Genomic DNA, 54250 nt, shown 5'->3' with positions numbered 1-54250 from the left:
TGCAGCAAAAAACGGTTCTTTTTTTTTACCACTTTCTTTTGATTTAGTACACAAACAAGAGCTCTCCATAACCTGCTATGTTTCTCCTCAGACCATTAGGCATAGGCCTACAGAGGGACAGACTTGTAATAAATACTGGCACTTAATCAATTTCACATGAATGCCTCTCTGATCTTTTTCAAAAATCTATGCTTGATGCTGGGGTGGATGACTACTAAAAAGGGGGCAATGCCCACTGACTTGTCAGCTGTGTGTGCTGAGAGCAGGATCACATCTCGCATACCCAGCTATCTTGATCAGCACTCTCCTCTGGGAAATCTTTGGGAACAAGGGAAATCACTCTGGATGCCCCCAGACAGTGTTCCCTGGTTAAGATTTCAGACTGGGGCATAATGGAATTCAGAGGCATATCAGCAATAGGGCCACACAGAAAACACATTCTCACTGTAGTGTGCAGCGCTGCATCTAGTTCTGAGCAGAAAGTAACACATTGCTGTTTGTTGTGACTTCACCTTGTTTTCATTTGCAGCCTGTCCCTCCCTGAAGCATTGGCTTTCGCCCAATGAGCTTAATGCTGGCCGACCCAGAAACTCAGAAAGAATCATCGAAAAATAACCAGTGAGAGAAAGAAAATAGAAATAAGAGCAGATTTTATGTTGTTACCTTGCAGAGAGTGGTGGAAGAACTCACAAAACAACAAAGTTGAGTTGGCAGCAGCAGCATTCTAAAACAGGAAACAGAAGATTTCAGTCATGCACAAAAAGAAACATTAAATGAGTCTCGAATCCTGGGGGGAGGGGGTGCTTGTTATTACAAATGTTACTAAGAACACTGCGATTATTAAGCTTCATGTGCTTCCTAATTTACATTATTTTCAGTATTAAAGTATATGAGCTGACTGTCCTGAGGACCAAAAATAATGTCTGTCATGATGGATAATCAACATGAAACCTTTTTCATTAATCCTGTCCCACATCGTTTATAATCTTAAAAGAGTACATTGGCCCTTTGTAATATGAAATGACTTGCCATTTAACTGAGGTGGGCATCATGGAATTCATATCCTAATGTATTTTGAAAGGTAAAGTGGAGGGTTTGGCATAGCTGTAAGTGAAAAAATATACTATACAGTATATGGGTATGTATCATTTAGACCTCTATATATGACAGATAAAAAAGACCAGACAAAACCTTACACCTTGAGTAATTCTATGTTTAAGAAGATATGATGTAGGGCTAAAGTATTGTAACAGTTATTACTTATTATCATAGAGCATGTACACTCACTACTTTATTTTTTAGACTTATTAAGTCTTCTGCTGCTGTAGCCTATCCACTTAAAGATTTGATGTGTGTTCAGAGATGCACTGTTATTAGCGCTACAATCACCTTCCTGTCAGCTTCGACCAGTCTGGCCATTCTCCTCATTCTCTTTCATTAACATGAAATTTAGTTGCATTTAGTTGCTGCCACATGATTGGCTGATTAAATATTTGCATTATCAAGTTGGTGTACAGGTCTACCTTATAAAGCGGTCAGTGGGTGTACGTTTCCAATTGCAAAGCTGCCAGATCAGACAGGAAACAACTGGGTATCATTCAAAACAATAGCCCTCTGTCATGTCAAATTCTTGTTTCTGTGATTGGCTCATAAAACAAGTGTTCCTGTTGATGATAATCTAAGCCCTTCTTTACAGTGTGCATCAATACAAACAGAAATTGATAAGAAATTCTGGCGCAGTGCCAGACAAACAACTCTTTATCAATAATTCTAAATGTAGAGTTACAGTGCCCCCTGCAGAAGGAACACTCCCTATGAGAATATAATCTCTAAACGTTGCTGCTCTGTCTGACATTGTGAACCTGTCTTTCATTACAACTGCATCATGCATTTCTTTACTCTGAACAACTAGTACTTCACTAGCCTTAGCTTTCAGGGCTGGGCTGCTGAACAGAAACTAAAATAATAAAGCAATAGCCTACCAATTGCCAAGGGATTGCAGTGATTTTCCTCTTGCATTAAACAGTACATAGGCTACTCTTTGGGACACTGCCAAATCTATTCTTATTTACAATGCCGTTTGTAGTTTATTAGTCTGAGTCAATATGGTTCACACTGCAAGAGGACCAAAGCAGCTGCAAGAGCCAGCTTTTTCATTGCTATAGTTTATGGCAGTATGTCATGGGCACCTGCTATATACCAGGCAATGCAAGCATGGAAATAATAAATTAAAATAATTAACACAGACAATGTTCTTAACTTAATTAATAAAGACATGGTCCTGCAAACAAGTGTTTAGAATATTTGAGAAATGGCAGAAATATGTCATTAATACTATTGTTATTGGCATACCCTGTTGAAAGAAATAGATTAGGTAACACATAACCCCCAAATTCCACGTAATCCTAATAAATACCGATGAAATGCATAAGGCTGGACTCTATCAAACGGAGTAGCTCAGAAGCACTTAAATGAGGAACATGACTCAGAAATGACTGTTTGACTGACGCAAAATCAAAGCGCAAAGTCCAATGCACTAGCTCATGCACCACCCACGGCATGCTCCCTATCGCCCCCTGCTGGTGCCTCCCAGCCGTGTTGCAGTGCTTCGTTCTCCTAAACTCAGGCGTGTTGGGAGGGGGAGAGTGAGAGGCAGTGGAACAGAAGTTATTCATAACAGAGCATTTTTATTCAAGGTTTACTAAAGTACAGTTAACAGGATAACCTTAAAGCACCTCTTTTGTTAAAAGTGTAATGGCGTATCTTAAATGGAAATTACGCAACATATAGACTTACCAACTAGCTTTCGACTTTAGGTTGTTTCTTTAAATTAGCTTACTGCTGCGCAAGGACAGCAGTTCTTGAACTTTGTATACTTCTGTATTTCGTAAAGTTTTACTGTGCTGTTAAACGATTCAAGATTTGTAAAAGACGATATTCAAAACTATGAAAGTGACTTCGGAAGACCTTACTGCCTGAGATTCATGTTCATTGTGAGAATAATTATTGCGAGGATAACACTCATCGATATTTTTCCAAAAGGAGGCTACGCAAGTTTTGGAAGTCATCGCTTTGATTTGGACATCGCCGAAGTTTTAAATGAAAACCAACTGGAAATTGTTATTACATTCAAATGCAAACAAATCACTGAAGCAAATACAAGATTTTGCCTAATTAGCAGCAATGTCTGGCGTGGTGCGCACACTTAGCCGGTGTCTGCTCCCCGCCGAGGCGAGTCGTGAGCGAAGTAACAGCAAGGACAGAAGCCGGGATCGAGATGTGAACCAGGAGCGAGAGGCAAGGCGCCGAAGTAGAGAAATCGATGCAATGCTCGCCCGTGAGAGACGCTCTATCTGCCGCTTGGTTAAAATACTACTACTTGGGGCGGGTGAAAGTGGCAAATCAACATTTTTAAAGCAAATGAGGATTATACATGGGCAAGAGTTTGACCAGAAAGCATTAGTGGATTTTCGAGATACCATCTTCGAGAACATTATAAAGGTAATGCCTTTTAGATGGTGAATAGCTCACACATTTGGATAAGTGATGTAAAGTCAACTGTAGTGACGAAAGCCTGGACCCTTAAATGCTGTAACTTGGCCTACTGTAACTTGACCATACTAACATTATTTGACTGCTTTGCTTAGAGAACGTGGCAAATGTTTTTGTTTTCTGTAGATAATGGTCATGGTTTTGTAAACAAAAACTAACAAGTAGCTACCCATTAATTTGCTGAATAGTCCTTCCACTGAAATTGACTGAAAAAGTGCTGGGGATCTGAAAGCGAGATCCTGCAATGTGACCGAGATGAAAAGTTCGGCCTTTATTGAACTGCCCATTGGGTTGCTGAAAGACACCACTACCACTGGAATTATTGTGTGGGTCAGTTATTTCTAACACAAATCAGTGAGAATGTAGACCTATGCCAGGCTTTGAATGTTCGATATCTTGAATGCAATTAGCTCTAAATATTGACATCAATTTTGTATTAATCAGCATGGCCGACTTGTTTAGAGGGAAAGACGTTCAATAATTTGCCTGTGTGTGTAGCTTGAATTCAACCTAGACTGCCCACCATGGGCTGAACTGTTCTGAACAGCACTGAAACAAACACAATAACTCCAGTGATATTGTTTGGAAGAGATGGAACAATAGTTGTGTACTGATGCCTTCAAACTGAGTACACTTATGTAATGTTTGAAATTAGGAAGAAATATGAAAATTGGACCAGGATACATGATGAGAACAAACTAGCATTTTCTTTGGTGATAGGGCTAATGCAAGTAATTATAATTGCTTTGACCTCAGTTATTCTGAGCTTAGAATTTATATTGCTTACCATTATGAGAGTGCTTAGCAAGACATGCCATCCAGTGACTGTAAAAGACCTGAAGCTTAATGCGAACAGCTTGCTTTTAGCAGTCCCATACTATTTCAGCTCCTTTGGCTATATAAATGTCTGTTTGATTAAAGAGAATTTATGGCTACAATATGTTTCAGATATGCTGGGAAGAGGTGAGCAGTGGTAGTGTTTAATGTAGCTTTCATATTTGCTCATATTACTTATGAAAGGAAGTGAAACTCTTTTTATGTGCTATATAATACCACAGAGAATGGGAGAATGGACCTCAGAGATGAGGAATGTCTGGTAGCCATAACCATTTTTGGCTGAGGTGTGATGTGCTCTGGACCCCATAGTAATATTTGAGCCAAATTGATTTGGCTCAAGTCCATTCTATTAACTAATCAAAAATTTAAAGTTTTTGAATCAACAAAATGGCCCATTCACATGCCTACTTTTGACTTCTGCCTCCTCAACAGTTTGTGGGCAGTTGTTAGTTTGGTTTGTTTTTTGTATTGTCTGCCTTTATGACCAGCTCCTAGGCAGACAGGTATGCTTTTTTTTCATTGGGGAAAATCCTTTGTGTTTCACCCTGTGACTTGCAGTACTGATTGTGTCTTATTCTCTGCCTGTGCATTTGTGTGTGCAGCCAGAGACAGATTGGTTGGTGTTGTTATGGGAAATCTTTCTGGGGCCCTGTTACTGGATTCGATGCAAAGCAGAATTGGCGAGGTGTAGTGTGTATGTGTGTGTGTGTGTGTGTGTGTGTGTGTGTGTGTGTGTTTAAACAATCCCTCCTCCTGGTCTGCAATGCTATGGATCCCTGGGATGATAGCAACATACAGTACAAGAAAATCAGGAGGGGCCCAAATATGATTTTGGCTCCTCCAGAGCTCAGGTCAGGGGCAGTGCTGTGTGTGCTGCCCAGTGTAGGTGGCAGTAGATCTTCTGTCATTATGGAAACACTGGAGCAAGAGCTAGTCCTGTTCTTGGATTCACACTCCCCTCGTGAGCACAGCCATAGTAGGGCCTCTGCTGGGGCTAGTGTAATGGCCGATTGTTTGGCGATGGCATTGTTCTGTGGAGTGAGTAATGAAGTAGTGCTAAGAACGGGGAGGGAATACAGTGCTGGGGCTCTGCTGCCTTTTCCATGGGAAGCACATCCATTAGGCCAACATGGCACGTGTGAGAATGCTGCTGTACTCCTGGGTCTGGTGTTGTTCGACAGCCCCATTGCATGGGAGGATTTCTGCTAGGGCTATTTTTCTCCATTTACCTCACTCCCCTGCCACAGGTTCCTCTGCCCTCTCGGTGTCTCCTACTGCCCGGTGACACGCCTTAAGTCATGCAGGTGAATGTCACCCCAACTGAACATCTTCACACGCTGCTCATGAATCAACTGTCTTCAGTGTTCATTAACCTGATTTTGACACCGCAAGGTGGTCTTCGAAACAGTAGTATTAAAAGTTAGCCTATTTTTAACTCTAACCAGTCAGATGGGGTTGTTGTTCCATACATTTTATATTTCATATTTATATTGAACTACTTTTTATGGTGATCGTTCTGTTCTTCAGATATATATTTCTCTGTACTATTGTCTGCATATTTGGTTTTATTTGCTAAATTTACTGAACTGTGCACTCAATTTGACAGGCTCTTGTTTGCCTGAAACTACCACACCACTAGTTTTTCCACAGAGAATGTTCTGCTTACTTTGACCTTCTGAGGCATGCCCATTTTCATGCTGTGTCTGTGTGGGGCTGAAACAGACCTCACCTGAGGCCTGAGGACAGAAGATTCACAGCACAGTAAATACAGTAAAATGTGTTCTTTAGCGGAGAGTGATGGGAAAGAGGGCTCTGTAGGGCTCTGTGGGTGAGGTGAGTTGTGGATGTGGATGAGGAAGGGGCTGGATTAAAGTAAGCCTGTATTGTGTTGACAGAGGCAGGCAGGGGTTCAGTATGACCCTTTGACCCTGTCAGGTGGTGTTTGGGATGATGAAACCAGAGGTTCCCTCCTTACTGACTTCTCATTGGCACTCAAACTAAGGGTTGTCTGTGACATACGTGGAGTAGTTATGATAACCATGTTTTTTTACATTACAGGTCAGCAGCAGGATCACTGTGCTTGAGTTAATGACTTTAAAAAGAAACATGGCCGTCTTGTGGGAATGATTTGGTTGAAAAAAGTAGGGTCTGTGAAAAATACATTTGAGGCAATTATACTCATGGATTATATTAAATTCTTGTCGGTATTTAAGGGATTTTGCATAGATGAACTCCAGTGTGACCCGTTTCAGTGTGTTGCAGTGAAAATATGTTTGAATGAAGGCTACAAAAAGGATGAATGTGTGTGTAATGGTGCACCCCTCGCCTGAGAAAGCTCTGCAATTTCGAGGTCAACATGTTTTCAGGCAGAAAAACGCAAGCAATGTATTTCTTTTAGTGGTGCTCATATTACTTCTCTATACTCAAAAACCTTTTCAAACATGGTTGCATTTCTGAATTCAATTGAACAATATCATTTCATTGAGAGGGCTCTGAAGCAATTGTTCTCATATGCCGCTATCTTTGTATTTTGTGCATAGAAAATGTCTCGATGACAGCGATTGAATTTTCAATATACTGTAAAGCATGTGCTGTGCTTTTGCCACACTCCTGAACACCTCGCTTTAAATATCTCTGCTGGGTGCTGTTTTCTTTGAAAGATGTTTATTGATGTTTTACCAGCTCTGAATTTTATGGTTGCAGTACACAAGACTGCCTGCTTCCCTGTGTTTGCACAGTTTGTGTAGTTGAGCAGTCCTGGGCCCGTAGCTGAACAGAAAGCTGTGTGGGCTCAGTCAGGAAGTTCAGGCCTGAGGATTCTCAGGCTTACTTCAGTATGAACATGACACATTGGCCTGCATCAGGCTATGAAATATGCTTTATATCATAAGCAGCATAGGGTGACCTGCCATCAGGAAATGGGAATCTGCGCAATGTTGCCATATTGATACAGAAAAGACTTAATTTAGGGAAAAGCAACTGTTCTGGAAATGCTGGATATTACTCTTTTTCATCTAAATGGTGGAGTACTTATGAGCAGGTGAGGTGGCAGTAGAGATGTGTGGACCTTAAGGGATTTATGCGTTCGTCTGTCTGCTATTGTTTCAGTTTTGGTCTTTCTGTCGGATATGAACACTAAAGTAAACCCGAGCTTCAGATGAAACGTATTACCCTGATTATATCCACTGCTGCGACACACATGGGTCTAATCAGTTCTCCCCCACTTGTGTCGTCTCAGAGTGCTGATGCTTTGGCAGTGCGGGGGATTCCATTAAGAGTCACGCTTCACAAGCCCCGCCTCCCCCTCTCCCAAAAATAAAACAGAAAACTTTTTATGGCTTCTCAAAACTCAGCTATATCCGCCAATGATGCCTTTGGGCCTGTAGAGTCAGTGGCTATTATTTGCTTTGGTGTAATGAGAAAACCAGTTGTACTGTGTGTGATAGAAAAGGAGGTGGAGTGACTAGTCTTAAGAGCAGACGTCAGTATTGGATTACACGATGTTGGGCGCTGTCTATCAGAAATGTCATTGCAAGCTGTTACACTGACATACTGCTACTGTTGCCTTCAGTCTCTTGTGAGAATTGGTTGGGGAAGCTTTACTTTTGGAAGATGAAGGTATGCAACAGATGGGAGGGCCAGTGGTGGCTTACAGCATGTTTAAATGCCCGGGGGAAGAGGGGGAAGTTTGGTGGGGGTTTGGGTTTCAGATTTCCTCTAATGGCTGCCAGTGAAGTGGAGGTAACCATGGGGGAATACAGCGATCTAGAAGAGGACAGCACTGGGTCAGGGGAGCCATTGGGCCATGTGTGATTAAAAACATAGGGTTTGAACAGACTGATGTACCAAGTCCACTTATTGCTGTCATAACCAAGTGGCTCCAGTTATTTACATGGCTGTTTGCCACCATCATGTGGTCACAGCATCCCTGCCCTAACCCAGTTTTAGTAACTCTGACACACACACATACACTGGTGTCTACTCCCTCCCTGGGGTGTCAGGCTCAGCACCATTTAGAACCACTTCATAGGGGATGTGGAGGCCTCTGGTCCTGGGGGATAGCGTGGCCCAACAGTTATTCCTGGACTGAAGAGAGCTGAAGCTGAGAGAAAAGTGACTGCTAATGAGGTGAGACTGGGAGCCAAATGCATAAATATCGGGACCTGAACATGAGTTGTGAAGGGTTTGGGTGTACACCATCTAGAGGCAGGGTGAATCTTTGTCAAGTGACAGACTGAATATATTATGTGTTGGTTTATTGTCCATCTTCATTCTGTGGTTCCTGAAAAGACTAGGAAAAAGGTTTCTGAGATGGGGGTGGAGGTCTAAGTATGGTCAGACGGGTGTGTCCTGTCCTGCAGTGTGCCAAGGATGTCCGACCAGACTGTTGACCCGGTGAATTCATCTGAATGGCGATAATTGTGCTAATATCCTGCTGCCCTATTAAGATAGAAAAGCCTGACTTCCTTTACCTTCCTGGCTGAGATTTGAGTCTGGATAACTATGGAGACCCTGAGATAATGATTCCTGCTTTCATTCCTCCACGAGTAAAACACGTAACTTCATCTGCTGTAACAGCAAATCTCCGCATGACTATTGCTATCAAGAGCAGCATTTGCTATGAGGAGCCCCTAGAGCCCTCTGCCTTATTTTGTGTTTATTAGCGGCAAAGCCTCTGTATTAAATAGCAGTGAAAAGACCATAAATGGGAGAAGAGTAATGCAGCATGTAAGCGTGAGGGACTTCATCATGGGACCCCTATTGCCCATTCCTTTCTTTCTCTCGTCAGAAGTGCACAAGTTGGGCAATCATCTATTTGACCCAGTAGGGTTTTCATGTTACACATGACTATATTGGAAGAAATGTATTTGTACTGTAAACATCTTTAATATCCCCCAATTTGGAAAGTATCACCACCTCTGTAATATTGCTGCGATGTCTGTCAATTTTGGAGGGTACAGCCTATCAAAATCAGGACGGCACAGATAGACTGACCAGGGCTTACATGACCAGGCAGAATACAGGCAGCAGTCATCCTATCAAGCAGCGAAGTTAGTTGCTATGGAGCAGTAAGATGGGGAATACCAAAAAAAACGAATTATGTTTTGTTTTGTGGGACTCAGTCAGCACTGACACAGAAAATATCAAAAACATCCTTCAGAATAGCCTATGGATAGTTCTTAATACACGTCACAAATCATGTGACCTTGACTCATCTGCTAAGCTGGAGGACTACCAGTCTTTACAACTGCATGCGTTTTTCTGCCAAGAAAATGTGCAGGTCAGCTACAGCACATAAATACAGCGATAATACAGATTCATTATGGTTAATTTCTGCGCAGTTCATGGTTGCTGATCAGGAGAGGGACCAGTAATGTACTTGTTTGCCAAAAATTATTATCTGGCATCAGGGAAACACAAAGGTTGTCAACAGAAGGGATAGCAAGGTGGATGTGCAATATAAGTAGGCAAGAACTTACACCAGAAATAAATGTCATGTATACAAGTTTGTTCGGATCACTTTGGCACTGCATTCTATCATATAACTTCTTCATATTCAAGCTAGCATGAGCCAGTGAACTGAGAAATCCCTAGTGCCAGTTTAAAGTCCAAACTAGAGGCTTAGTAACTAGCTATGAGGTACTTTACAACAAAATCAGCTAATAAATGTTCTGGCACCATGATTACTTATATCCTAACTGGTTTGGGCATAAAGCCATTAGCCTACGAAATCTGCGATTACAACGTTATCTCCCCATGGTTATTGACTCCCACTTGGCATCGTAGCTGGCTAGATCGCTACTGAAAATCCATATCCATAAATTAAGCCTATCCTTGATTACCGAGTTGCAAAATGCCATGGTGTTACCAAACAATTATGCTGTGTGCAAAAAATAAATTATGTTTTAACATTAGTGACTATGTGATTACACCTGCTGAGGGAGTTGTTAGTTACGTTGTAGCTTAGTACTGTGGTGTCACTGCTTTTATGTTAGGAATACATAAATTAGAGTATTAGTGGGAATTTAAGTTATAACTAGGCTATGTTTGAACTGAAGTAGCCTACAGCAGGTGCAACCCAGTCCTACAGAGGGCAGGCAGAGGGTTTGCTGCAGTAGTGTAGTTCCCCCCATCGATCTTTGTTTTCTTCTGTTACAGGTCAACCATCTAACCTTTATATGAAAACTGATATTGACTGTGCACCATCATAATATTTTTTAATGGATGCCATCTCATCTAGTCCTAGTTTGAGACCTGTGTTTGACCATTGAAATGAACTAGTTGCTGCTGGTTGCTACGGCTGCTTGTCCTCCAACACAGCCAAGAATCTCGTTGTCAAGGAAATTGTTGAGTGATTAAGAACAATCCATATTTTTAAGTTTGTTCACTATGGCGTTAAGCTGAGAGTTTTGCAGAATTATTCAGTGGTCGGGAATGTCTGTTAATGGGCAGGAGGTGTGTTTATAATTAACATGGAGGTGGAACATTGTGGCTGGTTAACAGGCTAAATTCCTCCGTTCATTGTCAACGGACTCTGTAACATTGTCCTTAGCTCTGAGAATGCGGTGGGGGTTGGCTATAGGACACGTTGAAAAGAGTCACACAATATTACCAGCTGTTTTGGCCCACTTCCTGCGTGACAAATCAAAGCCTAATCTGCACACTTATCTTTCTAGTCAAATACCATTTAAATGAATTGTCATGGAACTTGCCTTGTTTACAGTATCACAGATGTTACTTGTGCAAAGTCATACTGCCTTCACCCATTGCCTAGTGACAACCTTGATGTTACTCCACCGGAAAGAAACAGTCATTAGCTTCAAGGCTTTGCTGGAAAACAATTTTCAACATTGGCCCCGGTCAGACACAATCATGTACCATTCTCAACAACAATTGTCTCCAAATGTGGTTTGATTAATTTCTTCCTTACTTCTATTTGCTGAAAATTGCTATGTTATTTCATTGCTGTCACAGTAACAGCCTCTACAGTGTGAATTCATCTAATATATTTAATCATATCGGGTAAATCTGCAGTGCGCACACTCACAGTTAACACAGATAAAAAATGAGCCTTATTTAAAAGTGTTTTCAGCATTCTGGAGCTGGGGTAACCTAACTTCACCCAGGTCTGATGGGACAGGGAGTTTGGAGGGGGGTAAAGGTGTATGTAACCCCAGAGCTCTGCCGAGCTAACTTGTTTACTGTTGAGGTGCTGTTGATTAGCTGTGTTTACTTGGCGCACCTCCCCTGGTTGGGCAGGCTCACTGATGTACTGTGTTTGCTTTCATTGCCAAGTTGGCCATTTGCTTGTATTCAGTTTATATCATTTCGTTGTAATCTCTGCAGCAGTGATACCATTCAGCCGTTTTTCTAATGGGGGATTCTGAATGAAATGCAGTCCTCTCCAAGTGTTTATTTTGTTAAAGGCACTTCTTAAGATGACAACAGACGTGTGCTGTATCAACATGCCGCCCTGTTCCATTCACTGCTGGCGCGTTTAATTACCGGTAAATTGCATCCTGGCTAACGTGTTGCAAAACATTCACTTGTTCCCCTTAACCCGTTAAGGTGTAAGATAACAACTTGATTTGAATGTCCTTGATTTTAATGCCGATGTCACCATCAGAAACGGTAACTCCGTGCAATAGAGTTATAGAACACTGAATTTCGGTGGAGGAAAATAAAATGCAAAGGGTTAAAATGCAGAGGAGGGACAGGGCTGTGGGTTCCCCCCTCTCTGGCTGGCAGGGCAGCGGTGCAGATGGTGATTGGACTCCCGCTGTGCGGTGCTGGGCGGGGTGGAGGTGGCGGGTGGAGGAGCGCTCAGCGATGGACCCAGCGGAGAGCGGACCCTGCGGCTGACCTCCAGCGGTGACATCCAGTCCGGCGATAATGCCGACCCCCACCCCACCTCGCCCACACGCCATGTCGCCTCGCCAGGCTCCAACCCCCCACCCCGCCCCCACGCTGTGTCGCCTCGCCAGGCTCCAACCCCCCACCCCGCCCCCAAGCCGTGTCGCCTTGCCAGGCTGAGTAGTATGGGATCCGGCCCGCTCCGAGATGGCGGCTTGAGGAAGTGGGCGAAAGGTCAGCGGTGGGCGGCCCGCTGGAGACCAAACAAAGCTCCCGGGGAGGAGGGAGAGGGAAAGGGAGAGGGGGGTGGCCCACAGGAAGCTCTGAGAGCAGGCTCTGGGGTGATGACTCAACAGCATCAGAGGGGGAACGCTTCAGACTCCAACCACTGTTTACCTTTGCGTTAGAGCGAGGAGATTAGTGAAATTTAGTGAAATACCGGCATATAGGCTTGTGCACTTGCATGCCTTTTTCTTTTCTTCTCTGGTCATCTTGGTTTACTATACCCTGATGTAAAATCTACCTTAAGCTGGGTATGAGCTGGTCAACCAGCTAGTGCTGGTAGCTTATCTGAGGTGGTAGCTGGTTGAGCAGCTACCAGCTGTTTCAAAACCTAGCTTGCCCTGGTTTTCTCTGCATGATATGCGGACAGTGTCTCCTACGGCTCATTCCTGAGGTGTTTTTTTAAAGCCAAACCTGCTCATCTCGCCCCTACGCTTGGCCGCCATATCCCGTTCCCCAGTACCCCTCAGCAGCCTGTTCTGACTGCGGTGGCTAGTGTGTGCTGGGCTCCAGATGAGAAGAGTGGCAGCAAGGCCACCGTTAAATCTCAGTTGCTGCACTTGCCTTGGTTGCAGTCATGATGGGTATGTTATTTTGGGGCTCTGACTTAAAGGCAGAGTTGGCCGCAGGCCCCCAGGAACACACCTCGAGGGGCCCCGCAGGGACGTAGCAGCGGGAACAGAAACACGGGGCCCTGCAAGATTCATCTCCAGCCAAGAAACACTGAAAGCACCCCGCAACATGGTTGCTGCTCTTCACAGATTGTTTTGTGTTTTGTGTTTTATTTGGCGGTTGTCGGTAAACCAGATTCAGGCCACGGACAACTTTTGACGGTTTATTTTTTCTTTCTAAATCCGTGAAAGAACTCTCTGCCCGTTTTCCAGGCGTTTGAATTTTCGTGAAACCCTTCAGCTTCATGTCATGCACAGTTGAAGCCTGGGGGTCTGTGTGCGGTTTGGGAATACTGCTGCAGTGCTAGCCCTGAGGAAAGGTTTTGCTTTGGAGTGCTTCTGTGAAAAGACAGGACACCATGCTAAGGGCATTGTTTACCAGAATGCTTAGTCACTCCGGGAAATCAATATTCATTATTTCTCACTGCAATCCACAGACAGTGAGTAGTTAGCGGTGTGAACACTTCAGATTTGTCTCCTATGGGGTGACGTAGGGAACGCTCTTATCCATGTCCTTAGGTTCTTCTAATAACTTGGATGCCCTCCAGGGTGTCACTGGACTTTGAAATGCAGGACCTCAGCTGGGAAATGTGATCTCATTCAGTTCTTTTCCAGAGAGCTGTTGACTCATGTATTTATTTAGCTCCTCGTCTTGGCGTTCGGTTGTGTTTGCAAATCATCCCCTCGTTAAGACACAGATAAGCCCTCTCTGATCTCACGGTGACGCGGTTGTTTATGACAGGGAGCACAGTCCTCGCAAAAGCCCTGCCGGTCGGCTGTCTGACCCACCAACGAGAGGAACGACTTCCATCAGAAGGAGAACTTTCTGAACTGTCAGTCTTAACAAGTAGCAGACCCTTTTTACTGACCGATCAGCATAATGCAGTACAGCATTTCTGCTTAAGCTGTTCACTCCAATAGGATAGGGAGCCTGGGATGTACTGTACTGAAAAGCGGTTTATTACAAAAATGCAATAACTCAAATTCAGCAGACAATGGAAGGCCTTATTCCGTTTCTCCAATTGTGTACTTTCCCCTTCGGCATCTTTGGTGGTGCTGGAGAGAAGTCAATAAACTTTTCCATTAAACTACAAACTAAACAAGTCCATTTGATTTATTTTTGTTTTCTTTTATTTTTTTTTACACAGAATTTTCAATTAAATTGTCATCTTGTAAAGCTGTTTGGGAGACACAGGCCTAATGACGTGTTCACACATCAGTAGAAACCTCCCGTGCAGCTGAACCAGCGCCAGCTCTCCTCGGAGCCCCGGCTGCTGCTGACGCAAGTCAAACGCATGTGTCCTATTACGCCTGCTGTAATTACGCGGCCAGGCTTGATTGAGTATGACAACTCCTATAGCCTCGCAGTCATTTAAACATGGCCTGATTTAATGGGATAGCCCTTGACGGTAAAACGATTCTCTCAGATAGTGTCAGTTAAGTGTCTGTTTGAAGTAGTTCATACTTCCCCATGTTCAGTCGGAAGCTCATTTGTGCTTTGTGTGGTGTGATCTCACAGCTGGAAAGCATTGGCTGTAAGCGCTGGGCTGTTCTGATGCGTTGTTGTGCCCCCTCCCCCCTCTCATCTCAGGGCATGCGGGTGCTGGTGGACGCTCGGGACAAGCTGGGCATCACCTGGCAGAACTCGGAGAACGAGAAGCACGGCATGTTCGTGATGTCGTTCGAGAACAAGGCGGGCGTGCCCGTGGAGCCCTGCACCTTCCAGCTGTATGTGCTCGCCCTGCGGGCGCTGTGGCAGGACGCCGGCATCCAGGAGGCCTACGGCCGCAGGAGCGAGTTCCAGCTGGTGAGTGTGCCCAGAAACCATCACACACCAAAACCACATTCACACTGCCCGGAGGTCCTTTTAGACGTTTGACTCCTGTCCAATGCTACACGAGAGTCCCTTCACCAAAGGCTTGGATGTGTTCTCTATATTTTGAACACAGTCTCAATTATTTATGGATGACAAAAGTAATGCTGTTGTCGGTTTAGCCTTTACTTCAGTGCCACAAACCAATGCAATAATAAAGAAGAAAGTGTCCGTCACTTTGTTGTGTTTCATTGGTTTTCCAGATCTTCCTGTCCGATGTGATGATGAATATTTAATGAATTTTGTAATTATCCTGGTATTTCTGTTTATATTATTGTCATGAATAATTTATTATTAGCAGCATTTAATTGTTCTTTATATCCATTGATGACATTTAGAACTCAATATTATGGGCTTCTGGCCTGGGTGGCTGATCCTGCTAAGGGACTCTTGTAGTACATAGGTGGGCCCCACAGTTGACCAGTATGATGGAACCTCATCAGTGACCCCTGCTGGTTGTTCGGCGCTTGAAGTGTCTTCCTCCACCTCTTGTCAGTGTGAGCGTGACTGGGGTACTGGTGTGATGACGAGCAGCAATGGGATTGTTGTGCCTCGGAGGATGGCATGGGCTTCTGTGCGTTCTCCCTGATGGTGAAACTTGCTGTGAGGAGTGTTGATGTATATGAATGGGCAGAGAAAGGGGAGAAGACAGGCTATTATAGAAATTCTGGGCGGACATAAATAGTGTTTCTGTTAAATTTCCATCTCAAGTGAAAGATATTGAAATACTCAGACAGAAACAAGGTCAAGATGACAGAAAGTAAATACGAAAGTCAAGCACAGGTGTGTCGGGCTGAAGGTTGCTGGGGTTTCTACATGGCGTTGATGAGATACAGTGAGGAGTGTCTACGTGGAGCTGTCTACTTAATGTTTAATGGCTGTCTGCTGTGTAGAGGAACTACAGAAACATGTAAATTGCTGTACCGTTGGTTCCACATCTTTCTCTTCAATTATTAACCAGCTGTGAGACATCCCTTCTCCAGATCTGGGTTAGTAGCACAGAAGAAAATGGCAGTATAGTAAACGTGCACTTTGAGAGATTCATCCCTTATTGATTTCTTGTTACTCAGTAGTCAGCGCTTCTGGAATTGTTGAGGAATCAAAATATTTCACTTCATCTTGCACTGATTTTGCCTGTCTTGCGGCTGAGATTCTAAAGCTTTGGCCTAGCATTTGCTTAACAAGGGGAGAAATTAAGAAACCTAATAAGCACAGGGGCAGGACTCAGTTAAAACCATTGCCTGTTTTCTGACTAGACATTTGCAGCTAGACTGAGGGCACTAGCTTTGATGGAGGGCCATTAGAGGTAGCGCCTCAGAACATCGAACAGATAAATCATCCTTGTGTGGTACTGTATGTGTACACTGAGTGTGTACACAATAATTATCTTAATTTGTTCTACTTTGCATAAAATGTGTTAAGTATTACAGGAATGTTGTTTTATGAAAGAAGAAAAAGTCACAGTCAAAAAGTGGAGTTATGTGGAGAGGCAGTCAGATGGAAGTGTCTTGTGCTGCCCTTTTCTGTATCTGTTCTTAATAGGAGTGATATTACATATGATTTTCTGCTCTGTTGTCAATGAACCAAATAGCTCAGTCTGGTAATTACATAATTGCTATCAACATAACACAGTTCCCCAAGACATGCATCACAGATGATGATTGTGTTATTATAATTCATTTTGGTAGTATTAGTTGTAATAAGACATTGCAATTGATTGCCAGTTATTTTAGCATATGAAACTTATATGATAATTTAAGTATGAATTGTGTGTACTATAGCCCCCATTCCATTTGCCATAACTAAACAGAATGGTGAAAGAAACATCAGGCTTTTACCCTGAATCACGAGCCATTTGAGAATCTCATTCTATTGGCCCATTCTACCTGTGACACTCAGAAAGGAGGAGCTTGCATGGCTCCTATCGCACGGTGTCACTGGTGTGTGATGATAATGGAACATCCAGTGCAGTCATGCATGGTCAGGACAAGCCCTCAAAATGCAGGCAGTTCCTTTGATATTCATGGGCTTAAAGAGCTGCTTCAGCTGTGTTTTCCTCCAGCATAACCATCAAGGGGATTGCAGGGCAGCACATGCACATCCTGTTTGAATGTTTGAACAAGGAGCCTTCAGGCTTGGCAGCAGCCAGCCAGAGGATGTTGACTTTGTAACCGACCTACTCTGCGAAATGGGACATTAGGAAAAGAAATTACCATACAAAGAAAAAAGAAATCTCTTTGTGACTGGCATGCTTTCCCCCTTCTCCTCCTTTCTGCTATTTATTTCAGATATTCTCATGAATACATTTGCACTCTATTTCCTGAGAGTGGAGGGGAGGGTTTGTTATCATTGCTGGAAGCCTCAAATCCATGAACTAGAGGTCACACTGCAGGAAGAGTATTTTCATTGTAGTTTTTTTTCCTGAAGTGCCCTTGTAATAGGCCTATATCTTATCCTTATCAGCTCATATCTTTTTGCTCATCCTGGACTGTAGAAGTCAGCCACACAACAAGCTTCATGACTATACTCACAAGACTGCCTCAAGGTAGGTCAATGAAACAAGAGTGTGCTTGATGTAACCTACTGAATGGCTTACGTTGTCATGGTACAGCATGCAGTTATGCCAGGAATTAAACAGTGGAGCAATAATCCTACTTAATAACTGCTTTGAGGATCCGGGTTGTCCGCCGTGGGTGGTTTTTTGGGGCTGGTCGGCACTGAGCTCCAGGTTGCTCTGGCTCACACCGTGCCCAGTGACGCAGATTGCAGACACGCCCGAGTCAGATGAGCCCAACACAATGCTCCAGTTTGTTCAGCGATAAAGAAAGCGCATTTCATTTATATTTATTTCTTAATCTCTGATGTGTAAAGGTTTCAGGATGATTCACCCAAAGCTGGCCTGGCATGAGGCGTGGTTTATTAAACAAATAAAAAGTCTCTCATAATTCTGAGACCCATATAGAATACGATTGTTTCAAAACTTGCCCATGCACAACCGACTGAATTATGGCAGAGAACACATTTTCATGAGTAAATATCAGTGCTTTGCCAGGGCTTAAAATATTCTCACATGCCAGGCTCCTGCCCTTTTATTTCAGTATTGAAATGATCTTTTTGCCCTGCATTCAAGCCACTTTAATTTGATATCTGACCACAATGTAGAGCTCATGAGGTGGCATTTATTTTAAAAAGGAATAATGCAAGTCTGTTCTGTACAGACAGTGACATTCTGTACCAGTAAATGCCAGGGCTTTTACATTCCCTGGGCTGACTCGCATTGCTGTGGTTGTCTATTTCAGACTGTGTCCGTACAGCACTGGACATGTGGGAGCATTCTACAATGATAGCATTATCTGCGCCTGCTTCAATCTGTCTGTGTCTGCCGCTCTAATCCGTTTCATTAGCAGTTGCTCGGTTTTTTGTGGTCCGCGCCAGACACAATGCCCCCCCCCCCCCCCCCTCAGAGAATACAGACTCCACTACATTTGTGTAGGTGTTCATCATTTTTGCGGTGTCTGTCTTTGACAGAGTCAGCGTATAGGCCTATATTATGGAGGGTCCCCTACCTTGGAAGTTTTCAGTTGAATTGTGAAGGGCCAGAGTTTGGAAACAGCCTAGCATATGGGAGCCTCCCACCCCGCTGTAAACGAGCGTGTAGCATCGCGGTAGGCCCACATCTGCTCGCTCATTAATTCAGCGCTCCGTCAGAAACACCAGGCTCCCGCTGCTCGACACTAATCTGCAGTTATCTTCTCCCCGGAGGTGCCACTAGTCCAGACCCGTGTTGTCACCCAGTTGGATTTCAGTGTCCGGACCCGTTGACCTCACAAGCGCAAGCCGTGCACATGTACGTGCTTACGGGCACTTGGACACGTCTCCCGTGTGTGGTCTTTTCCTAAAGCACATCTCCCTGGTCTTACCACATCTGGAGATTAATAAGTGTGACTTAACATCTGTAAAAGATTGTGCCGGTTATAGTTTCATTGTTCAGCATCGCTATGTGTAATATTATTGTGTAACTTTGCTTCCTCTTGTTTGTAGCTTAGATTTGTATCGTATTGAATGCTGCTTTGTCAAATAAAAAGGCAAATGAGCTGTAAATCTTTTGTTGTAAATCAATTTGCTCTTGCCCATCTGTTCCTCTTTTAGGTAGTGATGTGTTGCAATGGTTTAGATTCTGTAGTTTTATAGAGTTTTTTAACCATGCTTTTACACGCTCATTTTGAGTGAACTGTGTACTGAGTACTGTTACTGTAGATGTTGAAGGCATATTGGTCACGTGTGCCTATCAAGGAATTTGTGTTGCATTATGTCTTATTGCTTTCATGTTTTTCTAAATAAATTGAAATTGTTAAATATTTGTTTTAATTAATTTATTTATTTTAATGCCATTTGAATGTGGTCAATCTACAGTAGACCTCCTCCTGCAGCCTGCTACTCAGTACATGGTTGGTCATTAGACTGGTTATTCAGATGTGAAAATGATTGGTTACTTTAGTCTGGCACCAGTTGCCTGTTGCCGGGCAGTTACCGGGGGGCCTTGGCTGGACAGCCATTAGCACTGAGTGATAGCGAAAGCCATTTTCTTGGGTTGATTGCTGTGAAATGGGACTCTGGAAACTAAGCGATTAGTACCATGAGGAGAATGAGCAGGGATGGCTGTAAATTGGCTGTGAGAAACACGTAATGAGTCTCCAACCTGCAGCGAAAAAGGAAAAAGGAAAGCCGGGTCTGCTTTTCCTGTTCAGAGGGAATCCTTCTCCAACTGCCCTTTGCGTCCACATATGGGCCTGAACAATGCAGCGTTTGACACAAAGTGCATTTGTTTTTTTTATCAGCGCTAGGCTCTAGCAGGGCTGGCTGGGCCTGCTCCAAACCCCACTGATATGTGCCGCCTGGCCCTGACCTGCTGCTCAAATATTTTATGGAGACGTCAGGGTGGTGTGGATGAGGCACTGGGCTTAGATTAGGCAGAGGGAGGAGGATGGTAGCCCTGGTGTTAGAGGGGTGGGGGGGAGAGTGGAGAGGGGGTGTTAAACGCCACTTCCTTCCTCGCTGTTGCTTTTCTACTGATAGCCGGCCGCGGTGACAGGTCGGCCTTCAGTGAGTTATGCCCTCCTTTGCCAGTGCTGTCCAGGCCCTACAGATGTGCAATTGAAGTGAAAGTCTCCCATTTTCCTCTGAGGTGCTGTATGATGCCGTTTCCACGTCACCGGCTTTTCCTATGTAAATACCGGCAAACGGCACAGATGGTAACTGGGAGGAGATGAGGAAAAACAGCCTTGCGCTTGAAAAACAAAACAAGCCTCTCTCTGGCCTTCCCCTTCCCTGATAGCGCTGTCCTTGGAGGATTCCCTGAGGTCTCGGAGCCCTCTGCACAGGCTAAGCGCAGCTGCAATTTATCCCAGAATTCCCTCCAGGAAGCGCTGACGGAGGGCATGAGAAAAAGCAGGAGACCCACGCAGCGCAACGCAGAAGCTACCCTGCTCTGCTCCTCCCGTGACCCTCCAAACTGTGACATGGTACCTGCATCTTCTGACAACTCCACCGACCCCTCACAAAACCAGGGAATTGCCCATATACCATCTGCCGATCAGTTCTCACCAAGAGCAGAACATTTCTAAGAAACTCTTCTACAGTGTTAAGAAGCACTTCTACAGTGTTAAGCTTGGGGGAAAAACCCAGAGGATTTAACCCCATTTATTTGCTTCTTAAAACATGGAATACTCGTTAAATTGTCTTAGACTTTATTTGGACTTCAGGGCCATGACTATGATATGCAGTATTTTAGCATTGGATATTGGTCAAAGGACAGGCTTATTTATTCACTTTCAGCAAACCAAATGATCACTAACAACACAACCAGGAAGTGAATTGTAGTCTCTGTGTGACTGGGCATAAATACTGCTCTGCTGGGAGGCTTTAGGGATTCAGCAGGCAGGAAGTCAGTAATGCAGCTGTGTTGAAGGTTAACATAACTGTTCTGAAATCCACAGCAACCCAATAGGCACAACTCAAGAGACCGGCAACCTTTTGTTTGTTTTCTGGGTATAAGTACGGAGCCTGTCATACCTGCAGCGAAGAAACAAAAGGAACCAGCATGGCTTCTCCTGTCTGTTGTTATAACAGCGGAGGAGGAAATATTACTCAAGGCAAGTCCAGTCCAGGGGTTTCTTCAGGTTTAAAATATGATAATGGTCTTGGCTGCTTTTTCCTCATTTTAGAAAATGATTTAGTAAAGAAAAAAAAAAAAAAAGACACCAAAAATGAACCTTGTCTGTCTGTATCTTGCAGTTCTTGAGGCATGCACACTGATGATTATATGATTGTAACTGCAACTACAATTGTAACTAATTTCTAAATCTTGTGTTTGTTTAACATACAAAATGCACTTGCTTTAGCTAAAGGTAAAAAATGTCAATTTAATTTTGTTTTGGTTTGCCCATTCTTTGTTTATATTGCTTATAAACCCAGGTTCATATAAGTGGAAGACCATCCTACTTTCTCACTTCACTGGGGAATTTGCGTTAAAGGGGTTTCTACCCTGTGCTGACATTCAGGTCAGGCTGGGAGTAAGGTTTATATTATAGTTTTCTCGGGTAGATATGGTTGTAATTTAGATGGCAAGGGTTAAAGTGTGGGTTTCAGGTCATTATTAAGAAAGCTAGGGCTGCCATAAGATACTAACTGTGACACATTTCACCATCCACTATAGTCGCTAGGTCTGATAAACAAGACATGTGGAATTTCATTAAGTGGCTTTGATCTGGTTATGGGCCAAATAGAAAGATTTTAGTAAGGGCAAGTTAACTTTAAAATGTGAGATCAAAACGTTTGCATCAAATCAACCCTGCCCTTCCCCCCATTTCAAAGTTAGTTAAATTCGAAACAGCTGTAACAATAAGTTCCTCCTTACGGGGAACACCAAACACCATCACTGAAACCGCCCTAAACTTTGGTGTTGAAGAGCTTTTGAAGTTGCCTCCTGTGCGACCTTGTATTGTAAGTGTGAATTCTTTGTGAATTTTGTTTTTCAAAATGGAAGTCAATGGGATTGTACTGTTTTCTTTATTAAGTGTTTAAAATGCATCAGTCCTGTTGGAGACAGTAGAGTGAGGGCTTGTGGGAGGTAGGAGGCCTTGCTCTGGGAATGGAAAGGGCTGATTTATTTCCCATCAGTATCAGATCCTGTTGCTTCCTGCGGATCACTACAAGGGACTTCTCTTTTGTCGTCCCAAGTGCTCCTTAACTTGGATGCCTCGCTGTTGTGAAAAAATCCCTCTTCCCACAGCTATGAAAAAAACAGCGGTTATTTGGCAATTCCTTTTCATTCAATTTTTAACGATAAGTGAATCCTATATTCATATATTGGATTGGAAGGGAAAGCAGATACGTTTGAAAAGTATGTGCTGTGATGTCAGGGGTGTCACATTTCATTACGATGTGGATTACTTTGCTGAACACAGGTTACGGCTGACAAGGTATTGATTCTTGTAATATTAACACAGTGCTGTGTGAAGGGTGGTTGTAACATGAATACAAATCAAATGGCTTCACTGTTTGTGTGTCCCTTTGGCTTTCTTCCTACATGAACAGTGCATTTACCACTGAATGAATGTTTCTCTGTGGGGTATTATAGCTCAACTCATGCCCGGTTTGGCCACATACTGTGGGGCACTCAGAATTCTAGGCAAGACCCAGACTTAACCCAGAATTCTAGGCAAAGGAAATATTTATCAAGGCTCTGATCTGAAGTGAACAAAACCAGGATTTAATATGCACATGATCTGAAGCATTGGTTGAAGGCTGGCGATATACAGTAACTCTAGAGATCTGAGCTCTCTGAATTCTTTATTATTGACTAGGTTTAAGCACACTTATTTTCATGCCAGAGATCCCTAATTCTTCTATGGTTCACCAAACAAAACAAATTTTGAGATTCAAACTCATGAAATTTAATTCCCTTCTGAAGCTGTTGAGTAGAATTGAATTCCCAATTTTTTGTGTATCTCCTCTGTGAGAAACAAGTCACACCGTTTGTGTGTATTTACTCAGCATAGTTTCTATGTGTGCGGGGTGCCCTTGGTGCTATGTACTGTACTGTGTGTGTATGTGTATATTCGTGGCACGTACGTGTGTACAGAACAGACACAGGTTGCGGCGTACAGTGACTGACTCTGTTTGTGGCTGTGCTCCTGTTTGTCTCAGCGCACAGTGGCTCATTAGAGCTGAACTATGATTAACTGCACCACCCCATTCCCCCTTTCCCATCCCACAGGCCTCTCAGAGACCTGGAGAAAGGAAATGGGAGAGACTCCCAGCAGAATCTAGACTAAACTGTTTTCCATGGGTGTACACATTACACATAGAAATAATCTGCGAAACGTATTCATTTCTACTATCTGCACTGCTTATTGTTCTTCTTTTTCTGACATTCATATATAGGTCAAAGAATTTAAATTTGAATAATACATTTCTAGTGCTCTGACTGCATGGGAGTCGCAGACCGAATTCCCCCCATCACAATGATTTGTTTTCCTATTAGCTTGGCAAACTATTTTTACAAATTAGTCACGATGTACAGGACATCGAACAGGACTAAACGAGGAGAAAATTAATCCTGAGTGCGGTTCTCTTTGCTTGGCAATGCGGGTCTCTAGGCAAGGGCCCAACAGTTTGTGTTGCTCCTTCCTCTCGACCCTGGACGCCCAGCCGGGGATACATCACGCTGTTTGGCTCTGGGCCCTTGCCAACGAAAGCATCCGAACGGGCCAAGCTATGCCGAATTACGACGGTGGGTGCAGAGGGAGTGTGGTTTGAAGTCTTTCAGATGCCGGGTTTCAAAAACAAGGAGAAGAATCCGGCGAGAGAATCGGGTCACCCGGCATCGCTGGCCAGTGACCGCTCCCCGCATTTTCCTGCTTATTCATGCATTGTGGCCACTTGTTAAACCTTTTCAAACATTCCTTTTGTAAAGCCCACCCCCCACCCAACCCAACAAATCTTGGTACACAAGCAGAGAGTTGGCGCCAAGGCAGAGACATTCTTTTGGTCTTATTCACCTCATCTTCCCCGCCACCCCTCCTGCTACTGCAGGAAACGCTCTTGATAGGTCCCTCTGGATTTAGTTCTTTCAACTTGACGTTTTTCACCCTCTGATCTGAGGCAGCTGAAGCTGCACCTCCACCCTGGCCGGGAGCCTCTGTGATGCTGTGAAAAGTCTTGCCGGGGTGCGGCTAGAAACTGGGCCAGCACCTGAGCCCTCAAACCCAGCATCAAATAGAAGGGAGTGACATACAGTATAGGCCAAACTGATCCATTCTCCACATTTGTGAGAGAACTTCAGTCTAATTCTCCCACCCTCTGATGAATCGCAGCAGAAAGGTCGGGAGAAAGGAACTGTAAACAGGCTGACTCCACAGGTCTGTGTGCAGTCTTGTTGAGTGGCATGGGGCTGTTCCTTTACTGTGCCTCTCAAGGCAACAAACATGTCAGGGCATCTGAGTGCTGTGATCTCATTTGAATCCACAGGGATTTCCTGAGAGCAGTTTTCTTATCTGAAGGTGCATTGTCAGAACAGAGCTCTCGTGGCTCTGGGCTCTGACTTCGGATCGTTTAGAGGCTTGGCTATTCCGCAGACAGTGGGATTTCGATGCGGGCTTAAACTTGTTGCCCGTTCTTCCCTTGAAAACAAAAACAGAATAAATCACCAGTATTTTCAGGATTAAATTGGATTCATTACGTGAATTGATTGGGAAATGAGCAGTTGAAAGAAGTGGGAGCTTTTTTTCTCAGTGGGTCTGCAGCTTATTTGCACTGCTTGTCTTATGATCGTGTTCCAGGAACAGGCAGGCTCACCAAACACTTGGTTTAACGAAAGGACGATTTTGTATACACAGTAAGGAAAAACATTGCTGAAAGTAAACTCAATATTTCTCTGAAATATTTAAGTCAACAGGGGCTGGCTATCTGACTGCTTTTAAGCTGTAATCTTGTGGTCCGTGAGGTATTTGGAAGCCCCTCTGATATCGGTTGTATCTTCCTTTCATACAGCCTTGGGGCCTGTTGAATCTGTTTCATAATCCTAGATGGGCCGTCCAAAGTAAATAATCTGGGCCCTTATGGAGGAAGGGTGTATTTGTGTAAGGACTTTGTTGCATTATAGCCCTGTAAAACACAAGCAGGCAAGTGAGGAACATTCTGATGATGGCTGAAGATGCATACAGCTATGATGTATTTATCTGGAAATGTATAAGCATGTAAATGCTTGTATTTATGCATATACTGAATGTGTGTATGTATGTATGCATGCTTGCAAGCATCTATCTACATTCAGTGAGCACTTTATTAGGTATTTTTTGGTCTTCTGCTGCTGTAGCCTATCCACTTAGAGGTTTCATGTGTTGAGTGTTGAGAGATGCTCTTCTGCATGCCATGGTTGTAATGTGTGGTTATTTGTGTTACTGTCACCTTCCTGTCAGCTTTGACCAGTCTGGCCCTTCTCCACGGACCTTTCTCAATAATGCGTATTTGCCTGCAGAATTGCTGCTTGCTAGATTTGCTGGATGTTTTTGGTTTTTCACTCCTTTCTTTGCAAACGCTAGAGACTGTTGTGCGTGAAAATCCCTGAAGATTAGCAGTTTCTGAGATAGTCAAACCCCACCCTGTCTAGCACCAACAATCATTCCATGGTCAAAGTCACTTAGATAACATTTCTTCCCCATTCTGACATTTGGTCTGAAAAACAACTGAACCTCTTCATTATGTCTGCATGCTTTTATGCATATAGTTGCTGCCAAATGATTTGTTGATTAAATATTTGCATTTGCAAGCTGTGTACAGGCATACCTAATAAAGTGCTCAGTGAGTGTAAGTGCTTATACATGCATCTATTTAAAAGAGCTTATTCATTTTTGAAAATGTACTCATAAGATTAATATCATTTTGGATAGCTTTTGTCCCTTGTTTAACTCTAAGCACAAAGCAGAGCCAACTGTATTGCAATGGCCACTGTATTTACTGTACTACAATTTATCGTCAAATGCAGAACCCCCTTCCATGCTTGTATCCTGTAAGAACTGTTAAGAATCCTCCTGCTGTTCACGGCCCTGTCTTTCTGCAGCACATGAAATGCACAATGTTCCATTGTACAGGAAGTCTACACTGTGACACAATGTAGTTCCACAGTCAGCATGGGCCCAGAGAGGGGTGATTATGCGCTGTTCCGGAAAGAGGCCAGACCTATTGACAGAGTAGGGCTGCAGTCACAAGACTTGGCTGTTTCATAGTTACAGAGCCATCTCATCAAACACTGTTTCCCCCTGAGCATTCCTGTGCAGTGCAACCACAGAAAGTTTACTGTTCATTCTGCCCATTATCTTTGAGTTTGTATATTTTCCTTATCAATATTCAATTTGGTGTATGACATTTCAGGTCTACATGTGGTGCTTACTATTTTGCATTTTAATGATTGACAATATCTTTGTTGTTTGTGAACTGCTTGGGGAATAGTCAGGGTTTGCTTTCCTTTAGCAGGACTTTAGCAGGTCTGTTTTTTATGACCATGATATTAAAGTGTATGAAATGGAGAGGTCAGGACAGAGCTTGCGGTGTCTCTATGTAGTCAGAGCATGCAGTTAGTAGTTGATATTCTAGCCAGCAAAGACCCAGCTTTCCTGAGGGGAATTTGTATTTGTATTCAGTTTGTACATTTGGTTGCTCCATTAACTGCACTTTATATGGTGCTGACATGTGGGTAATTTTATTACATTTTAGAATATCTTGTTCCTGGAACATAAATGCAAACAAACCCCTTTGTCCATGCTGTAATACGAATTTCCCATATGCTGGACCAGTGAAAGCAGAAATACTATATATTCTAAGGTCTGTGGCCAACTGAATGCTTTCACTAGTGGCTGTGGGATGTCTTGGGTTGAGATTGGAGTATACACAGTGATTCATATTAGTGATCTGAGGCCTCCTACAGAGTAGTTGTACACTGTCTGCCTGAGGCAGACTCCCAGTAGATGGATTTTGTGATGTTTATTCATTTTAATAAATGAAAGAACTTGATACCTTGATACTTGAGATGATTCTGAGCACACCTGGTTTTCCAATTACACATGCTGGTGCTGGAAGAGAAATCTTTGTTGTCATCTGCTACCTGTTTTCTCAGTATGGACATTTTAACCCCTTTAAGTATCGCCCCTTTTCTTGACATAAGCTTGAAAATGACATACCCAAAATAAGATGGTTACTATTCTTGAACCTTTGTATTATTTTGATTACAGGCATAATCCTGGTTACAGAAGCCCAAACACAGTGAAAGAGGAAGCTTTTATTGTGACTGAAAAGATTTTCTGGGTGTCTCGGTGGCGCAGCCTGTAGAGCACTGACCGCATGCTCATTGCGAGCCGCGACGTCGGCGGTTCGAATCCGACCGTCCGACAATTTGTCGCATGTCTTTCCCTATCTCTCGCCCCCATTCTTCCTGTCTCTCTATACTATACTGTCCAATAAAGCTGAAAAAGGCCACAAAAAAAAAAGTTTAAAAAAAAAGAAAAAAAAGAAAAGATTTTCTGTATTTGAATGAATACAAATTATTGTGGCTGTGGCTGAGGCAGTTAGAAACACAATAGAGGACAGGCACAACACTGGACATTTGGAGACTCCAAAAGGACACATGGAAACTAAATGATATTATGCATCTTAGGAGTAAAATACTGCATTTTGCCTACTAAACTACTTTTTATCTGGAAAAAAAGTTTGCACTTCCCCCCAATCTGTCACCATCCCCCTATCTCTGTCTCCACCTTCCGCTCCTTGTACTCTCCTCAGACAGCAACAGGTTGAGAAGATCATAAAAATAAGTACAGTAATAACATCTTGAATAGTAATAATTCATTGAGGATTTATAAACTTGAATAATACTAAAATATTTTGAGAATGTATTTAGATGCTCACCCTATACAAAATGAGGTCACTGAAAATGCCCTCTATTGTCTTCCTCAGAAATATTCACTCAGACGAGAGATTCCTGGGAAGTCCTCCGAAGGAAGTCCTCTATTTAGATGTAGGCATTTGAAAATATATGTTTTGTTGTAATTTTTTGGCATAAATTCTCAATAGCCAAAGCATATTGAAAATGCTATGGATTCGTTACACAGCTGAAAAAATGCTGTGCTGTTTTATGCAAGCCATTAGCTTTTCAGTAGCATTTCAGTAACAAGCACGTAGTCGGTTCTTTGCAGTATTGATTGTGCACAGATAGGGAGAATGCCCATTTAGCAAATGCAGTACAGTTACAGGTCAGAGACGCTCGTACATGAACTCACGGTGTGCAAGAGAGCCTATATAAAACGTAGATATTCGCATTCCTATGTACAAGTACCTTTGGAGAAGTTTGCAACAGTGAACCAAACAACAATGATAATTCCTCCAGAGAAGTAAACAATGGACATTCTATCGACATTTCTCCAAGGTTTTTAGAATTAGATACCATTATGCATTTGGTTCGATGGACTTTTGCTTTGGGCTGGGCTATTTTGATTGCTTGCTTTAAATGAGATGATTTATTTGCATCTGCCTATGCCTGAATAGTCCCTGAAATATGATTTATTAAATAAAATTGTTCAGAATGGGATGGGGGGGGGGGGGGGGGGTGACATATATTTATTTCTGTACAGCATGTTCCCTGGTGAATATTAGTGTTATTTTTTGATGTTAGGCATGTAATTTTCTGCTGTGGGCTGGTGCTTAATTATAATATTTCTGTAACTGACTGCCCCACTTTTTCACTATGTGCTTCAGCTGTCAGCTTATTTCCCTTGTGAGTGAGGCACGACCCATCCAGGATCTCCTGAATTGAAAGTACCCATGGGCAGTATGCGCGTGGGAGTGGAGGCATTGCTCTGAATGCTGGGTGCTCAGGCCAATTGTGGCTGTTCATTAATTTGTGTCATCATTCACCAACATGGGCCTGCCTCTGCCAAGATGCTGGGAATGTGAGGAAAAGCCAACCCCGAGGCACTGGACTTCACACACATTCTTCATCCTCCCACGGAGGTTTTGTGAAGGTGGCGAAAGTCTGTGGACACATTTTTCTTCGGCAAAGGGGTTGTGCAATTGCACTGTAGTTGTTAATGGCAATTCAGCAATATTCGCTCAAATCGGTTTATGTTACTTTAATTTGTTTTTGGACCCCTCTGCTTGTCCCTTTATGGGCAGACTTTTCCTGGATTGGACAATGCTTTTCTACTTTCCCTTTATGGGGGTGTAGTCAAGTCTACTTTTTATTTATTGTGTAGTCTTGGGATCTCTGTCCAAGGCTGCGGTCCAGATCACACTCACTGGAGCGCTTCTGCCAGATCAGATTCTATGTGGTGAGGCCAAAGTTTGCTGGCTTTGCTTGTAGGTCCTGCAGTTGAATGTTTCCCTGAAACCGTGATGCCCAGCTCTTACTCTGCCAGCTGTGGTGGTCTTGGGTTGTAAGCACATAACTCACCTGACGGTGTACAGAGTTAAATGTTACCATGGAAACTGCCCTTGGTTCCCTGCCACCCATAGCTCCACCATTCATAATTTACCACCTACAGGCTGGGTCTACCATGAATAATGTATCCAGCCTCCCCCTGAATGTATCACTTGAAGTGACAGTTCACTCAGGCGCAAGTCTCAGAATACAGCACAGCCTCACTCTGTGTCAAATGCTTTCCAGTCAAAAGGCTTGAAAGCAGATGCCTGAGTTTTGAACCACTGACATGGTTTCTGCGGCTACCCTGTTGTTGATAGAGACCTGGGAGGTTCGGGTGGGCTTGTGTATCATCAGCTGACTATTATTTTTCTCTCTGCAAATCGACATGTGTCCTTTGTGGGATATTTTTATTTTTCATTATCTGAATTCCAGAGACCTCAGGCTCGCTGGCCGGGGTCATGGTTTATTGTGAATCTGTCAGGCATCATGTGGCGAACTCTACCGTCTCCATGTACGCGTGGGTGGCGTTGAGGGGAGGGGATGTTGATGTAAATTGAAAATGCCAGGCCGACTTGGCTCAGAGATGCATTTGAGCGCTCCACGCCTTTCCCTTCAAAATGCTGTTGCGGTTTTTCTGGGATTTTGACCGTGGCATCGGCACAGCTGAGGGACCACAGACAACTGCCCTGCTCTGGACCTGTGGTCTGCACTCAAGACCCTCAGAGTGAGAACCCACTGAGGAGCTCCTCAGAGTTTTTCACTTATATGGTCTTAACAACCCTTTAATTGCTTGTAGAGTTCATGTCCATGAGAAAAATATGAGCTCATGGTTTGATTTCTTGTACTCTGGGTTTTGTCCTTTCCCTGTTTAGCGGCAGTATGCCGCTGGCGATGGTTCACTTGTCTTTAGTTAGGCTGTGTGCTTGAAAGCAATTTTTATTTGTTGAAAGAAGTTTGGTCTATGTGGTTTTTAGGTGCTGTTTGTAGGACTGGAAGTTTAAATATTTAAATAGTTAATCATGCCTTAATGTAAGTATTAATATTACTTGTTGTGTATAGCATTGCAATAAATTTCATTGGCAAACTTCATGCTTGCCAGACAAGAGATTCTTGCATAAATATAGTGATCTTTTCAATGTTGATGGTAGATAAAACACTCTTGTACAGTCTTGTACTGCTGCTCTGGGCCTTTGTATTTGACTAGCAAATGTAATTGAGTGTTTTCTTTTAATTATTTGCACAGTTTTCATTGTTTTTCTTGTGTAAGTAATGGGGTTAAAAAAGTAACTTGCAGCATATATTTGTTAGTCAAAGTTCAGAACAAACCACGGAGTGACAGGATTGAATTGCCCCCAAAATCTCTTCAAGTTGTTTCCAGGAATGGGCTGCCCAGCATATTGCTTTTCCTGATAGGGACAGTGATGTTGGGCTTGTTTGACAGAGCGAGTGGTGTTGAAAGACCCTGGCTGACAGCTTCTTCTGGTGCTGCTGTCATTGCTGAAGCAGATACTGCATTGCTTCGTCTCTCTGCATTGGGCTAATGCTAACAGGCCTGTGTGATGCACTCCACAGAGAAAGGATCCACTCTAGCTACTCATTCACAGGTAGAGCACGCCATAGCACCTAGCATAGGACATAGTTAAGATTGACCACAGAAGGAACGTGCCCAAAATTGTGCGATAACTATGATATATAAAACTGCTTTTATTGCATAATAATGTCCAGAAAGGGAATTATTTTCAAATGTTACTTATTGACTTATTGAGTTATTTTAAAAACACATGAACAAAAAAAATCTGTATTTCTTGGTCATGCAAATACTGTTTCATGATGAAATGTGTGGAGAATAGCTTTAATTCGTAATCAAACAAGCTGGGATTACTCAATGCAGAACTGCTCAATGAGTTTAATGTCAACCCTTCTTGGGTTTCCCCTGCTTACCTTCAGCAGCTTGTCTTACTTAATTTCCCTTTAATGTCCATGAGAAACTCGCAAGGAAGCAAGTATGGGGATTAGCAGCTCATACTTACATATAAAACGCCTCATGAAACAGATGGCAAGTGTTTTATCTTCTCGGCTAAACCTGGAACCCATGGGAACATACTGGGGGAATGGCTATATTTAAAGGCTGCCTTCATATCTTGCTGTTCTAGCAGAATGTCACACACCCCCTTTCCTTCCTTTTTTAATGTTACTTTTCCCACCCCGGGATTTGATTTGTAGCTATCTCTGCGGACACGGTCCTCTCTGGAGGGTCCATTAGGATTGTCAGGAAGATAAGATAAAGGCAGAGAGTGGAGCTGGCTCTAATCAGGGCTTGTTGAAAGTGAAAGGCGGCGTCCGTGTGGGAGAGGCCAGGGATGAGATCCTGGCTTTATCCTCAGCCAGGCGGTAAATGTAGCCGTCAGGATCGGGTGCAGGAGAAGGGTCATTACTGCAGGGGAGAGTGGGCTGGAGCAGAGCCTGTTCTCCTGCTCAGGTGACGTGGCCTCCAGTTCCCCTGCGGGTGGGGGGGGGACATGGCCGGGAGCGTGTGAGAAGAGCCCCGGGGGCCGGCTCTGACACTAACTAGCCGGAGCTTCTCCAGCTCCACTCTGTCTGGGCCAGTGTCAGACCGAAGTGAGCCGGCCTAAGGGTAGATACCAAGCCGGTGGCGCACTTTGCAAATGGTGAAACTGTCACGAGCAACATGCCGGCAGAGTGTTCCACGCCACGAGTGCCTTCACAAAGGAAAAGGGCCTCTCAATTTGCCTAGTCACTGTCCTCGCCCAGCTATCCCTGGTCGGCTAGTTGAAATCACCGGATGGAAAACCATTCAGAAATGCCTCAGTCATTCTGTGCTTGGTGATTCACTCATACAAAGCAATGGCCATTCAGCTGCTAATCGGCAGAGAAGGGATGGGGCGTTCCGCTGAGGGCTGCTTGGCCGGTGGACTGATCTGTTTACGCCGTTACACACTGCTGCTGCACGCCACCCTTGTGGCTGTTTTTGGAGGGGAGTGGACAGATTTCCCCCCCCTGCTGAGGCCGAAGGCAGCCAGGCTCCACAGGGCTGGCGTAGTGCACTCTCCACACAGACCAGTGAAGAAGAGTTGAGGGCTGAAGATGAACAGCTCAGGAATGCTGATGGCTGGGCCCAGGCAGCCATGACGGTGACCAGTCTGTGGCACGCTCTCCTTTCCCAGATACCGAGGCTTCCTCAAAGGTTAAGCAAACCAAAGTTTAGCATACACTTCTTTAAAATAAAAAAAATACCTAATTGAAGCCAAAAATCTTGTCAATTCTCTGACATAAACCACAGTTTTGCAAGAGCGCTGTAGGCTCTTTTCCTGAATGTGGAAACTTTCTTTTTTTAATCTGTGGTTGGCTCTGGAGAAAACGGTCTGGTTCTCAAAGCAATCAGTGCTCAGTATTCTCTTTCATAGCCTTTGGTCTGAAGTTTAATTATTTTTGTGTTTGTGCTTGTGTGTTTCTTAGTTAAACAACTGATTGAAAGATTAGATTTAGACTGAAAAGGCACTTGGAGTAAACATTTCTTCTGAACATTTTTTATTATCATAAAATACAAAAATATTGAAATATTTATTATGTGTATGGTCTCTCTTTATTGTTCAGAAAGAGATGATACGATGATCAGAAGAATGTTCTGGTAATAAGAATTTATTGACAAATGAACTTAAAACATATGATTGAAAATCATGATAAATCTACTGATGCATGTTTATGGGGAAAAACCTGTAGGTTTTAGACCCCCATGTTACAATTAAACAATATTATGTATCCTCATTAGTCAATGAAATGGGTTCAGGGTTTAAACTGGCTTTAAATGTAGAAGCAGCGATTAATTATAATTATATATCTGCATATCCTTGGGTGGGTATGAGAGTGCGCCTAATAAATAGAAGGTTATAAAAATGACATAATGGAAATGAGAACAGGAGCTATTGGGCGTCCTGTCTGCTAGACCCTGGGAGGAAATGCATGTGAACAGATTAAAGTAGCTGTAAGATCTTCACAGTAGGACCATACTTAAGCCATGGGGATCTCCTGCCAGGGTGTGGTAGAGCTCATAGTGGGGGTTTAATTAAAGTTATTTTCCCAAGCTGTACAAGGCCGGGTCCAATTCACTACAGAATCCTTTGGCAGGGTAAAAAAGCTGTTTTGGGCTGAAGCCAAAAGTATTTGGTTATTTTATGAAATGTTGTACAAGACAGTATGTGAACACGACTCTGCAAAAGAGCCCTTTTCATTACTGAAAGGAGAAATGCTGCAAAAACGTATCTACCACATACTACTTTCTATATTGCTCAGGTCAGCTTAGGTCTTGGACACATTCCTCAAGTCAATAAAAACCTCAAATCAATAATGTTGTTTTTTTTTTTGCCTTCTCTGACACACGGCTCAATGTTTTTCAGGGACTGATGCTAACAAAGCCAGGACTTCAACATCACAACTCACAGCAGTTCTCAACGGTTGTGAATCTTGCACTAACTTTTCTCTAAATCAGCATGTTGTTTTGGAAGCATATGGCTCTTAATGAATGGGTCCCTTAAGGAGCTGTGTTCTGATGTTAAATCACTAACATTTGAGTCGTTTAACATTTTTAAGGTTTCAGACTAAAAGCTGATAGCTTCACAGTTATTCCCCTATTCTTTGCCATCATGTTTTATGTGCAGTGCTTGATTTTAATGCAGACTCATTAAGACACAAAGAGCTGTGAGGCAGCTTGACATAATGTAATGCAGAGGGAATGTCATTTTTGTTGAAACTGACATCACTAGAACATGCATTGAAAATGATTGATAATATTACGGGGACTAAAGGCCTCTGTCGAAAGGGCCATTCAGCAAGCCATATTATTTTCTCAGGTTTTGGCTCAAAACGCCGCCCACTCCTCTGAATTCTAGCATGTGATTATCACATGCTGAAATGCTGTACAAACACTGAACTGCATGCCAATACTGGCTCAACAATTTTCTGGTGTAGTCATAATCGTGACTGAATCCTGCTTATTGTTTTGCAGAATTGTGTAGAGCTCTCACCCTAGACAAGTCAGACAAAAGGGAAGGCTTGAACTTCCAGCGGTGAATGTGTCTGTGTCCTGTAGTCGAGCTTTATTCCCCTCTGAAATGTGTGTCTAGATCCTGTGCGGAAAGCTGAGGGAGACACATGACAAGGCCAGGATGCCCCTTCTCTCTCCTGTGGATTTAGAAAATAGCCAGGCTCTTCCAGGAAGGAACAGTGAAGTCCCTGCATGAAAATAGAACCAACAGAAATAAAGCAGTGGCAGGCTGGACCTGCAGGTCTGGTGTTCACTGGAGGCATGGGGTGGGACGTACAGGACCGTGCTGAGACGTGCTGATGCCGTTTTGCCATTTTTTCTCTGGTGTTTGATTTGTGTCTAAATGCGTTATCTGAAGCTCGAGCAACGCTGGTGGCAAGGAGTGCCTGTAATCTGGATCCTCTTGTGTTTATTTAGAGGAGCCGGGTTTAGAGCGATAATGATCGGGGCAGCGAGGGGGAGGACAGATTTCTGCCTCGTACCGAGCGCGGTGTTCCAGCGCACCTCACTTAATCATGCCGGGCCCTCCCTGCGGAGCAGGAATACCCATGGGCGCGCTAGCGTCTGTCGGCGAAAGGGCACTGACTTCATTCAGTACGTCTGCGGCCTGCGAGAGCTCTCGGTAAAAGCCTGCAAGTTTCTGCTCGGCTCTTTCCCACACTCTCGGAGAGCGGTTAAAGGCAAACATAGTGGGGGATGGGGACTGGGGGCTGGGTTCTACAAGCCAGCAAGACTGTACGCAGTAATCCTCACACAAAGCAGGAGGGTCTGAAGCACATTAAAGTGTGAAGGATGTGTTCCATGTTCCCCTGCACAGCCACATTGCAGACTGCATTATCAGAAAGGCAAAAGAAGCAGAGAAGTGACCGCAATCTTACTTACTGTGGCGACCAAGGAGGGGGAGCTCTGGATTACATAATCAGGAAAGGGATTTTAATCAGCTTTCGGTGTGGACGTTATTAAAAAAGGCTTTGAGCAGAGTGCGTTACGCTCTTTCTTTCGTGGCGTGTAGCCCCTGGGAATCAGCCCATCAGCCAGGGTTGGCTGGTCATAGCTCCACCTTTGTTTACTTTTGTAACAAGCCTGCAGGTTAATTTTGAGTTCAGGGCACAGGCAGCAATGGTCATATTTCCTGGTTCTTTTGCAGTGATCTGTGCTTGATTGTCAGGAAAGAAGCGCTGGTATAAAACCATTTAGGTATAAGAGGTTGAAACATTGTGCCCATCAAATGAACCAACGACAACTGTCGCAGCGCAAGTCAAGAGTACTACTTCAGCTTCAGCAGGGCATGTATTTTTTTCGTGGAGGGTTCGATGGGGCCTCAGATTGTGTCTCTGAGCTCAGATGTCCGCCTAATTTATTTGCCACACCGTGATCCGCGAAACAGTGAGGGGCTGTGTGAGCGAAGAGGACAGGGCTGGGGGCCGCGGCCCCATAAATCAGCCTCCTTAATCCCTCCTGTTCTCACACACAGCTGCTTCCTGCCGGGAGCGTGGGTTGCCGGGGCGGCCCGGACCCATCACGCCACAGACAGGAACCGCGTAGCGCGGCCCGGTCCTCGCAGCCCCGCGAAGACAATGCTTCAAACGGCGGCCGCGGAACGCCGGCGCGCCACGGCACGCCAAGTTCTGGGAGCAGGGGTCAAAGGGTCACGGCGGGACGGAACATCAAGCGCAGGGGAAGAGCCGCCTTTCCAGAAGGCGAGGCTTTGTCTTGACCGTTGTTTTTATTGGTTTCCCTCACAAAGCCTACTTTGTCGGCTCAAAGGCAACACCGAACCGCAGTACTCTTTTCATATTTTCCGCATCCTAGCGTAATCTACATTCCATGTGTAAGTGATAGTCTGACCAGTCACATGCACCAGCAAGAACTTGCACGTTGTTGTGAGAACAGACTCAACACAAAAAATACTAGTGTTTGTAACCAAACCATTTTATCCCCAATGTTCAAAAGACTGGACATGTCCTATCGGGGGCAATTCACCAGTGGTCATACGCAACCTGGACATAGCCCAAGTGACCTCATACAATTACTTGGGCATTCATCTTGATAATGGATTGATTAGGTCTAGCTAGACTATCTGCTCAGAGGTCGAACAGAGGCTCTTCCTCCGGAGACTGAGGGTATATCTTTTTATTAAAAAGTGATTATCTGCACTGCCATTGTTGAAAGCAGCCTGCGCTATGGCATTTCAGTTTGGTTTGGTAATCTCTCCATTCTGCTGCGGGCCCAGATTACATCAGGCAGCATCCCCCCCCCCAGTTTATATTTGCGATAGCCGTCCTTAAACAGGCCCAAAAAATTTGGACTTCAGGTCCCAGTTACGTCTTCCACAATGAATACCAGCTCCTCCCCTCAGGTGGACAGTTCAGGGTCCTGACAAATTTAATAGCATTTTAAAACTTTATTTTGGGCCATCTTTAATATTTCCATTTCAACATTGTCAGTCTGATTGATAACTGCCTAATTGGAAAATCTAAAGAAACATTTACCTTGACTCACAGATGTCCAGCAGTCGTCAGTTAAAGGTATGGACCAGCAGAAAGTTCATAGTTTCTTTAGCCGGGCTGTCACGGTCTTTTGGCAAGGAATTTGGTAGTTAGGTTCTACCCTGCTTTCACGTGGTGTCAGTTTTACGGTCTGCATTTCTACATGACAGTTTCCCACCGGAAAGGTCAACATGCACACCTTATTATGTCGGATGGTAAAGTCAGGTGCATGAATTTGCAGAGCTCTGACATACGCGCTCTTGCCAAGGTGGTTGAACAAAACACATAGTCCTTTGTGAACCTTAAGAAATGTTGTGCAATAAAGCCATAAGTGAACCACAGCTAGAGACTTAAAACACACAGACATTATTTGATAGCTATTCAATGCTGCATTCAATTCCCTGTGGTGTTTGCATTCTTAACCCGCTGAAATAGCCAAAGATTGATTGGTATCACTACTGTATTTGTCGATTGCTAGCCTAGAATGTAAACAGCCTGACAAGAAGTAATACACAGCCACACATAATCTTTCTTTCAATTGTCCGACCATAAAGCACGCAGACTTTATTGTTATTGGTTAATAATTTTTTATAAATGTTTCCAACTCCTTTTTGGTTAAATGTTAAAGTGTTTAACCGTTCTCACCTCGAATGTGAATGGTTTTATATTCTACTCTGTATGCAAGTGCATGTATATACAGTGGGCTGCAGAATTATTGGCAATAATAAAAATAGGGAAAAAAGGCTGCATATAATAAAAACATGGATTTTTTTTTTTTGGTGTTAAAATATATGGGAAAACGATATACTTTTATGTCAATGCATTTACATGTTTCAATGTTTTTTATAAAGTGAAATTGGCAATAGAATTTTACTTAATTTTGTTAATCTCAGTCTAAAGGAACTTTATTTTATATTGTGTCTTTCCATCTCTTCCTGTTTCACTGGAGTATAAAAATGAAATAACATGTATGCAAAATCCCTTTGTGAACCATCAGCGTGGGAAAAGCCAAACAACTGTCAATTCAGAAGACACAGATGATAGTTAACCATCACAAGTCTGGTAATGGGTAAAAAGGAATCATAAACGGTTAAACATTCCACTTAGCACTGCAAGGGAAATAATAAAAAGGTGTAAAACATATAGAATGGCTGCGAACTTGCCAAGAAGAGGACACAAATGCATATTATCCCCAGATGGTGAGGGAGGCCATAAGTAACCCAAGGATTGCAGTTTAAGAATTGTAGAGATTGGTTATGTCTTGGGGTCACGAAATCTAAGAAAAAAAATCATAAAATGGCACCTCCATACCAAAAAACTATTTGGAAGGGTGGCACGAAGACAGCCCTTTCTGAGCACAAAAAACAAAACCAAGCATATTGATGGTTGGAGAATTGGAAGAGTGCTATGGTCAGATGAGACCAAAATTGAAGGTTTTGGCCATACAAGCCATTGAAATATCTGGCGGTAAAATGGAATGCATACAAGGAGACACTGTTGTAATGTTGTGTATATGCAGTAGTTACAACTGTCCAAGACAACATTTCCCCAAGCGGAAGGAAAAACTAAAATCAAGTTGGTATAAATCAATCAAGTTAGTTCATAAATATAGAGGAGACTTGTATGCTGACTGTGGACTGAAAATGCAGTGTAAAGCCAGGGTTTACAGCAACATGCTACAACACTCGAGCTCCAGTCTCCCTGTAATCATGGCCGGACTTGCAGAGCTCTGTAGATTTCTCCACTTGGGAACAAGCTGAGTCTCCAGGCTTGACTGAACAAATTTAGAAGTATCATTAATCTATTTCCTAAAATATTCCCCCTCCAAATATTTCCTCTCTCCAACTCATGCTGTTTTGGATGCGTTTTTTTGGCTCTGGAGAAGGTCATGTTTATGGGAAATCCACTGAATAATTACTTGGAAATAGTCTCCTAATTGCATGATAATTTTATCTTGCTGTTGTATATATTTATATGAGACACTCAATGTATTACTCCAGACACCCTTATCTGTTTTTGGAGGAAAGGGACTGACAGTACAGCTACACACTGACAGTATTTGAAAATGAAAATGTCATCTGTAGTGCAGGGTCTAACAGAACCTGATGTTCCCCATTAAAAAAATAAAGAATAAATTCATTTTTGAAAAGGTTACAATGCTGTCCACAGAAATGATCTTTGCTGATGCCTATCGCCTTTAGAACATGCTGTTATTCTCCAAAAATAACTCCACTGCCTGCGTCTGTGCATTGCTTCCTGTCTCTTATTCTTCAAACCTTGTTTAGTTTTTAGCTGCAAACCGTGTGACGCGTGGGGGGGATCTTCTCATTCATTTCAGATTGAGTTCTGCGCTTGTGTTTGTTGACACAGTTCATCATTCTGAGCTGAAGCAGAACAGTAGGTCAACAGGTTAGAACAGGCTCATGAGCTGAACGCCCCCCTGTGGCACACTGACCACACACTACCACACTGCATGCAACGCCAGCTGAGAAATGCCACTGAGAATGAGGGTTGTGCCAGCAAAAAGCAGTTTGTGTCTGTGTGTATTTCTGTTTGTGTATCATGCAAAAAGGTTTTATTGAGATGGGACCACTGTGTCCTATCCAGGCTTTTAATAACTTGATCAGAGTTCCAACATCTTTTGTAAATTCCCATATAGGGATCTTTTACTATGAAATGTGATTTAATTCTTTCAGTCCCCCAATTCGTAGGCCAACTGCGGCAACACCCTCAAACAAATTGGGAGAGCAAAGAACTAGTGTGGCGGCTCTTCTGAAATGTATGTCACCTGGCAGTTCTTCACTCTGCACTCCACCAGCTTTGCTTTGCAGCCATTTTACTACCGCTGTAGGACCGATAGAAAACCTCCCTGTGAAATTCTGTGTCCCATCACATACAGTACTGACACTACACTTAACAATGAGTGCTTTAGCTGGATTCACCACCCAACAACTCTTTAGCACTGAGTAGTGCATTTTCATAAGCACCATTATTCATACACGGGGCACAGTCTAGGCTCTGTCAGTTGTGCAATTTTTTAAACAACATCATCCCTTAATGAGACAAAGTAATCCTGCATCCTGTTTAAATGTCAAGGACCCAAGTGTTAAGGACACGTATGACTCACGGTTAATCATTTTAACTGCTTCCAAAGTAATGTTTTTTTATACCCACAGGGTGAATCGGTGAAGTATTTCTTAGACAACCTGGACCGTATTGGGCAATTGGTGAGTTATACAGGGCAATGTATTACTCTTCTTGTCTTGTTATTGGCTTATTTAAACCTGTATGTAATATAGTTCTGTGAAATTGTATTACACAATCAGTATTGGTAACTTCATGAATCAACCCTTTTCATGGGGAATTAAGAATTTCTCCTCTTAGTTGATCTGGAAGATCTGGTAGACACCTTTATCTATGTAATCTGGCCCCTGAAGGTCCAGCTAATTAGCCATTCATCATAACTATTTCTTTGCAGGACAGCACATAAATCATAAATGAACATAACAGTGTTTTAGTTTTATTGTTCCACTGCAGCAGCCATGGATTTGCAGGAAATATCCTTGAACTGAAATGTTGGAAATCTCAGCCGAAGCTCTTTGAGATCCAGGACTTATATTTGTTTCCACTTCCCTTCGTCTTTCAGAGCTACCTGCCGAGCAGACAGGACATCCTGCTGGCCAGGAAGGCCACAAAGGGGATTGTGGAGCATGACTTCATCATCAAAAAAATCCCCTTCAAGATGGTGGACGTGGGTGGCCAGCGATCCCAGCGGCAGAAGTGGTTCCAGTGCTTCGACGGCATCACCTCCATCCTCTTCATGGTGTCGTCCAGCGAGTACGACCAGGTCCTGATGGAGGACCGGCGCACCAACCGCCTGGTGGAGTCCATGAACATCTTCGAGACCATCGTCAACAACAAGCTCTTCTCCAACGTCTCCATCATCCTCTTCCTCAACAAGATGGACCTGCTGGTGCAGAAGGTGAAGCAGGTCAACATCCACAAGCACTTCTCTGACTTCCAGGGCGACCCCCATCGGCTGGAGGACGTGCAGGCCTACCTGGTGCAGTGCTTCAACCGCAAGAGGAGGAACCGCAGCAAGCCCCTCTTCCACCACTTCACCACCGCCATCGACACTGAGAACATCCGCTTCGTTTTCCACGCCGTCAAGGACACCATCCTACAGGAGAACCTCAAAGACATCATGCTGCAGTGAGCTCTCGGTTGGGGCTCCTCTGCCCGTAGATGTGCCTTATGAACTATTTCTACGACAGAGGGAAGGCATGTAGGCCATAAGCCACACAAGTCCTGGAGAGCTGCAGCATCATGTTGGAGAGTGACCAGTCTCTGTGCCACGCCTTTGTAACACAGACTGATCCTCTTGTGTTCATTATCTTCAGTGATTGGTCTGAGCTTGTAATGTCCATTGCATTCATAACAGATAGTCATATGCTTGCTTATGTGATGGGAGCACACAAGTACTCACACATTTTGTAAGTTTGTGAAAGTGTACTGTCTAAAGTTGGAGTAATCTGTTTATCATTGGAGCCTGCAGCAGTCATTGACATCGTGCATACATTTGCCTCACAAGATCTGTGGGATAGGCCTTGAGCAGTTGCTGGAAGTTAAGCTCAGGCCATTTGGGGAATAGTTAACATTTCAGTTGTTCTGATTTAAATTTGAATAGAAGGGAATGCTCATCATCTGGAATCAGCAAGGGTGTTTTCCTTTTGTACCACTGGCTTAAAAACGGTCTGCGAAAGCTGGTGGGAAATTTACTGTGTCTTGTCTTAGAGGGCAAGTGCATTTTACATATTCCTGCCAATTAACTGCTGACCTGATGAATCCGACCAACATTCACACAGCGACCTTTGATACACGGTTTGAATAACAATGTTATGCACTGTGGGCCTTTATGAAACTTTGCTTATACACATTAAATAGAATATAAAGTAGGACTGTGAATATTGGTAGATATTCACAGATATATGTTTGGTCCCAAACATCAGTGCATTTACAGCATTACACTGACCGCTATGCACAGAATGAACAGGCAACTGAACAAACCTCCAATGCACTGAATGGACCAGTAACTTCAGTGTGATCATTTGTGCATGTGATGGACATGGCATAAAGGTTATGTCACAGTTACGTGATTCTGTTCATCCATTGCTGTTCACTTGGTTTGTGAAAATGTTATTTTTTTCCTTGTTTTAGATTCTCGTTGCTGTCATAAAATGCAAAAGATCATATATCTAAATTACAAGACACAGTGAATCCAAGAGAGAAATCCATGGGATGTTTTTTGTTTCAACGTGGGTGGTTGGCTGAATGACTCATTGTGTGAGGGTCTAGTAGTACTGAATGTGTGTTATTTGATCTAGTAGGTATCTGATTGGCAGATGGGAAGGATACAGCTTGCTGCTGCAGCTGGTAAAATCTACAGTTTGTATTCAGAGGATGTCAGACGCAGTTGCTTCATGTACTCTAAATAGGCACCTTGGTTTGTTTGGCATTTTTCCTACAGAATGAATGGCGATCATTGACTATTGAATTTGTGCTAACTTGCTGTATAGAATGCCATTTTAAGGAATGGCACAAAATGTCACATCACATTGTACTGACCATTCCTCAGTTATATTTTCCCCAAGTTATTTTCCAAAAATGCATCTTGCTTTTAAGAGTTCATTTTAATGTCAGTAGGAGATACCTGCTGGCTTTTGCTTGCTGAATCAGAATTAAAATGCATGGTTCCAAACATAATCTTCTTCCATGCATATATGAAAACTATTGAAATGGCTTAATGGTATTAAAGGTGACAATAATTATTTAAGCATATGATTCGATTAAACAAGGGTGTATTGTAAATACAATGTACAATGTATATTCTAATGGGGTCTTCCATTTTGAATATTGGCCTTTCTGAGCTGAGTTCTTTGTACTATTATTGTTATGTTACTAATCAGTCACTCATTGTAGTTGATATCATGCATGCTGTTCTGTAACAAGGAAACAAGTCACAGGGTTCTTTGAAACTTTTTCAAGTTTATTTTTTACAAGGGTTGTTGATACTAATTAGTTTTTTCTGTGAATATTGTGATGTGGGAATTTGTCTGTATTTTTACTCTGGGCTAAATGACTAACGTTATACAATCACCACAAATATTGTTGAACTTTAAAACCTGAACCACTGCCATAGCTTACAGGCACAGTTTTGTTTCGAAAGATTATTGGATTCCTCGGATTGCAACTACCTGCGATGTTGTTTCATCAAAATAAGAATGAGAAAAGAATAGAAGATGCCAGTGTTATAATTGTCCATGTCACTTGACTGTTATAAATACTATAACCTGACCAATATTCCACATCTTAGCTGAGTCGTCAGATGTTTTGTTGTGAACCATCTCTCTTCATGTGATGTTCATACCCAGTTACATCCGCTCTCATGTTCCAGGTTAATCTTTCCAGTAGACTGCAGGGCGTGATACAGGCTTGCTCAAATCACTGCCCTGCTTCCTCCAAAACTACCACATTTTTTTGTAAAATATTCAATGATCAACTGTATTGCAGTTGTTTTGTATATAAGAATTGTATAAATACATTAAATGTACTTTATGTTGAGTAAAATGTGTCATTTTTGAAGTCCCTGATGCTCTGTAAATAGTTGTAAGGTAATTGCAGTCAAGGCGAGGTAAATACAGAAGATAAAATGTTACCCAGCGATACTCCCAGTGCCTGTATACATGGGATACTGATACATTAACATCTGTTGGCATGAGAGAGACTGGGGAATAGACTGATTTCAGGTGAAAGTTAAAGCGACCACTTTAGGTACACAGATTGTGCATCACTCCTGTCACTTTAGAGGACACGTTTTAGTAACGCCCCTGATTCTACTAATCAACCACTACAGTCTTTACTAAGCACCTTAATTAGTAGAAGCAGGTGTGTTACTGCCTGGTTGGAACAAAAGGCTGCAACCACACTGGCCCTTTCTGGATAGGATTGAGGACCTGCTCTACGCATCCAAAGTGATAGGAGGGATGTACAGTTCTGTGCAAAATTCTTTGGCACCCTAGACTTTATTATATATATGTTTATTTTTTTGTGTGTGTTGGTATAAAAGAACACATTTGAGATTTCCAAATATTCATTTTCTAAAATATTTAATGAGACATTTTTGTATTTAATTAAAAAAAGTTAACATTACTGTAAGCAATTGACTACTTTTTACATAAAAACTTGATCTAGGCTGTCTGAGATCAGAAGCAAGGAGCCAACCAAAGTCTGCAGAAGAACTGTGGCATGCTTGGAACAACCTCCCTGCTGAACTGCAGGACAGTGTTGGCTATCTCAGAGAAGTGATACAGTTTTAACTCGAAGGGTGGTCACAAAAATATTGATTTGATTCAGTTTTGAGCTATTCTGCCAAATTACTAAAATGTAATGTAAAATGTATAGTACGTTTAGTACGTTTATTTAGGACCTTTCATTCAATAATTTTGAAAGAATCTTATCTGTAGAGAATGTTATACAGGTGCCTAAGACTGTACGATCTGTATACCTAAAGTGGTTGCCCCAGCAGCATGACCACTCTTGCACTTCAGAGTTACAGATCTGTCAGCTTTGTTTTGTTTATAAATTTGGTATCTGCAACCCCACCTGAGTATGGAATGTCCAATTCTCAAACTGTACAAATGTGCTCATATACACCCATCCTGCTGGCTCAGCAGAGTGAGGTCAGCTTGCGGGGTTCTCCTCTAAAACACACGGTGCTAGTCAGCTGCTTCTTCCACACCACAGCCACAAGCTGTGTAAGTGCAGAGCAGGGGCGGAGGAGACCCGATCATACACACTCGCAAAGACCGCAAGCCACAGGTGCCAAAACGGCCAGCAGGGCGCACTACAACAATGAGCATTGCTATCCCAGCTGCCTGAAACCCTCCAGTATATGCATAAGTGCAATGGCAATTGTGTGGCGCCACTGCAGTGCTACCAGCCACAGTCAGCACTGGCACAGGTCGGATTCAGTCTGAAACCGCAGTGTTCACTTGTGCTCCTCAAGTGGTATTTTCACCGAGTGAGCTCCCCACTGGCCCTTCTGTGAGTCCTTTTGATCTTTTCCAGGTGTCTTTTCTTCACTGATTCGGAGATTTCCAGACCTGAAAGAATTCTGTATGAAGTTTTGTTGAAGCAATGCTCTGACCCAGAGGTAGCCACTGATCGCCCATCTAGCGTACTAGATCAAAAAAGAGTTCCCTTGTAAGCCATGGAAGTGTGTGTAAGCATGTGTGGTCCCATGGTAGCCCCGGTTAGTCATTTGAGAATTGGTTGGAACTTAAATGGTTCAGCAGACATCAAAATTCTCCATTCCTGTGTTGGTAATACAAAATGGCAGACATCAGAGTCTATTTTAGGAACTATTGTCATGTTGATCAGTCATACTTTTCTCTCTTATATACCTTTAAAATGTTTCATCTACTACTCAGTCAAACATGATACTTACATGGAGTACATTTATCATGGAATACATTTCCCAAATACTGTATTTAAAGTTCACCAGCAGCCTCAGGATGCCGTCTGGAGATATACAAGGCCTCTGTCTGCTGGCTAAGCGTGAGTTAACTGAGTAAGATCTCATGACTCCTGTTATCCCACTATTTCCTTCAGGCTGTGTTCAACTGGACCTAAAGCTGAAGCTGATATTTAATAATCTATTATAGACATGAGCTGCAGCTCACACACAGGCCCACAAACTGTAAGACTGGCCTGATGGATATTACTGCCAGTGATAGAGACTGCCTGCTCCTCTGTTTTAGTAAAGACTCCATCACCAGAGTGATTCAGTCAGACCCTCCACTAAAACAAGCACAAATTAAAATAAGCCAAAGCTAGAGGAGGAGCTGATGAGGACTATGCATGTAGATCCCCTAATAACACGTTTCTGCCAGCTAGTGGTAAACTAAAGGGATTCAGAGAAGCTGCCAACTCCCTCAGTTAGCCCCACTGAGGGAAATATCTTTATAGGGCTGCTTAAAGAAAAGATCCAACCATTTTTCTTACTCCCACATGTTGAGTTCTTACATAGCTTACATATGTCCATTCCACTCATCAGGAAACAGAAATAGGGCCAATGAGGCAGGAATTTAGAGGTTTGTACAGAACACTGGGACACTGATTATGAACAATGCTGTTATGATCCTTGGCTGATAAACAGATGCCCCATGTTCTTCATGAACCGGGGGCGACATGGCTCAGGCAGCAAGAGCAGTCGTCTGGCAGTCGGAGGGTTGCCGGTTCGATCCCCCGCCCGGGCTGTGTCGAAGTGTCCCTGAGCAAGAAACCTAACCCCCAAATGCTCCTGACGAGCTGGTCAGTGCCTTGCATGGCAGCCAATTGCCGTCGGTGTGTGTGTATGAATGGGTGAATGAGAAGCATCAATTGTACAGCGCTTTGGATAAAGGCGCTATATAAATGCCAACCATTTACCATTTACCACACAGGTACTGATTCCTGCAGTCCTGGCGGAAATGAATGACATGAGCAAAAGCAATATCCCCAATGACAAACAAGGAACATGTACCCTCTCAAATGTATATGGAACCTAAAGATATTGCACAACAGGTGTGCACAGCAAAGGCTGAGGATTTTGTGCCAACTTGTGCTCTTAATTATTTAAAAATAATATCTTGATCAGACATTTCTATCGGGACCAGCTGCAGATTGCTTGTGTATCCTAAAGATTGTACTGTGCTGAAGGACAGGAGTGAACCAGCATCATTTCTAGAGCTGTCAGAAAAATAAATTAAGATGGTAATTGGAACAAAAACCAGCTTGCAAACCGGCCCTCCAAGACCGGAGTTGTGCACCCCTGGTCTACAATAATCACATTACCTCCAGCAGGGCTGCAGGCTACAGTAGGTGCATCAGTGTAGAGATCACAGGCTAGTACCTGACTGGGCAATCAGTGTTTTCCTCTATAGTGTGACCTGAGGTATGTATGGTTGTGTGGAAAGTTAAACTTCATTGATTCATGTGCATCAGAGGAGAGCAATGCTTCAGCTGCAGTGATCTATACTTGCCTCTTTATGCAGTATTTACATCTACAGACTGTAGCCAGACTTCTTCTGTTTAAATTCTGGTTCATCTTCTCCTGTATTAGCCTAGCTGCTCAAATTGCAATTTTAATTAAAATGATAAAATATGAAACAATGGGATATTCAGTTCTGATTCACATTATACATAGTTATTACACTGTTGTCTGAGTTGCTAGCTTGCTACAGTGATGTGTATATCGACCTGCTGTGCCATTCTTGATAAATTAGGTGAAACATCAATTCTGGGCAATTATCATTTTTATTATGCTAATAAAAATATAGTCACCAAATTTGAGATGAATGAGAGACATTTATTGTGTCAGCGCCACTAAATAATATGTTTACACATTAGTGTGTCAAAAAATACCACTTAATAATGTTTTGCGTTCACTTGCATGGAATCTTTACAAGTATATTCTTACTGTACACATTCAAATGCCACTAATTATGGACAAAACATTTTTTCTGATTTGATAACTTGTAGAACACTAGAATGTTGTAGTGGAGCCAATATGTCCTAACAGTCATTTACAATCACATTTCATACACTGACCATTGGAAATGGCTGAGAAAAAAAAAACATATTTCAAATGACTTTGGTACGCATATTGTTACATTGGTTTACATCTTTCACAGACAGGGTTCTGTAATACTGGCGACAAACATACACTGTCTCTGCAAACCGTGCTGGAGTTAATCTCATTAAAAGTGCATTTGTTGACCTGGTGAAGAGCGCTAGAGGGATTTGAATGTGAAATTGCTGGCATGCGGAGAACAATAATTCTGAATCTGAGCTTGACTGCACAGCTTACGGACTAGGCCACATAATGCCGCTGTCAATAATGTAAAGGCGGGGAAACGTGCTGGCGCGTGGATTAAACCTGCAGTGCCGTTTCACTCCTCACACGGCTCCCCACCTTCCTCACTTTGTGGGCTCTGACGTCCTGCATTGACTGTTATTTTTGAAGATAGCTTACCGTCAGGGCTATCCGTCAGGCTGTCAGTCTTCGCTGTCATCACGCGAGTGATCCATCCTCAGTCGTCTCAATCTCAGCTTCCTCAGCAGCCAGGCAAACGTCTGTCCGACAGCCCTCCTCAGGTTCCGCTCCGCTCTGGGCAGCTGCACAGAGACCCTGGGCGAGGACACCCGGGCCGGATCCACTCTTAGAGCCGTAATGGCGTCCACCATACAGTCCAGATGAGAGAGTTCGTCCTCGGTCACCTCCACCTGTAGAGCTCTCGTGCAGGAGTCCAGCCAGGCCTCGTAGTCCCCCAGGAGGTCAGCGCAGAGCTCCACCCTGCACACGGCTGCCAGGCCCTCCTCGCCTTGGGTCCTGACAGGAACAGCAGGAGTGCCTGATCCTCCACCATGAGGCCTGTCACGGGGGACTGACACCTCTGGGCTGATAAGCCCCAGGGTGGCTGACGCAGGCTGGGATGTCCCCTCACAGGCTATTCCTGTGTCAGAGCTGAAACGGCAGATGTCAGTCTCTGTAGAAGCATGCCTGGTCCTTTCTCTCGGGGTCCAAGTGAAGGCAACACGATGACACCATGCCTGGAGTTTCTGTTGGAGAAGAAATAGAAATTCAAATGGGTGGGGAGAGAGGTACAGTATTGTATTTGTGGAAGCTGGTGAAAGGCCTTTTACCATGTTTCGCAAATCAACAAAAGAAAAAGAAATCCTGAAAAAAATCTTGTGAAAATAATGATCATTAAAAACATCTGGCTGCAATAATTGCTTCAGCAAAAAAAGGAAGAAAAAGTAATTTGCCTTCCATTCTGTTCTAGGTCCTTGTGTCATTCGGTTAAGAGGGTGGGAAAAGAGAAAGTGTAAACATTGTCCCAGAGCGCCCTCTCATGGTGAAAAATCTACTTTTAAAAAAATGGTGTTTTGAAAAATGGTCTATTTTTCGTTCAAAGCTGCAGTAACCACGCAACCGAAAAACAGATGCCAGTTACTGCCAATTAAATTAACTTTTAATTAATAACAAATGCATGCTTTGACTAATCATTTAAATGTAGAGAATGTTCTTTCCTACAGGGAACTACTGTTTGTACATTTCACTGGACCACACACAGCAGTATGCATATGTTTGTGTCCTTTTGCACGTGTGTGTGCTTGTGTGAGTGTCTGTCTGTGAGTGTGTGTGAGTGTGAGTGTGTGTGTGTCTATATATGCATATGTGTGTGTGTGTACGTACATGTGTGTGTGTGTGTGTGTGCATGTCTGTCTGTGTGTATGTTTGTGTGTCTGTATATGTATGTGTGTGTGTGTGTGTGTGCATGCGTACATGTGTGTGTTTGTGTGCATGTCTGTTTGTGCGCGTGCTTGCGTGTGTGTCTATGTGTGTATGTGTGTATGTTTGTGTGCATGTGTGTGTATGAGAGTGTGTGTGTGTCTATGTGTGTATGTATGTGTATGTTTGCGTGCATGTGTGTGTGTATGAGAGAGTGTGTGTGCCTATGTGTGTCTATGTGTATGTTTGTGTGTGTGTATGAGAGTATGTGTGTGTCTATGTGTGTATGCGTGTGTATGTTTGGGTGCATGTGTGTGTGTGTATGAGAGTGTGTGTGTGCCTATGTGTGTCTATGTGCATGTGTGTATGTGTGTGTGTGTGTGTGTGTGTGTGCATGTGTGTATGTATGAGAGTGTGTGTGGCTATGTGTGTATGTGTGTATGTGTGTGTGTGTGTGTGTGTATGTGTGTGTGTTTGTGTGTGTGTTGTACTCTGTATCTCTGCAGCAGGCTGAAGCCCAGTGTGTAGTGTAGCTTCCGTAGGCAGATGGGGCAGAGGTCCATGGGCCTGAGAAGTGACTCCTCAGGGCTGCTCACTCCTTGCATGACGCAGCTCAGCCAGCGGCAGTTCTGCAGCCCCACTAAGTGACATACCTCGTGACTGGCAACCTTGAAAGACAAACACACAATCCTTTTAGGTTGACACTATCCGCCTCGTCCATTTGCCATGCGAATGTGCTTGCTGCTTATGATAACACTTTGGAGTACAGTACATGGAGTATGTTTCACTAAACAGCAGTTTGAGTGAGATTATTTACAAACAATAAAGTTAATATAAATAAGAAAGCAGGTCTACTGTGAATTCTTATCATATTAAATCCTATGGTCAAACCTGAGAGCCTCCAAATGTCACAGACGATATTGGAAACATGCATTCAGTTGGAAAAAATGTGTCTACAGAACAAACCTCCTTGGCTGCAGAAAGTCTAACATATTGGACCTAGCATAATTGCTAGAGGAAGTGCAGGCAAATTAACCTGTTATATGTAAAGCTCTTGGGTTCCTCACTCAATAAAGCAATTACAATAAAGGTCCTGCTTCGTGATGAGGAACGGGATTGATCGGGAGTGTTTTCCTCCTGGCTGTGGAGCGTTGTGCCCAGTGGTGCTGGAGACAGGTGGTTTACCTTGCAGCACTGCAGCAGTTCAGTGGTAGTGAGAGTGAAAGTGTGGGGCTGTGCAGGCCAAGCCTGCCTGTCATGTCTGCCACCAGCCCCCACCATCCCCAACTCAGCCTGCTCAGCCATCCCAGAAGCCTGTGCTGAGAGCTTCCCTAAGAGCCGGGAGAAGCTGCACACCCCCACTCCTGTAGACCCCACACACAGCAATGAATGAAATTTTATACTTTATCTTTACCACCCCAGAGTATTTGTTGAAATATACCCAGTCATTAGGGCCAGCAGTTTTTCTAAAGCAGGGGGAGTAAAATGTATATCCTCTTGGAGTTCCCAGCAACACTAAAATAGTCGTCACTGTAACATGCCCGAGAGTCCCCTGTGTGTTCAATTTAATACAGCACGCACAAACACATCTGACTGGTCCTATCAACATGTTTTTTGAAGGCAAAGCTTGATGGAATTAGCAACAGTGACTAAGGAGAGCAGGATTTGGGTGGGGCTTGACAAAGGGTCAATTAGTAGTTAATTATGATCCTAATAAAAAGTTTTCCTGACAACCCTACTGGTAGAGAGGGAAATCATCGGTGAGCCTCCACGACCATCAACAATTTTCATGATGAAACTGCAGAACAACCCCCTTCACCTGTCAATAATCACTGTAATGACCATTACATTACATTACATTACATTAATGGCATTTGGCAGACGCTCTTATCCAGAGCGACATACAACAAAGTGCAGACCCATAACCAGGGATAAGTAAGCTGAAAGACCCTAGAGGGAAGTACAATTTCAACTGCAACCAACAAAGGAATGTGAGCTAGCTCCAACCCTCTAAATAAACAACAGCAGAACACTGTGGCATGTGGCAGTTGTGTTCTACTGTATATCTGACTAATCAAAGTCTTCAGTCAGATTCACTAAAGACTAATCTAAAAGCCTGTCTTGTGTAGTTCTGGTATATGTCTGCTGCTCTTAGCAAGAATAATCCATTTATAATAACCTTAGTACAATTATAGGAAACCTTGTTGCTGATTGCACAATATTACAATGGGACAACATCCTCCAAACTGACATGCACGCTAATGTTGGCTGCAGTATATCTCAAGGTCAGCTTAACACTTTAAGTAATGCTTTATTTTACAGGTCATTAATTACCTAGTACTTACTGTGCAAATACCAGGTACTTACTAGATAACTATTTCGATTTCAGAGGCAAGTACTATGAAACAGGCTGTAAAATATACATAATGTAGTACTTATGTACATATAGTACTTGAGCCCCACCAACTCATCTCCTTTTCTTTATATCTCTGCATACCCACCCCTCCCCACACAGAAAAGAGTCCCACGCCTAGAAATATCCCAAACTTATCTTAGGAGAAAAATCAGAGACAGAGGAGCATGGATTCATAAAATTTTATAATATTTTCAAGGTAGAAATCCTTCATAGAATGCCTTTAAATGGCCATTGGACTAATCAACATTGATGACTCGAAGGTATAATACTGAAGGATGACTGAAATGCAGGTGAGAAAACTGCTTCAGAAGAACTGGTAGCCCTTCCTATGTTTAGCTATGCACATGACTCACACAATTTTTGTAGTTTTGTAGTCTTATTGACATCTAGTGAAGGAAGGTAGTTATTGTAATTTACCTAGTTTATTGGCTGATTTTCCAAATGTATAGTTCCAAGTGTCACAAGCGTAGAGGTCAATGAAGGTAAGCCCAAGGATGCAGAATGCATCAATGGGCTTTACTCGCTGAAGGTGTCTCAGGATGGCATCTGGTATGTACACAAGCAAGGATTTATAAATGTTCTCACAAGCTAAGTTAATGATCTTTAGCTAAAGCATATTGATGATATAACATATCTTTAACAGGCCATGTTTCTGTCCTCTTACCTGTGTGAAGCTGAACATTGCAGGAGTGTTCTTGCTGTCGAAAGTTGCACTTCATGGAAGATGTGGATATGCATGGAAGAGATATCACAGGGAGGCCCAGAAAGAAGGCCTCAAGGTAAGATTTAAGGTCATCCAAGAATAAAATCCCAGCACCCTGCTTTGGTATATCCATATCTGAAAGAGAAGCCCATGAGATAACTTTCTTTATGAGGTAAGATCCTTGAAGATATGAAGATATGCTATCCTTGGGGAAATAAACTAATTTTTTTCCAAGTAATTCAAGTAAGATACCAATCATTTTTGATGGCTTTCATTACATTTTCAATTAAACAAGTAAAACTGGAATGACCGACATTCTACAGGATTCAACCCTATATAGAGAAGATACATTTTGTCTTCCTTTTTTTGTGTGACTTAATACATATTTTTTCGCTTTGATTTCTAAAACAGTTGGTTTCAAGTTCATGCATCTTTTTAAGGACAATAACTACTTGGAATTATATTCAATGACTCTTCTAAAATATGCGAGGGTTGAAGTCTGTGACTAGACTGGATGCCTATTTTGTTCTTACCTATAGGCTGCAGATATATCTTCTTCCTACGGGAGTTACACTGGTGCCGTCGAGTAGAGTTGTAGAAACTCTCAAAGTCCTGAGGCTCTTCGGGACGGCTGACAATCCAATCAAACGGTGTCCTTATCAGCAGAGTCTGAAACAGCACTCTGTTGGGGTTGTACGCCTCAGAAAAGAAGTGCCTCTCAGCGCAGGAATATGTGCAGGTGTAAAGATCCCTCAGGGAAGCGTTGCTGGATATCAGGGCCTCTTTGAGAGTGTGAGGACCAACACAGAACTCCTGGACATGTCTGTGCTGGAGCATGCTGTGCCACGTTCCCTGAGGTCAACACAGGAGCAGCCACCTCAGTGTATACACATGCAGGAGTTTGTCATCTCATAGGAGAGCACCAACTTTATACCATGAAGCTGCTCTTTCAGCTCAAGTTCCAGAACAGTTTGAGGTCCATGTGTGCATCTCTCCCGGGGTTCAGGGCAGAAGGAAGAATGCCTCTCGATTCTTCCCCATTAGATCATCAGCATGATGCTCAGCGGTCAGTGAAGATCACATCTCAACCTAAACCTTGCACTTTGCCAAGCATGAAATTTATATCAACCAGAGAAAAATCCAGAAATAAATTCCTTACTGCAGACTTGCATCATAAACACAAGAAATCAAATCTGTGGAACATAATTCAATTCCAGTTGTTCCTCGTGGACTTGTGAGGAATATTCTGCATGTCTAGTTTTGTTCCCTGGAGTTTTCATTAGTCCGTATTGGACCAGCTCCTGATATGCTGCAGCCAGTGAGAGGTTTGTTTAGTGTGGATGTTTTTGTCACATTGTCCAGTCAAATCCCTTAGATTACTCAAACACTTGGCAAGCGCTTCATAAATGTGACTCAGATTTCAGATTGTCCTCGCTGTTACCTCGTGACTTTCTGAGAGTCCCACCATTGTTTGGAGAAAACAATACACCGATCTAGCCCCACTGGTTCTATATGAGAAGTTCTTAGCAAAAAGCCATTTTTAATCAAGGTGACATCGTATGAATTCATGTTCAACATGAATTACAACCATTTTAAATGTCTAATACAAAGGTATGTTTTGTCAAAAATCTTTCAAATGAATGCCTGTAGTTGAGCAAAAACGGTAAAACAGGATTTTATCACACACAATAGGATCCTATGTGT

At 43.1% G+C, this 54250-nt stretch overlaps 2 protein-coding genes across 7 annotated transcripts; one reads left to right on the top strand and one right to left on the bottom strand.

Annotated features, from left to right (window-relative positions):
• Window positions 1-2627: 2627 nt before the first annotated feature.
• On the top strand, window positions 2628-43720 carry LOC133117357 (guanine nucleotide-binding protein subunit alpha-12). The gene is made up of 4 exons (XM_061227295.1): window positions 2628-3501; window positions 14788-15003; window positions 40270-40320; window positions 40740-43720. The coding sequence occupies exons 1-4, from the start codon at window positions 3184-3186 to the stop codon at window positions 41307-41309; spliced, it is 1155 nt and encodes a 384-aa protein (XP_061083279.1). The 5' UTR covers window positions 2628-3183; the 3' UTR covers window positions 41310-43720.
• Window positions 31429-53863, bottom strand: LOC133117296 (archaemetzincin-1-like). 6 transcript variants are annotated; one of them, XR_009706086.1, is made up of 8 exons: window positions 53080-53863; window positions 52508-52681; window positions 52261-52389; window positions 50613-50791; window positions 49919-50095; window positions 48168-48754; window positions 41154-41273; window positions 39733-41063 (listed from the first exon to the last, which is right to left on the bottom strand). XR_009706086.1 is itself a non-coding variant. In XM_061227291.1 (7 exons), exons 1-6 carry the CDS (start codon window positions 53381-53383, stop codon window positions 48191-48193), a joined length of 1527 nt encoding a protein of 508 aa, XP_061083275.1. In that variant the 5' UTR covers window positions 53384-53863; the 3' UTR covers window positions 31429-32740; window positions 48168-48190. The 6 variants fall into 6 exon arrangements, 5 of the variants coding, with proteins under 5 accessions (XP_061083275.1, XP_061083276.1, XP_061083277.1 ...); XM_061227291.1 differs by lacking the exons at window positions 39733-41063; window positions 41154-41273 and adding an exon at window positions 31429-32740; XM_061227292.1 differs by lacking the exons at window positions 39733-41063; window positions 41154-41273 and adding an exon at window positions 31429-32736.
• Window positions 53864-54250: the final 387 nt, after the last annotated feature.

This window comes from Conger conger, chromosome 2 (genome assembly GCF_963514075.1).
Source record: "Conger conger chromosome 2, fConCon1.1, whole genome shotgun sequence".
NCBI lineage: Eukaryota > Metazoa > Chordata > Actinopteri > Anguilliformes > Congridae > Conger > Conger conger.
This window is presented reverse-complemented; position numbering and strand designations above follow the sequence as displayed.

Excerpts from the sequence above, each read along its gene's own strand:
- LOC133117357 (XM_061227295.1), top strand. The coding sequence starts at position 3,184 with ATGTCTGGCGTGGTGCGCACACTTAGCCGGTGTCTGCTCCCCGCCGAG. Across the intron at positions 15,004-40,269 it reads GCAGGAGCGAGTTCCAGCTG|GGTGAATCGGTGAAGTATTT; the intron begins GTGAGTGTGCCC and ends TTATACCCACAG. Across the intron at positions 40,321-40,739 it reads TGGACCGTATTGGGCAATTG|AGCTACCTGCCGAGCAGACA; the intron begins GTGAGTTATACA and ends TTCGTCTTTCAG.
- LOC133117296 (XM_061227291.1), bottom strand. The coding sequence starts at position 53,383 with ATGCTCCAGCACAGACATGTCCAGGAGTTCTGTGTTGGTCCTCACACT. Across the intron at positions 50,792-52,260 it reads AAAATCAGCCAATAAACTAG|GAGTGGGGGTGTGCAGCTTC; the intron begins GTAAATTACAAT and ends TGGGGTCTACAG. Across the intron at positions 50,096-50,612 it reads AACTGCTGCAGTGCTGCAAG|GTTGCCAGTCACGAGGTATG; the intron begins GTAAACCACCTG and ends TTGTCTTTCAAG.